Source organism: Ananas comosus, linkage group 21 (genome assembly GCF_001540865.1).
Source record: "Ananas comosus cultivar F153 linkage group 21, ASM154086v1, whole genome shotgun sequence".
Taxonomy (NCBI): Eukaryota; Viridiplantae; Streptophyta; class Magnoliopsida; order Poales; family Bromeliaceae; genus Ananas; species Ananas comosus.
Window position 1 is genome coordinate 8903822 of NC_033641.1, and position 60047 is coordinate 8963868.

The window sequence follows — 60047 nt, forward strand, 5'->3', positions numbered from 1 at the left end:
TTCAATGCGTATATCCGGGACTTAGTCATTTTTTGCTAAGTCCGGAGTATTTGTATTGGACACGGTGAATGGTTCATCATGTCCAATACAAATATTCCGGACTTGACAAAGTTTAGGTATTTGTATTGAACACGGTGAATGGTTCACCGTGTCCAATACAAATACCCGAACTTAGCCATTTTAGTGCCGGATATACGCATTGTACACGGCGAACCATTCACCGTGTTTGAACACGGTGAATGGTTCACCGTGTTCAACTTAAGCACCTGGCCCCAGCCCCGCCCGCGTGGTGCTGATATGGCGCTTGCGTGGCAGGGAGGGCCAAGATCATTTTTACAAATAAATTTGTGATAGGGTTAATTTTAAAAAAAAATTGTCGCTATTTGTAAAAAAAGTCCAAACGGAGACGAACCAGAGCGAAATGAGTGAGCGAAAAGAAAAAAAAATTCAAAAATTTTTAAAAATTTATTTATTATTAATTTATTATATAGTTAATAATTAGAATTATGCTGGAATACTGTGAATAGCATTGAACTATTAGTGCTGTTAGATTTTCGGTCCTTAGATGAAGAAATATACGATTAGTATGATATGGGTTCTCTAGCGTTGAGTAAGTTGTTGGTTAAATATTATAATCTAATGGGTAAAAATAGTTAAAGAGGTAAATTTAACGGTAGAAAACTCGGTAGCACCAAACGTTTGATGCTGTGGATAATACCCAGTTGGACTCTAATTAATAATCTATAAACTTCTATAAAAACTCATGCCTCTTCGCCCACATGACGATATTAGCTTAATTTTGTACTTTTATGGGACCTACCTGTCATATTAAATTACCTCTTTCGATGCCGCTCGCCCCTACACGCCTCTCTGTCTCCTGATGCGTCCTCTCTAGACAAAAAATCGGACAAAGTTCATTGTTAATAATATAACTTTTCTTTGAGTGTGTATTTATATTTATACACTATATGTAAATTTTACATGTATCCATGCAAAAACTAAACTTTTTAAAAATTTTTAATATTAAAAAAATTATAAGACTAGTAATAATAATAATAGTTAATAGTTAATAGTTAATAAAACCGCTTCGGATATCGGCCATCCCTTTCACGCCCTAGAACACCGCCTTTTCTCGATCCGAACCACGCCCTTGAACGCCCGCCTTCTCTCGAATCTCGATCCGAACCGAACCTGCGCCATCTCCTTCTCAGAGTATCGAGCATCCTCCCGAGCCCTGCGAAAACCTAAACCTCCGATTGCGATCTCGTCGACCTCGCGGTCGGCGCTACTTCACCTGCCAGAAATTCTCTGACATGGCCGGCGGCGACGGTGACAAGGGTCGGCCACCTGCCAAGAAGCACAAGACCGCCGGACCTGCCAGGGCTGCCGCCCATCCCGTCGACGAAGATGATTTCGACGATGCGGATGATTTCGACGAAGAAGTCGAGAGAGAGACAAAGAAGAGAGATTTCACAAAGCTGGAATTGAAGCCGGATCATGTGAACCGCCCTCTGTGGGCCTGCGCCGACGGCCGCATCTTCCTTGAGACTTTCTCGCCGCTCTACAAGCAGGCCTACGATTTCCTCATCGCCATTGCCGAGCCTGTTTGCAGGTGCTTTTACTCTCCAAAACCCTACCCTACTCGTCGCACGGAATTTGAATGAATTAGATTTCGATTGAGTTCTCCTTTGTTTGGGATGAACGGGAATGGATCGAATTTTGTTCACTTTTCTTTTTTTCTCTTTTTTGGTCGCATGAATTAGAAACAAACAGTACTTTTGGTTAGGCAAGTTCTTTTTTTTTTAATTTTTTTTAATGTTTGGGAAACAAAAATCATATCGTTGCTAGTCCGAGCACAAAGCATGGTGTTTGTTTACACTTGTAGAGATCATTCCATTCCAAATCACTACCATTTATGTTTCCAAACAAGGGATTTGATGAATTCTGATTTGTAATTCCATTTATGCTAGTGATTTGCAGAATCTCATTGGAGGTTTTGTTCTTATAAGGCTACTGTATGTTTCGGTGTAGGCCGGAGTCGATGCATGAATACAACTTAACACCCCATTCGCTATACGCGGCGGTCTCTGTCGGGCTGGAGACGGAGACCATCATCAGTGTGCTCGACAAGCTCTCAAAGACGAAGTTGCCCCGTGAGATGATCGACTTCATCCATGCTTCTACCGCCAACTATGGGAAAGTCAAGCTGGTTCTGAAGAAGAACCGCTATTTTGTGGAGTCGCCGTTTCCAGAGGTGCTTTTCATTTGCTTTTAACATTCAGTTGGTTACAGATTTCTTTGATGATTGATCAGTTTATTTTGTGAAGGTCTTGAAGACGTTGCTCAAAGATGAAGTCATATCTCGAGCACGGATTTTGCCTGAGGTAAATTTCTTTCCAGTATATTTTTTTAGTAGATCCGACCATATATATGTTTTTCTCTTAAAATGCTTTTTCTTTATTAAAAAAGATTTTTTTATGTGAATTTGATTGGCAATGGCAGCTGCTATCTTGTTCTTCGTTCTCCTTTTCTTTGCCTTCTTAACTTACACCTCTTTTTCATTTTCTAGAAGTATCCGGTTAGGAAATGAAGATTTTATTTGTCGTCCATCTAGAATTTCTTCAGGCTAGTCACTTTTGTGGATTCATGAATAGATTTAAATCCGTGAACAAGAATGATGATTTCTGGGCATTTTCAATTCTAAACTTGGATGCTGAATTCCAACTGTTGTAAGTGAACAAGCCATCATACCAGGTTTTTGTCTTTGATCTGAAGCCTGCAAATGCCAATGCTGAAGTGAGGTGTTTAGTATCTGATTTGTCCTAACGGGAATTTGTGTAAATTAAAATTCAGTTGCTTCATCACCTAATTAGCGGATACAGTACTGATTGGTGTATGTTGAGATTTATCACTCAATGAAATAATGTCGTGCTCGCAACTAATATAAGCCATGTAGATACTCGATTTCTGCTAGAATAACGTCCTTATAATATTCTCGATTTCTTGCTAGAATGATGTCCTTATAATGTTAAGAATAAAAAGTATGAGTCTGTCAAACTTATTTAAAAAAAAAACTCCAACCACATTATCCGCAAATAATTTGACTTTGATATATTTAATTTTTTATTAGTTAAATGATTAGCAAAAGTGAGGCAGCATTAGTGATTATTTCTTGAGGTAGAAATAAAATGAGAAGGATTTTTCTGATTGATTTAGAGCTTGGCTATAGTGATTATTTTTTTTCCCTGACATTTCATTTTTAGATATTTTTATAAGATAAAGAGTTTTACCATCCTTGGATGCTGTGAAATGGAACTTATTTTAAGAAATCTGAAGTTGAAATGTTTTCTTTGGATTTTTTGGTGTTTATATGCGGGAATTATTAAGTTTTATTGTTCTTCTTTTATGTTTGTAGGATTCTCAAGAGACTGAAGCATTTAAATTCGGCAAATTTCCATTCAGTTTTAGCATTCTTCTTTTATGTTTGTAGGATTCCCAAGGGGCTGAAGCATTTAACATTAGCAAAAGAGTGAGCGAGATAGGTGGTGGTCATGAGGATTTGCTGAATGGAGTTGATTTGGCTGTTGCAGCTGAAGAAAAAGAGACTCATTCTTTTGAAATAGATCCTGCACAGGTACTGGATTTAAATAGAAAACAACAAAAGTAACTAGAAGAGCAGTGGAAATCATGTAAATTGAATATCTGTCTAACTACAGGTTGAGAATGTGAAGCAACGTTGTTTGCCAAATGCCTTAAACTTCCCAATGCTGGAGGAGTATGATTTTAGGAATGATACAGTAAGTTCAATATTTCAATAACAGCTGAATTATATATTCTTTTGAAGCTTATTTATTTGCATATTGATCTTTATTATGGTAATTTTCATTATGTTGTTTTCTGATTAAAAATGGCTATATAGAGTGGGCCAGGTATTCTTGGGGCCCGCCAGTTTTGATTGACAATTAATGCATAATATGGGAAATTAATATCCTATTTGATATTTTCTTTTCGTATTGCATTAGAGAGACTTTGTCTTTCCGTCGAGGACAATTCATGCATTGTTGTCTGGTCAAGATTTTGTCCAAAGTATGTAGTTTTAGTGAGAAACTAGAAAGTCTTGTGAAATTTGTAGGATTTTTGGGTTTTTATGGGTATTGGAGAAACGGTTTATTCTCTTTTGTTTGCATTGGTTAAAGCTGGTCTCGAGATCTGAAATCAAGCCTGTGAATCAAGATTAAAGAATAAAGATCATGAGTCAAACATCAAGATTCAAGATTTCAATAACTATTCGTGACCACTCAAGAGTTATTGAAGGTTTTGCTGATGTAGCAAGAATTGGACGAATGTTTTTTAGTAAAATCATGATAACTTCCTTTTTCCTGGTATGATTTTTTGGTAGGTTTGTTGTTTCTAATTGGCTTATGCTGTTTTAGGTGCGAAATTAATTGAGGATAGATGCATAGTGTTGGTTTTGAATTGTTTCAGTAGGCAGTCTAGATGTAAAAGTGATCAATGTTGCAAAAGTAGTGATGATTTGGTGAGAATAATGAATATAGAGGTCAAATTTGTAGAAACCTTTGTAGACCTTTCTATTTTATGATGGTTTAATTTTTTTCTGTTGAAATGGGTTTAATGGTACTTACTATGTTCTTCTAGTAAATCCTTTAGGGTTTTGTGGATTTATTATATTAGGTTGTAAGGATACTTGTGATGTACTCAGGAAGCTATACTTGAGTTGTGTCTAATAGGATGTTGGTATGATCGGAGGAAGCTATGGTGGTGGAGTGTCACAAAAAAAGGTAAAATGAAAATTTCTGACGATTAAAAAAAAAAAATTCTTACATTAATACAAACTGCCAAGATCCAACCAAACTCGAGGGCAATAGAAGTGTCAGTTGTTGGAGCTCCCTGAAAAGTGATCTGAGCTTGGTACTTATTAGTCCTCCAATGTTGTAGGGTTGTCCTCTTGCTCAATTGTACTTCTCGTAGGCTTTTAACTTGTTTACTGTCTGTAGACCTCTGTAGCCCAATGTGGGAGTTTTATGCTTGGGATTTTTGGTTGGAATAATGGACTTCGAGAGGAACTCATTGTGGGATGATGCTCATAGAAGTTAGAAGTTGGTGTAACTAAAGGTGAAAATAGCAATGAACATTACCGGTATCATCTAGCATTCTCAAAGTTTTTGACACATTCTTTGTCCTTCACAAGAATCATAAGCTAGTTTCAGTACTACATTGATTTTATATCATTATCCTGTATCAGCCTCATCATACCGTCTCTCTATACGAGAGAAAAATATTGAAAAAAAACTGCAACAATTGCATACAAACAATAGTTCCTACCCAAACCATCACCATATTTTATCGAAATTTAAACACCAGCAGCTGGCATCAGATGATAAAACATGAGCTTGCAATGAACAGCTCACTTCGTTTGACATAGTTGGAGTTCAAGTATGAGGTTTAGGGTTGGTGTACTACTTAAGGCCTTTTCTACCCTCTCACCTGGTTAAACCTTCATCTTGCAAGTGTGTAACTTGTTCCCGGATGGTTGCTTGGATAACCGACTAGCACTTTATTAACCAAAAGATGTCTCTGAGACTTTTTTAAGCTGGTTGTATACGGTGACACAGAAAGATGATGATGTGCAAGCTTTGATTCCCAATTGTTTCGTATGAAAATGACAAACTGGAATCTAATGCACCCTTTGTTATTTATTTCGCTGAAGTGCAACATGAAAATTTTGGTTGTTGGCAACAACTTGTTACGTGAGACTTAAGGGGTGTAGAAGGAAGGACCTTCATTTGTGGTGCTGTTTCATTTTTTTAATCAGTTGATTTTTTTTTTACATAGTAGGTAATCACATAAATTTGGAATATGCAGGTGAATCCGGACTTGAATATGGAATTGAAACCTCAAGCACGACCAAGACCATATCAGGAAAAAAGTCTTAGTAAAATGTTTGGAAATGGTAAGTTTTGTGACGGACATGGCCAACTTACAAATTCGAATGTTTTTAGCTATTTTGGATATGGTATAATACAAACAAACTTATTTATTGGCTACTTCTCAAATAGTTTATTGGGTGTTGGTATTTGTTTTGAGGGAAAGTGTATCCTAGATTTTATTTTAACTTTTTTTTTGTTTTACATGAATAAAATGTAATGGATCAATCTGTCATGATATCATACTTAGTAAAAAGAGTCATCCTCTTAGAAAATGAAACACTCTCTACCGCCAATACGTAGGAGCTCCTAGTTGGCATGCCTAGAGTGCTTTCTTGGAAGAATCTAAGCTCAATTTGGAGTATAACTTCTTATTGACTAGGAGATACTAAAAAGAAGCATCAAGCTGCTAATTTTATTTTGAAAGTTTAGGAGTCTATTCTTTAATGAAGTAGTTAATCCTTATGGCCTGAAAAGAAGCGCTGAATTACCCACAATGAGATACGATCTTTTGCATAGAATCTATACTGAATATCTAGGGCACATTTGATTTGAATAGGAATTGGAATAGGAATTGGAAGTGCTAAATTATACAAAATGACCGCTGTCCTCCAATAGCTTAAGCTATAAGAGAACGATGTTTTTAATATTATATTCAGTACTCCTCTTCACATTTAGGCTCGAAACTTTTTGATAAACCCAAAACACAAGCTTGAATTACTTGGGAGAAAATTAAATAATGCTAAGCGCTTGGCGAGACAAGATCTTAGAACCTCTTGTTCTGATACCATGAAAGATTGGGTAAAGTCGTAAAGGCCCCCTCTAGGGTTTTCATTGAATATATAGTGAACACAATTAGGAAAACACCTTATAGTACAAGTTGGTGTACAACTAGACCTTATACAAGTAAAGTACAACCGGCAATAGTGCTAATCAAGTAAATATGTAAATGATTATACTCTAACACCCCCCCTTGCAATTTGAGCATCCTGAGGTTGGATGTGAAGCGCATTAAAGCGACTAGTAGATAAAGATTTTGTGAAGATATCAGTCATTGTTTATTGAAAGAAATTCGAATTAATGATAGGTCACCTAGTTGTACTTGCGCAAAAAATGATGGTTGAGTCAAATATGCTCTGTTCGTGCATGCAATATTGGATTCGTGCATGCAATATTGGATTGGCTGCAATGTATCTTATACTGAGATTGTTGCAATACATGATGAGAGGATAACATAGTGAGACACCAAGATCCTGAAGCAGACGATGGATCCAAACGTTCTCAGCAAGAGAATGCAACACTACGATACTTAATTTCAGAGTTAAGAGTGAGAGATTGTGGGTTGTTTCTTGGTGAATCATGAAATTAGATTGGAACCGAGAAAAACAAAGAAACCAGAAGTAGAACGTCGAGTGTTAGGACAACCAACCAATTAGCATCAGAGAGTACTCGATAAGGGGAGAAGTACAGCGTGAAAAATGAAGACCATAATCCATTGTCCCTCTGATATAATGTAGAATGTGTTAATAGCCTGAAAATGAGGGTTCCAAGGTGCTTGTAGAAACTGAGCAACCAGATTCCAGCATATAAGATATGTGGTCTTGTAAAGGTAAGGTATAAGAGCGCACCAACAATCTGATGATAGATTTGAGGATCCTCAATTAGGTTTCTTCATGAGAAGACAACTGAGTTGTAGATGATAGCGGGGTAGAAACAGCCTTGCTAGTAAGCATGCCATGATACTCAAGCAGCTATTGAGCGTATTTTTGTTGAGTCAGTTGAAGACTATTGAGCTGAAGTTGTTAGTTCTATGCCAAGAAAAAAATTAAGAGGCCCCAAATCTTTTCATAGCAAACTCTTTTTGGAGTATGGACATTAAGGAGTTAAGCATAAAGAATGAGCTGCCTGCGACGGTGAGATCATTAACATAGAAGAAGAACAAAATTTCCTTCTTTAGTATGGTAGGTAAACATAGAATGATCGGATGAACTTTTAGTAAATCCTAATTCAGATAAAAAAGATGTGAAGTCTTGAAAACAAGCCCAGTGTGCCTGTTTGAGTCCATAAACAGCCTTGCAAAGCCTACAAACATGACTAGAAAATGAAGAATGAAAATACCTAGAAGGTTGTTTCAAAGCCACAGACAGAGTCAAAAGGGTACAGAGTCAAAAGGGTTGCTTTTAAAGGAGAATTTGAATCTTTATAGATAAACGAAGGTGAATTAATTGGCGACTATTTTAGTTGGATAGCGTCGATATCAAAGCAAATATGGATGAATGGAGAAGAGACATTGGAGGGAGAAAATAAACTAAATTAATACTTTATTAATCAAATACTCTTAATACACTGCTCGACTACATTGAGCATACTGCACTTAGCTTATCTAATTAACTTTCCATTATGCACCGACTTAATTAAGCTCTTGGCCATGGGTGATCCGGCAGTGGGCTCTTTCCACATGTCAACATATCATCTATATATTGGCCTTAAAGCAAAACAGAAATCCTAATCTAAATACAACTTCAAGATCTAATAGCAATCAGAAAATTTAAATCCAACATTATCTCTAAAACTTAATTGATCAACCCAATCTAAACTAAAATTCTAATTAGACTTAACAAAGTTTGGATTATAATTTCCAACATCCTCCCTTTGAATATAAATATTAAAAACACCGTTCTCTAGTAGCTTAAGCTAGCGGAGAACAACGGTCGTTTCGTATTAATCAACGTGGTATTAGAGCATTCGGTTTTGAGTTCGAGTCACGCGAGGCACCTAGTGTTATTTAATTTCTTCCAATTAATTCAAGCCCATGTCTTGGGTCTATTGAAAAGTTTCGAGCCTAGACATGGAGAGGAATGTTGAATATAAATATTAAACACACCATTCTATGGTAGCTTAAGCTATTGGAGAACAACCGTCGTTTTGTATAATTTTACAAATAGGAATGAGAATGGACCGGAATCAGAAAATGGTGAGATCTCCTAATGTGTTTGGTTCATGATAGAAATCGGAAGATGATTCCCATTATTGTTTGGTTTTAAGGAAATTTTGATTATTTGTGAAGATATGTGAACTAGAGTCAAATTTAAATTTAAAATATAAAAATTTTAAATAAGAGGTGTAAAGTAGAGTCAAATTTAAATTTTAAATATAAAAATTAAATTTAAAATTGAGTTCACAGCTCAAAAAATAAAATCAAATTTATAATCTGAATTCAAATTGAACTTGAAAACTTAAAATTAAATTAAAATTTTAAAATGATAAGCTACAATTTAAAATGTGAAATTGAGTTGGCAAATAAAACATAAAACTAGTTTACTATTTGAATTCAATGTTGAACTTGAAACTACAATTTAAATTGAAATTTCCTTTTATAATTTGAATTTCAAATTAAATAAAAATTTTAATATGTAATTTGAATATAAATTTTGAATAGATGTATGGATTTAAATTGCAGTTCACCATTCAAATTTCAAAATGAAAAAACAAAATCTATTTCAATGTCACATTGCAGCCAAAGTTCAAACTGAATTAAAATTAGTGAGCTAATTTAAATTTGCATTATTATTGAACACTAAAAATTAAAACTTAAATTTTTAATTTTTAATCCACAATTTACGTTTATAAATCAAAATTGAGCCTGCAATTTAAACTTGAAATGCAACTTTTTATTTGAATTCAAATTTAAATTCTCAATCAAAATTAATATGCATGATTTAAGTTCAAATTAAAAATAAAAAATTGTAATAAGGAAATCAATCTTATATTTGACGTTAAATTTGAAACTAAAAATTAACAACATTTTAAATTTGAATCCAAAATATGAACTAGAATTTGTACACTTTGATTGCGATATGTGGGGGGATTTTTGGAACCTAACTGTACTGCAGATTTAATTTTCCATCAATGGGAACCAACCTCGATTCCGCCTTGATTCATTTCTTAGTGGGTATCCTAGGCTGGAATGGACAATGGGTAAGTAGAAGATTCTTAATAGTAATGGGAATGGCACTCCTGCACAACAAACAAAACTAATTGGAATCGCCCATTTCGATTCCGATTCTGGGGTCAAAAAACACCAAAACAAACACGCAGATTCATCTTTATGTTGTAAGGTAGGTAATGAACATCAAATTCTTATATTTTCATTGATGACTACATGTTGTCTTATGGTTTTGTTGATATTGAATTGCAGGCCGTGCAAGATCTGGCATCATTGTACTGCCTTGTGGTGCTGGAAAGTCGCTGGTTGGTGTTTCGGCAGCTTGCCGCATTAAAAAGAGTTGTCTCTGCTTAGCAACCAATGCTGTTTCGGTAGATCAATGGGCATTTCAGTTCAAGCTTTGGTCGACAATTCGAGATGATCAGATCAGCCGTTTTACATCTGACAATAAGGAAAAGTTCCGTGGCATGGCTGGTGTAGTTGTGACAACGTACAACATGGTTGCATTTGGTGGCAAGCGGTCTGAAGATTCCGAAAAAATCATCGAAGAAATACGAAACAGGGAGTGGGGACTGCTTCTCATGGATGAGGTAATGTTGTGTACGAATACCACTGGGTCACCTTTTCAAGCATTTCGACTGTGTTTTATTTAAGAAGCCTCTGAAGTGTCAACTAGAACCTTGGTTTCATGGGTTCGAATTATAATAACATCCTTTAGTGTTCTGTGGCAATCTATTAATGTTTACGTCCGTCAAAAATATCAATCTTAAATTCTCTTTGTAGTACGTGATGGTGACAACCTTTTATAGACTGCTGTCATCTGCTTTTATCAAGAGAACAATGTATTTAGACTTATTATGTGGTGTTTGCAGGTGCACGTTGTTCCAGCCCACATGTTTCGCAAAGTTATCAGTATCACAAAGTCACATTGCAAACTTGGCCTTACTGGTCAGTTTTACTCTTGAAGAAGATTATGATCTGCAAATTGTGCTGCTTATATTGTTTTGCTGATCTCCTGATTAGTTGATTGGTTGTAATTACAGCAACACTAGTGAGAGAGGATGAACGCATTACAGATTTAAATTTTCTTATTGGACCAAAACTATATGAGGCCAACTGGTTAGATTTGGTAAAAGGAGGGTTTATTGCAAATGTACAATGCGCTGAAGTTTGGTGTCCTATGACTAAGGAGTTCTTCGCGGAGTACTTGAAGAAAGAAAATTCAAAGAAGAAGCAGGTACTTAATATTTGGTCTCCATCTCTTACTAGTAGTTATATGCAATGATGTCCAATGTTTGTTTGGCTTATCACTAGCATTTTGGTGCCTCTATCTATCACTACATGCTAATAGTGTTTAGAGAATTTGCAATCCGGAGCTACTCAACGTTCCTCTATAATCGAGTGAATTTGGTGGCAATGGTGGAGTGAGGGGAGAGGGACGGAGTGGCGGCAGAGGAGAAGAATGAAGCATACGTGATGGTGGTTTTGTTGTAGTGGGAGAACTGGATGGATGCTTATCTTTGTCATTTTGCACTCTTCATCAGCGTATAATCCCTACGAGTGATTTTTGATAAATAAAGTAGGTTATATGGAAGATTTGATTATCAGCAAGTACAAAGCACAATATGTTGAGGGGCCTTTCCTAGATTCTAGCCTTTTCTTCCAGAGTTCTAGTTATATTTATTGGTTTGAGAACCATTCCATCTGCTGAGCCATGCATACCTCAGTAGATGAAAAAATAAATTTATTTCCATTTTCTCTAAACTATTTAGTAAGTCTTGGTCTACAACCCGGTCTGGTGCTTTGCTAATTAGTGAAATAGGGATTGTTGTTCAAAAGACTCGCTGATTCTTATTAGTGATCCATACTCCATAGAATTGATTTCATTAAATTGGTAGAGCACATTTTTGGCTTCCTCTTAAACGCTTGAATATTTGTTGCTCCACATAAACAAGTGTTTGTTTTATCCTTTAATTGTGAATATTGCCACTTACTTCATCATTAGTAATAATATGTAGCTCTTAAAAATGGATGAATTTGAGTTTGTATTTTTGGCTTATGAATATGATTGTGGATGAAAGGTTTAAGCAACTTTTGCCCATATTTTTTATTGAGAATTTAATGCACTATCTACTGTTTACCATATTTTATGTTTATTTATATCTCTATGTGTTTGCATGTTTCACTACCATACTTGGTAATATAATTAAAGTTACATTTTCCTTGCTGTGCCATACTGTCCTAATGGAAGTATTTGAGCTTATTTATATCTACATTGTCTTTCTCCCCTTCTCTTTTCGTTACTCGTAAACCTCCTGACTTTAACTTTCATTTTGGGTGTGTAAAGTTTTTTATTATTTTTCTATGGATTATTGTGACTATGGTATTCCATTTTGAGATGCCAATCTCATTGGTTGTTTTCATTTGGTTATCAGGCTCTTTATGTGATGAATCCAAATAAGTTCAGGGCTTGTGAGTTTCTGATTCGGTTCCATGAGCAGCAGCGTGGTGATAAAATAATTGTGTTTGCGGATAATCTTTTTGCACTTACAGCTTATGCGATGAAACTCCGCAAGCCCATGATCTATGGTGCTACAAGGTTCTGTTCAAATCGACTACATTTATGAAATTTATTATGTCCTCTTCCCTTATTACTTACAGCTTTGTTTGTGAAACCATTCAGTCATAATGAGAGGACTAGAATTCTTCATGCGTTCAAGAATAGCCCAGATGTGAATACCATTTTTCTGTCAAAGGTATGCTGTCTTTGTTGATCATGCCTCTTTTGGTACTATGGCTATGTTAACATGGTGTTGATTGATGTTTGCCAGTGATCATTTTTGTTTATGTATTTGCCTAAAATAATGTAGCAGTAAGAATATATTGCTTCAGAGAGAAAATGATAGAGAGCATATAATAAATGTGAATAGCTTCAATAGGCTCCAAATATATTTTTGTTAGCTATTATTTGACAATGGAGTGTCATACCAAATTAAATCAGGAATATGATAGGTAGCATTGTATGGAGGCTGCTATGAGCGAGAAATTCTTTTGCATGATCCCTGGATAATTTCCCCATCTTTTATCTGAACAAAAATATACTAGTACATTGTTTGACAGCAGGAAAAATGAAGCCCTAAAATCCTAGCATGCTCTTAGTTTATTTCATCCTTTACTCAGGTAATTGTGTGTATGCTTGGTATGGAAAACTGCATGTTAGCCAGCAATTTTGTATATAAATATATGTAAGTTAGGATGTGTATGTGTGGATACAGATGAGAGATATTGGTAAAAATCAGAATGCAAAATTTGGAGTATGGATACTTGTGTGACAGTTAATATTTATTTGTTATAGTAATAATTAGAATGCACAACCAAGCCTTAAAATCTTCTATTCCCTAGGTGGGTGATAACTCAATTGATATACCGGAGGCCAATGTGATAATTCAGATATCATCTCATGCTGGTTCACGGCGTCAAGAAGCTCAGCGGTTGGGCCGTATTCTCAGGGCAAAGGTACTTTGTTTGGAGAGATTGTTCAAAAAACTAAATATGCTTATGTCTAACTGTTCCTATGATTAAAATTACTCTTGGATTCTTGTTACTCTCGTTGATAGTAGTATCTGTTTGATGGGGGATGAGTGGAGCTACCTAGTTACTTATGTACTTTGGTTTATAAAATAATTCACTATTTTGAGTTTACATTGAATTTTGAAAAATCGTCCCAAGTATTCTTATTCTAGACTTTAATTATATCGAGTTCTCTTAAAATTTCCCTAGTGCAAAGAATAGTAGAGGAAACATAGATCGATAACTATTATGATGTTGACCTTAGTATATTGATTTCCTCTGAAAATTTCTAGTGTAGAGAATATTATAGAGGAAGACATATGTTAATCACGTTAATCCAGCATACGAAGCCTCAGCTAAATAATTTGAAAAGGCTCAATCAAGATTGCATTGTGAAATCCCAAACCCAAAAAGAATGGGACTCCACACACACACACATACCCACACCCACACGCTCGCAGCTATAGGATTTTATAACAACAATCAGATTTTAGATGAGGAATAGCGGGTGAGCTAGTGAGATTTCGGGTGGTAAAGGATATGATAGAGAAGACTCTAACAAGGCATTTTGGGATAGGTAATATGGATAGTTGATGCAGTTAAATAGTTGTTCTCTTGCTTTAGATATCCACGACTTGTATTGCCTCTTTTATATTGGTTGTTGTGGCGCTTCATATGTGCAAGGTTGTCCTTGTATATATGGCGGGTTTTTGCACGTGCGTGGGAAGGCTTCCGTTGTGGCGCAGGGTGTGACAGATTAAATTGGTATCGAAGCTTAGGAAATGTCACTAGGTGGACTTAGGAAACCCTAGACTGTTGCCAATCATAAGGATTGAAGAATAAGAGTGGACGTGAATTACGATGAAAGTGAGCTGATTGTGTCGAGATGTGTCTCCAATAGTATAATGGAGGCGAATTGAAGATGTTGCAACTACTCCCTTTCTGGCAATCATGTTGGTTCAGACGACATGATGTCAAAGGCGGAGTATGAGTACCCTTCCATGACTTTCGCTTGGATCGAGCTCTTTGTTGTGAGTTCTGTTGAATTGATTTGATTGTTTGCTGGGGTCATTCAATGACCATTGTTGTTCTATTTCGGTTAGTCGCGATGGCGTCTCATGGACAACTAATGACAGGATCTCCTGTGGCCGGACCTTAAGCTTTTGAATCGTTAGGAGCCAATGAGGTCCAGTAGCTTCATGAATAAGTAGTTACGTTAATCGGTGTAGCCGAGAACCTGGGTGAATATACATGGCGGCAGGGAGATCGCATCGAAAGACTTTTAGAGTTGGTGAACCATCATATCGTTGGGGAACAAATTGGACAAAATCAGGCTCCGCCATCCATGTCCACCGGAAATACAATAGTGGAGGCTACTGCGGCAAGCTTGTATAATCCACTCCAATCGCTGATTCCTATAGCTAGTGCGGGATGTACTGAGGGAGTAAGAGAAGTTTTTGGATCATGAGAAGGAGAAGAAGCGAGCGATGAGAGGCTTGGCGTTTTGTAAAACCCCTGAAGTGCCTTTGTTCACAAACTAGATCCTGCGGGTCTTGTGCATTACGAACTTCAAATAGATGCGTGATTTTTGGAGGGTCCCACCGTCCGCCTCAATGCACGAAGTGTAGAGACCGATGTTTCCGATGTGGTCGGTTAGGTCACTTCAAAGCCAATTGTTTGAAAAATCCATATCCGATCCCATCGTTGGCATTGGCCTCATTGATGCTGGGGCAAGGTACAAGGGTCCCACTTGCCCCCGCTACTATTGAGCGCCTTTTTGCTTCATGCCAGCCAGAGAGGTCTCAACCAACACTACTCGGACCGATATTGACAGTGGAAGCAAAGGAGTTAGCAACAACCGATGATGCCTTGTAGGTAACGTTTTGATTATTGGCAATGGAGTTAAGGTGGTGTTTGTTGCGGAAGCATTGCATTTGTTTTAGATTGGTTTTTCTGTTGTCCTACTTAGGTTTGGGTTAGACTGCACACCACATTGAGGACGAGTTCAAATCCTCAATCCTACCATCGGTGCTATCAGTTATAGTTCTGCCTACCTAGTGTCAGTGGATGATTGGATTATGCCGATGGGTTGGCACATTGGTTTAGGTCGTTGGGGGATCTAGTATAGTAGTGGGGCTGTTTTGGGCTGCTAGATGCTATGTACTGATGGTAGGGTAGTTTATGAGTTGGTTTAGGAGGGGTTTGTTGGCGGGAGATGTTGAACCCTCTCCCTGCTGGAATGATTTTTACAACTATGAGCTGAGTATCTGGTGATTAGTAAGTGTGTAGGGAGACCCCAAGACTTGAGGATATTTCTATGGTATAGGGATTCCCCAGTGGGTTTCCTTTGGAGTGGTCTGGTAGACTAACGGCATGAAAGGTTGAGTTTTGCATCGACTTGGCCTTTGGGGTCGGGCTAGTGGTGAAGGCATCTTATAGGTTGACGCCAACTTAATTGATGAGAGTTCTTAGGCGCCACCTTAAAGTCTTGTAGAGAAGGATTTGATGAGTGAGCTTTTTATCACAGGGACCCCGACGTTATTTGTTAATGTAGAAGGAGATCCTTGAGATCGTGTATGGACCGTTATGAGTAGAATAAGTAGCCATTTCCCGTAGTTGACAATCTGCTTGATTTACCTCTAGTTAAGTTATTACCAATTGGAAATGTAACTAGAAGACGTGCACCAAACGGAGTTTCCAAGGTGGTATGGACATTGTAAGGCCACTTAAGCATATCAGCTCCCGGTGGCATTCATGTATTTAATGAGCTGTGTCTTCGAACTTTTCCTGGATCGTAATCACTTAAGGTATCTCTTTGCACAAAGGGAATTGAATTTTGGGGCAGCGCAGGTATTGAAGCTTCTGAAGGACTATGCAATCACCATTCCGTATCATTTCAGTAAAGCCAACTTGGTGACGAACTTGATAATAATACGAGAGAGGGGGGGAGGATCTTTACGAGTACGAGACGATCCATGTTGTTAAACATAAGAAGTTCATAGAAACCAAATTTTATGTTTTTTTGACATAATCTACCTTTTGACAGACTTGATTGTAATTTTAGGAAGTTACGAAATAAGGTTTCTAGTTACTTCAAGTGATGTGGATCATATTTAATGGTATGATGGTATTTGATCTATAATTCTTTATCTGCCTAACATTTAGCTCTCCGGTAAGTTGAATATGTACAAAACTGCGTCTGGTTTTTACTGAAAATGTTACATGGAAAATACTCTCTTTATGTTGTATTAACAATACAGACGACCAATAGGGTGGTCTATATTGCGAAGTTGTGTAATGTTTGTTGGATCTGTGATGTTGATCTCTTTCCTTTCCAATTTATTTAATAAGAAACAGTCATATGATATCTGATAAATGTCAAGGCCTTTTGAATTCGTTTTTGCACCTGTCTTTTAGTTCTGTTTTATTTTATTTTATTATAGGTGTTTACAAAATTTGCAGGGTCGCCTTCAAGATAGGATGTCAGGTGGGAAAGAAGAATATAATGCTTTTTTCTATTCGCTTGTATCCACTGACACACAGGTTTGGATATATCTATCTTTTGCAACACATTGAACTTGTTTTTATTTCTCTATATATAGCATTCAATCAGTTTAAATGTGAAGAAGTATTTTCGTTTTGACATTATCATCATGTTGTTACAACTTGATCTTTTTTTGTTGGCACAGGAGATGTACTACTCCACTAAAAGGCAGCAATTTCTGATTGACCAAGGTTACAGCTTTAAGGTATGCATTTTCTAGCCCAGAGACTATACATTGATATCTTCAGGGTTTTCCCTTTCATTTATGTAATGTTCTGTGTTAAAAGGAAATTATATAAAATACTGTGTTGTTTTTGTTCCTCTTACAGAATGTTGCAGGCATGCCTTCATTTTGATAAAATGACATTTTATTTAAGTTTCACTAGTATTGGTTGTAGGTGTCTATAAAGTGGCCTTTATATTCACTTTTACAAACCAAACAACCGATAGGACGCCACTTTTTGAAAGTGGTATTTTCGGTGCTTCGCTATTGGCGAACCAAACATGCCCTAAGGCAAAAGATGGAGGCAATTGTGTGCCAATCCTCTTGTTTTGTTATGATAGTTAGAGATGCTTGGAAGCCTCATTGTCTTTGTCAGCTTGCAACCTTTTTGGCTCCCCAGTTACAAGATCTCATTCAGAATAAATTTGGCTTACTTTTATTTGGCGTTCCGATGTCTCGTATCTTAATAACTATTCAGATTATCCCCCGATTTATTTTCATTTTGGACTTCTAGGACATTCTTCATGCTTCGACTTTATAATAGCGTGAGCAAATGACTTTTAGAGTGGATCTTTCTTATTGTTACTGAAGGAATTTGTCGAATCATCAGGTAATTACCAGCTTGCCGCCACCTGATTCAGGAGCCGAGCTTAGCTATTACACTCTTGATGAGCAACTCGATTTGCTGGGCAAGGTAAAAGAGCGACTCGTTTGATTTTAAACTGTCTTTACGGTATCTGGTTGCTGTCTGTCTGCTAGACTAGATTCAGGAAGAGTGATATTTCTTGCTTTGCATATCAATAGGTGCTGAATGCAGGGGATGATGTGGTGGGTCTGGAGCAGCTGGAAGAAGATTCGGATGGAAAGGCACTAGTAAAAGCCCGGCGCTTCACTGGCTCGATGAGTGCCCTTTCTGGGGCGAGCGGAGTGGTCTACATGGAGTACAAGTACAGTCCCAACCCTCTCTGTATTATTCTTGTTCTATTTCTTTTACTCGTTATGATTGCATTCCAGAAGCTCAACTAGAAAGAATTGGAGGAGAAATTTTTCTTTCTTTCTTTTTGTTTATTATTATTATTATTATTATTATTATTTTGTTCTGCAGCACGGGGAAAACCAAGCATGGTGGACTGGGGAAAAGTAAACCCAAGGATCCTTCAAAGAGACATGCCTTATTTAAAAAGCGGTACCAGTAAATTACTCCACTCTCTGAGGTTAACATGTATGCCTAGAAGGCGACTAAGGGAAAAAGCCTTAGCTAAACCGAGCGCACGATCCCTCAAAGAGCCTTTTTAACTATTGTACTCGAATGCAGTAAAGGTACGTCCCTCGTGCGTCAGCCCCGTTTCGTACCTGGGAGAATCTATTTGACCTAAAATTGTTTGTATTGGAGTATGATAAATTTATATATGGCTGCCATTCTTACCAGGAGAAGATTTACGGATTGAAGTTAGGAGATCAAGAGGTTCTCTTCCTTGTAGTTGCAAATGATTTCCGTGAACCTTCATACCAACTTAAAATGTCTTGGAAAATAAGAAACAATGTAAAATATCAGTGTATTGATCATTTTTATATGTATCTTTTTCAATACAGTAATGAGTTTGCGGCATTTTTCCTGAAATCAGTTAAATCTGTGGTTTTATGATTCTGGAGACACGAAAGTATAAACAATTCTGCAAGATATTTGATGAAATCCCTCTGCTAAGTAAGCTCTTGCCTAGTATTTCAAATGAGGCTTATTGAATGACTTACTGTTTAGTGAAGCTCAGATTATCCTCAGGGGATTTTTTTGAAGGTTGTATAGTGTCTGCACCAGTGCTTAATTTTGCAGGTTTTTATCTCCTGGAACAAAAACCTTCTCTTTTTGGTTTTTATATTGGTACGAAAAGTACCTAACTAAGAAGATGCAGCAGTTTTTTTTTTTTTTTTTTTTTTTTTTTTTTTTTTTTTTTTTTTTTTTTGAGAGAAATATAGCATGTTATCCGTTTTGTTTGTTTTTTTTTATTTTAGAAATAAATTTGGCTGAAAATGTGAATCAATTAGAATTCGAATTTGGGACCTCCGGTGTTAACTATCTAAGTTCTTTGCTATTTGCGCTAAGGACGGTCAGTAGAAGATGCAGCAGTTAGTCAGAGAAAGTTATCAGGTTCCTAGAAATTCAGCAGTCTCAAAGTTACTGGGACATTGGTTATCTTTGTGGTGTGCGTAGGGGTGTCAACGAGCGGAAGACGAGCGTGTTGGGTCCTGCTCGTGTTCGGCTTGTTTTATAAATGAACCGAACTTGAGGTAGCTTATTAAAGTATCGAGTCGAAAAATTCTAGCTCGTGTTCGATTCGTTTATTAATGAGCTGAAAACGAGATATCTCATAAATAGATTTATTAGAAAGAATATATGAAAAATAAATTTATAAGATCTTAACCATTAGACTTCAATCTAATGGTTGAAATTTTACATAAAAATGAGTTTTTTTATAATTGAGTTGGCTTTATGTTTAGGTTGGACTAAAAATCAAATAATAAAAATTTGTATTATATATATAATTATTTATTGATATATATAAATATAAATTATATAAATATAAAATATATGCATTCGAACTGTTATCAGGCCGAATACGAGTGGGCTTTTTTCAGCTCGTGTTCGGCTCGTTTATTAAACAAGTTGAAAAATTTAGCTCGTATCCGACTCGTTTACTAAATGAGCGATTCGATCTCGAGCTCATTTTTAGTCGAATAGGAGCTGGCTTGCGAATAGCGAGCTGGATTGCCATTCTTAGGTGTGCGCCAGCACTGGCGCTTTTTCTTCGTTTTTTTATTTTTTTATTTATGTGATTTATTTATTTATAATTAGCCTAGTTACTTGCGCTTCACAGCGTGTATCGTAAATGCAACTGCATAATGATTATTTTTAATTAATTCAGCTAAATATTTTTTAAAATTTAACAGATTTAAAATTAAAAATTAAAATTAAAATTAAATTTATATCGAAAAGCATGCATATAATTGGTAAAGCTATATTTTCTAGGTATCAAAAGTTTCTAACCTTATATTTTTCTATAGATAATTATTTAAGCATTATGGTCACAGCTATCAAAATAAATTTTATTGTTTTAGAAATAGAAATATGTGGAAACCTCAAGAACTATAGGTAGTTTTGAATTAATCCCTCAGCTTGAACTTTTTGGATTAACACCTTAATTTTTAATTTTTTAAACTGCTTTTTCCAGTTATTTAAGTTAAAAATTTATTAAATATAATAGCTCTACCATATTTGTTCTAATTTTATTTTTTAAAAATAAAAAAATCCATAGTTAAAAATAAATTAAAGTTGACGAATGCATTTTTTAAAAAAAGATTAATATTCCAATATTTTAGATAATTGGACCATGAAGATTGAAAATCAAAGTAAATAAAAGAAAGGGATAATTGCCAATATATCCTTCAAAACTTCGGAAATATTTTATTTATCTCTAATTTTTCTTTCTAATACACGCCTCATATGTTTCTCCATTATTCCAAAATATTTCTACAGTTACGATCCGTTAAGTTAACTTGGGTTAAATATAAGTTAAATATCTATCAGAGTTTAAAAAAATTAAAATACCTCTTTTGCCCTTAAGTTAAGGGCAAATAAGAAATGTTGGTAATGATAGAAGGGTATATTTGAAAAAATCAAAAATCAAAATACTTTTTTGTGCCCTTAATTTAAGAGTAAATAAGAAAAGTTGGTGATTATAGAATAGTATATTGGAAAGAGTTAAACAATAATTTCACAGAGATTATTGCTAATAGTTCACTAACAGAATTTTAACTCTAGAGGCATATTTGAAATAATTTGGAACGTAAAAAAATTATTTTTAATATTAACCTTCTAAGAGAAATAAATCAGAAAGTCGAAAACTTTTCAGAGATATATAAGCAATTGCCTTTTTTTTTGTTTTATCTTTATTAGTAATAAGAGGTACTAAGTAATAAGAGGACAAATAAGGATGGTTAATTTTTCTGTTTTGCCATGATAGCATTGAAATTTAATTTCAATGCTTTTGTGTATATTTCAGATATTGATGGAAATTAAACAAATTAGAGTTATATTGGATGGATATAATACAACATTTATACTGTTAGAAAGAAACTGAAATAGATATGCTATTATCTTCATCAGATTAATATGAACCTCAGCAATATTTTGGAGCATGGTAGATTTGGTTTGATTCAGTTAACAAAAAAAAATTTTCATACCAAAAAAAGATTATCAATTTGGAAAAATATAGAATCCAAATCGAATCAAACCAAATTGATTTGCTACCGTACGTTTGATTCAGTCGTTAGGTTTTCGTATCTTTTTCTTTTCTTTTCTTGTTATGAACTTACTTATGAATCGAAAATTATAGTTGGAGGTAGTGGTGAAAGTGGTTAAGATAAACTCTTATCGAATCTGGCACCACGTTCAATCGAATGCGAATACGGATATCAAAATTTATGCATCAGCTTGTTCATGTTCGGCTCGTTGACAAGCCTAGTTGGCATCCGCTCACCAAATTTATCTCAAATTTAGTCTTGATCCGAGCACAAAAGAGGTACTTCAATGGTTTTTCTGTTTAATATAAAAATATATATAAATATCGTTCTCTAACGGTTTAAGCTTTTACAGTATAAACTTATACAGAGTTTTTAAGTCTTAAAAGATGCAACTTAAAGATTCTTAATCTATTTTTAGACCTTGTTTGTAGTTTCTTCATGCACCAACCACTAGTGCTTAAGAAATATCTTGTTTGACCCTCAATTATATCATATTTTAATAATCAAAACTATTCCTATGTAATTGTGCAGAGAGAGAGAGAGATAGAGAGAGAGAGAGAGAGAGAGAGAGAGAGAGAGAGAGAGAAAAGGGAGTTAAAAAACTAAAAACTTTTTCTTTATATATTTGAGCATCACATGATTGACTTTTCAAAATGGATTAGAAAAACTGATCTCTCTCATTTTCGACTAATGACAGGCCAATCGCGTATTAGACGTGTGGATTAAGGGACCGATCGATGAAAATTCATGCGCACTTCACTCTTAATTGTTGAGTATTAAAAGTATCTAGAAAATAATTTCGTAATTTTTTGATATTATTTTAGCAATCAAAATGACTTAAAACCAACAGCTGAAAAAAAAAAAATCTCACAAAAAGTGATGATATGATACTAAAATTTTAGATCAAAGGTATTGATTTTGTTTTATATAGTATAAATAATTTTCTATTAAAAATTTTATGTGAGTTTGATATTTCTACAACCACTAAAATTGTTGATTTTGAGCCTTTTTGCTCATTAGGCAAATGATATCGAAAAATTATAAAATTTATTTTCTATATATATACTTGAGATATTCTAGATCAAATCTAACAGAGTCAATCATCGATTCGAAAGGTTCAACATTAAAAACAATTTGATAGCATGGAGATCACCGTACTTTTGAAAGCACACAAACTTAGCTCTCTCTCTCTCTCTCTCTCTCTAGACTTTTTTCAAAAATAACCCTGTGAAAGTTCGTATTTGCCAAACTAACCCCGTGAAATTTTTATTTGTAAAACTAACCCTCCTTTCGCCACGTGGGCGTCATGTCAGGGATTCCTCAAAAAGGCGGTGAATCGTTCACCGTCTTTGTAATTTGTTGTAAAAGCGGTGAATGGTTCACCGTCTTTAGAAGACGGTAAACCATTCACCGCCTTTAGTGCAAAATTTCCCTTTCCGTCCGTTTCCCTTTCCGCTCTCTCAAGTCCGCCTTTCTGTTCCCTCGAGAAGACGGGGAATGATTCACCGTCTTATCAAGGACACCATATTATGGATTTGGAAAGATTTGCACACTGTAGGAATTTGTACTAAAGACGGTGAATGGTTCACCGTCTTATGAAGACGGTGAACCATTCATCGCCTTCACAATAAATATCAAAGACGGTGAACGATTCACCGTCTTTTTGAGGAATCCCTGACGTGGCGCCCACGTGGCGAGAGGAGGGTTAGTTTCACAAATAAAAATTTCACAGGATTAGTTTGGCAAATACGAAATTTTACAGGGTTATTTTCGAAAAAAAGTCCCTCTCTCTATATATATAAATATATAGCTGAGCTCCCATGCTTTTAAGAATACAAAAATATTTGTGCTTGTGATTTTTTAGCCGTCAAATTGCCTCAAAATACATACAGCATTATTTACGGTGTGTCTTATTAATTTTTCTTTGCTAATGCTATATAAATCTTGAAGTGAACCGACGACTAAAAAATCACAAATATGCTGAGTTCCTGTACTTTTGAAAACACAGCGGCTACTATATATTTTTATACTTCATGTTAAAAGAAACAAGTACGTACTATGGTTATAACTTTGGTAGTAACTTTGTGGCCCATGTATCTTCGAATCACCACCACAATAAGCAACGAATGAAACATATCTATATATATATATAAACTGGGGTGTTAGCATGCATATATATGCTTGCTGTAAACCTCAGTTTCCACCTCCTAATCATTTGGTCCACAAAGTTTTCACTCCTCTATCTGATCGATGGGCTTAAACGCAGATTTCGAAAAGCGATTTCCACGTAATTTATATATATATCTTTTAAAAAAGAGAGTTTAGGTCGACATTGAACAAGTTTGTACGCGTCTCCTCATCGAATGAACCGCTCGACGCGTCACGTAAACGTAGGAAGAGTGAGTTCTAATTAATCCAAGTTTGATAATTAGGAGTTGCATGCAAACCATGCATGCTTTAAAATTCACAAAAAGCCCACATGCATGCATTACCCCTGAGCTGTGGAGGAGGATGCATCGATCTCTTTCATTTTTATTTCTTGATCAGGGTCTACAATTAATGTTTAATTATGTTATTATTATTTGCAGGGGTTAGGATGAGGTGTAGCCGTGTAGGACTCATTTAGGCCTCTCTCTCTCTCTCTCTCTCTCTCTCTCTCTCCCTCCCCCCCTATACCCACGGGAATCTTCGTAGTTCTATAATCAAAATATTGTAAAAAATGGTAACTTGGTTGTGATCGCTATGGATTTAGTATATGTTACCACCCAGGATATTTATTAGTAGTGACAACTAAAAAATAAGTTATTGATTTTTCCATCTAGCTAGATTTCTGATTTTTTCAAAAACCACGAGTAAAAACTCAACTTGTGCTTAACCGAGCGATTATCGCTTGACCTAGCGGTAAGGATGAGGATGGAGGGTATCAAAAGAAAAAAAGAAAAAAAAAAAAAAAAAAAAAAAACCAACTNTATATATATATATATTATAAATATTTATTAGGATTTTAGGTTAGTCCATATATAAAGAGACCTATATTTTATAATTTTAATTATTAGAGTAAAATTTTAATTTTATAATTTCTTTCCAACTTTGTACGTAATAGTAGGGCTGACAATCCAACTTGCTGTTCGCGAGCTAACTGGTGCTCGGCCCGTTAATAAACTAGCCGATAATGAGCTGAAACTTCAGCTAGATATTTTAACGAGCCTGCTAGTACTCGACTCGTTTATTAAATGAGCAGACCCCAGCTCACTTCTGTTTGGCTCGTTGGTAGCCCTAATTAATTAAGAGGGAGCACATATAACTCGATCAGTATAACTGCGACAATTTTAATCTATTACATCAATTTTTGTATCAAAAATTAAATTATTGTAAAATATATTTTATTGCAACAGTTTGTGCAGCTTTAATAATGTAAATTATATTATTCAGTCATTTATTATCACAAAAAAGTGCTACTGGCTAAATTACCGATACTTTTAAAAAGTGTTGCTATATGTGGGGTCGAAAGATATATAGTGACAGTTAAAGAGTGTCGCTATAATATAAAAGAGTGCTGCTAATTTATCAACATTTATTTAAGCATTTAGCAACCACCGAAACTCTACCTCGTTGGCTGCGGTGGCGGGGGAGGACGAGAGGAAGGGATCTTCGTCTAGAATTTCAGTCGATTGAGTAAGAGGAGAAGGGAAAATGGTAATCGATTTTTTTTTTATTTTTCTTTCTGTTTGTAATCGGGCCGAATGGACTGGGTAGGGTGGGTGGCATTAATATGATACTTACACAAAAGTGTCCCAAATATGTGTCCCTATAACCTAATTCTATTGTAGTGAAGATTTATAACAATTAATTATTCACAACAAATCTCATTTGTTTGCAAAAAAAAAGAACTATTATTGCAACGAATAATTATCAATTACAACAGTATTTATTATCGAAAAAGAATGAATTTCCTGATAGTTTAACTGTCAATAACATGAAAATTTAGAGATTTGGCCAATTACGATTTGATTCTTAATTAGTTTGCTTAATATAGATTAGTATCTAAACTTCAATTTGTAGGGCAACAAAAACAAAAAAAAAACTTAACTTTTTTAAATTCCTTTTAATTATAATGTCATTTCTTGTTTATTTTTTTCCCCTTTGTCCCGCATTTATGACGCATAAATCAAATTGCATAACAAATAGAAATGATATAAATATAAATCATCTAAAGAATTTCGACTCATATATCAACAAGGTTAGTGAAAATTGTGCCCACATGTAGTGTGACAATTGCTAATTACGATATAATCGAGATTAATAGAAGATCTAATGAGGCTAATTAGTTTACTTAATCCTCTTAGATGTCATGCAATTAGAGCATATTGCTGGACCACTCAATTAATGTTATACTACAAATTGACTAGTAGTGATAGTGATCCAAAAATAAAGCTTAAAAAAAGAAAAGTAAAAAAAAAGGAGGTACTATTTACTAGTTTTAGTCCCATATATTAAATCTAAGTATAAAGAGCCTTAGAAAAGATAGTACATAGAGAGAGAGAGAGAGAGAGAGAGAGAGAGAGAGAAAGTGGAGTTAGAATTTTTTTTTTTTTAGAGAGAGAAAGGTAGTTTAGAAATAATTAACTTAGTTGGAAATATAAATCAATTAGAATTCAAAATTAGGACCTCGGATACCAACCCCAAATCCTTCGCCACTTGCACTAGGGACGGTCGATAGTTAATTAGAATGCCTTGAAGAGTATTAAACCTTTTTTTTTTCTCTTTACTACGTACGTTGTTGTTTTGATAGTGGGGCATCTGAATCGACAAAGTGAATTTCATTATTTTCTAAAACTATTTATTTAATAATGGAAGAAGTTCAAAATAAATAATTTTTGACGGTCTATATGATATGTTTTCTTGTTTAACAATAAGAAACAGTTTAAATTCAGTAAATTTTTTTATGATTTTTTTTTTTTTTTTTATCTAGATCATATTCAACAGCTCTTATGACGGGTTGAAAAATCTTAACCATTATTTTTGTTCATTTTATAATCATTCGGTTTTTAGATATTTTAAATTAATGCTCTAAGTCATATTTAATAGTGTTGATCGTCGATTCGGTGGCTCCATCCCTTAAGAGTATTCTAATCAAACTCTCTCTCTCTCTCTCTCTCTCGTTAATCAAAAAAATTACATATCAAATTATTCAAATTTATTAACAAACTAAAATATACAAAAAAAATTTATAAATATTCATTTTTGCACTTTACCATCATATTTTTTAAACGCTTCTATTACGCACCATCAAAATTTAAAATTGTAGAATTTAATCGTGCACCGTTATTATTACGTCACCATTCTATGCATACATTGCATAGTGCATCCGCCCATTTTAACTTAAAATGAAAATGATGAAAATTAAAAAGCTAATTCGTAAATAGTACTCGATTTCTTTCATATAATTAACTAACTTGCGAGAAAAATAAAATATTCTCACATATTTTTACTATTTTTAAGGATATAATCGAATATTTCAATAAATTATTCAATTGTATCACACTATTTTTTAATAGAATAGTAACAAGATGGTGCGACACTCCATTAAATGCTACAACTTTATATTTAAGGGGGCAAAAATAGAGATTTTGAAAAGGCAGAAATAACTAATAATTAATAGATAATTTTTAGGTTGCGTTTCGTATGTAAGTATTTGTTTGAATATTATGCGTCGAAAAATCATACGAGATAAAGTGTTACAGCAAAGACTTTCTCCAGCCGATTAAACAGAGCTCCGCGCTCTTAACTCTTCGCGCACTCCGAGACGAATCAATAAAGTGCCACATTTTCATCTACATGCATCACCAACGCTTTCAACGTATTGCTTCAAGATCAATCAAGCAATCCCATAATTATGTAAATTATTAATTCCTCGGGATCGTTTAAGGCTTAAATTATTCACAAAACTGAATTAAAATTAGGGTTAAGTCTCATGCCTTCGACTTGTTTTCTACGTTACCAGCTTTTTTATCCTAACCCAACGGCGTAGTACTCGGCATCAGCTTCTTCAACTATGTATGCACCTATAGTACGTATAAAAGTGCTTCTGCGAGAAGCCGAATCGCGGATGCCCACGAATAACCGCAGCAATGGCGGCTTCTGCTTCTTCGTCGGGCGCGAACGGAGTTCCGCCCGGGTTTCGGTTCCACCCCACGGATGAAGAGCTTCTGCTTTTCTACCTCAAGAAGAAGGTCTCTTTCGAGAAGTTCGATCTCGAGGTGATTCGAGAGGTCGATCTCAATAAGATCGAGCCGTGGGAATTACAAGGTAATTGATTTGCCTAGCTAGGTAGTGTAGAGTACTACTTAATAAAAAATTCTTTAATTATATTGAAAAGCAAAATAAACGAAAGATCGATTTTGAAAATTTAAATCATAACTGGATCGACCGAAAAATCGAAAATCCAAAACTAAAATTGAAAACCTAAAATCAAATAACTTATGCTTAATAACACTATTGAAGAGTAGCATTACTATTAAGCAAAATTCAAAATTTTGACAAATTAGTGAAATTAAAAAAAAGTATCATAATAAGTAACTCGATGTAGTGTCCATTATTTGTCGATTCGTTTTTTTTTTTTTTTTTTTTTTTTTTTTTATTTTTTTATTTTTATTTTACGACCGATTTAATGTTTGAATAATTAATTATCTTATATTAGTAATATTTTCTTTTTTTTAATCATACAAATATAAAAAATTAGGGACTTAATCCCTTATTGGATAATGTATAAGGGTCATAATTCCATCATTAAAATTGTTCTCTTCTAATTTTGACTTAACTCATTTCGTTTGGCTCTAAATTTACTCCTGCAAAAAATATTTTGACTTACATAATTAATGTTGATGTATATATATAATTAAGAGTAAAGCACAAGAGCGTTTATACTTGTAATTTTTTAATCGTCGGGTCGTCTCAATATCTGTACAGCATTATTAACAGTATGTTCCGTCAAATATTCTTTATTAATACTGTACGGATTTTGAGGTGATCTAACGGATAAAAGATGCACATTTATAATTAACATTGACGAAATGTATGTGGTGATCCAGAAAGGTGCCGGATCGGATCGACGCCGCAGAACGAGTGGTACTTCTTCAGCCACAAGGACAGGAAGTATCCGACAGGGTCGCGGACGAACCGCGCGACGAACGCCGGATTCTGGAAGGCCACGGGGCGCGACAAGTCCATCAGGACCAGCTACAGGAAGATCGGCATGCGGAAGACCCTCGTCTTCTACCGCGGCCGCGCCCCGCACGGCCAGAAGTCTGACTGGATCATGCACGAGTACCGCCTCGACGATGGCGACGACCCCCAGGCCGGCAACAGTGTGAGCTATTTCGAAATCCGTAGGCAGTGTTTGGTTGGAGAATTCTCGACATATAACCACTTTGAGATTTTGCAATGAATTCCATCTAATAATTAATATATGTTTGGTTGACTGGTGAGGATCCATAGAAGTTTACAGTTGTTTCGAACATATGTATATATATATATATATGCGCCAAAACCAAACACTGCTTAGACTCGTGACACTCCAATAATCTCACATCGGATAGTTATGATTAGATGTGAAGATATATAAGCTTGACTAAGCTAGACATAATAACTGAATTTAAGTATTTTGAACCGACGGTTTAGACCCAACAAATTATTATCACTAGCGGGTCGGATCGTTACAAGACTAAAGTAGTCTATTGTTCACAAAATGCTTTTGCGAATGTATATAAAAATGGTGGAGATAGGCAGGGCCTTCCGTACATATATAGGTGCATGCACCAAATGCTTTGTGATCCACTCTATTTACCCCAATATATATAAATAGGTGATTTTATTTATTCCGAGGGGCATGAAATAGTTGAATCATAATAATGATTACATACGTACATATAGTCTAGCTATAATACTATCAAAAGTATCAAACACTTAGGACTAGCAAATTTTTCGTCGCTAGATTTACTCATTTGATTATTTTTATTTTTTAAATCATACTATTTTACCAACTATATACCCATAAACCTAGGAGACTACTATTCATATACCATCAATAATATGCTCAGTGAATATGTATATATGTATATATATATATAAATTCGAGCTATATCAAACTGAGCACGAGCACGAGCAAACTGGGTCTAGCTCGATCATATTCAAGCTCATTAGTTAAAAGTTTTAGCTAAAAAATTCGGCTCGCACGAATTGAATATATATATATGAGCTGACTCGCGAACAGTGAGCTGAATTAATTGCGGGCCGTACCAACAAGTATTGTTGCCTTGTTTAACAAGACCAGCTAATTATTTCAGTGGAGATTCTGGTCGCATCTACTAAACCAGCAGACTTGCATGATTGCATAACTAACTATAATTCTATCTCTACTTGCTGCATGCTCTTTATCGTCCTCTGTTTGTGAATTTATGTAATTATGTTTATGTTTATGTAATTATGTTTATATATACTGCAATGCAGGAGGATGGGTGGGTGGTGTGCCGGGTGTTCAAGAAGAAGTGCTTCTTCAAGTCCGGAGCCGCTGTGGAAGGAAGCACGAGCCAGTCCTCCACCACGGAAGCAGCCGCCCATTTACTACTACCGCCTCCCACAACCACCGCCGCCGCCGCCGCCTTCCACGCGGCCCAACAAATCCACTACTCCTCCTACCTCCACCACCCTCACCACCACCACTCCTTCTTCTACTCCCACCACCTCCCCCCTCAACCCCCTCCTCCTCCTCCACCGCCGCCGCCTCCTCCTCCTCCTCCTCCTCCTCCTCCACCGCTGCACCACCACGACCTCTTTGCCATTCCCCCCCACCACCGCGCCCCGGCTCCCGCCTTCGAATTCTCTGCGTCGGAGATGGCGGAGGAGGAGGGCGACAGCGGTGGCGGCAGAGATCAGGAGGGGCGGGGCGCCACCCAGGGCCCCACCGAGTGGGCGGTGGCGCTCGACGGATTCAACGCCACTGCTGCCGCGACGGTGCAGCGCGGCGGGCACGAGATGGACTTGTGGGGATCATACGGGAAGTAATATATATCGAGAGAGAGTATAGCTATCATGCTATCGGAAATATAGAAGATTTGGTGCTTCCGACTTTTTGACTCTGAGATCAGCCTCTTCAATCATTCATAACCTTTGGATTAATATTATTACCCTGTGGGGACCATTCAATTCTACGGATACTACTCAACCTTAGAGGGGACCGCAATCATCACAACCGTACAATTCTTAATCCAATGATTAAAATATCGGAAGCATCAAATCCTTTATACTTCCAATGGTATGGTAGCTCTACACTATATATATATATATATATATATATATATATAGTAAAGCCTAGTTTGGAATTACGATGTTTAAAAGCAATTATTTTGGTATATACTTTGAAGACATTTTGCTCTTCAAATTTTAATTTTATTAATTTCTGGCTCGTAACTTTCCAAAAATTAATGGTATCAAGTCCCACAATCCAATCTTAGTTAACTGTGCAAAAGTAACGTGGCTTTTCAATTATTGGCATATCATTGATCACAGTACTGCTGCATCACTTTTACTTTAACAATTTGTCAATCAATATTTAGCCAGCTAAATGGGGTTATAAAACTTGAGTGCAGCAATTCTAAAAAATTTGAGCCAGATATTACAATAAATTAAAGTTTGAGAGCCGAAGTGTCACTTGGCCCATAAATTTGAGAACCAAACTTGCAATTTACCCTACTTTGAAAAAAATCAAAAAATTCAAAAGCATTTTTAATCTTTTTTATTATTGAAATACTACAAAATTGTCCTAGTTATATAATTCCCTAGTGGCAGTTCCAAAGGGGTTGAAAGTATTTTTGGATTATTTTTTGAGCCTTTCAAAGTATAAAAAAAAGGTGATTATTTTTGAGAGCGTAATTCCAAATTAGGCCTAATTAGTTGTTGTAAAGCTGTTTTATGTATTCATTTGAGTGTATTATACTTATACAGCTTATTGTTTGCATGGGAAAATTATATGCCAGTTCCTGCAAATTAACATCAGTTCAATTATATATATATATAATCAATCAAAATTTTAAAATTTTAAAATAAATTATACAAGTTTGTCAAAAAATTTGTGTAATTTATTTTAAATTTTTAAAAGTTTGGATGGTGATATGCAATTGAGCGAATGTTTGAAGCTCATTATTGGCATAATTTTTTCGCTATTATTTGTTGTATTAACCAAAAGGACAGGATTTGTTTTGTTTTATTTCATTTATGCCATTTTGGTTTGTTTCAACTTAAAAGCAATAATCCCTTACAAAACTCATAATTATCACCTTGCAAAGCACTACATTAATTAAGATACTAATCAAAACTAACACATTAGTCCAAGTTGTTTAAAAAGGAAAAAAAAAAAAAAAAAAAACCAACATACGAAGTTCACATGCATATAATTCGAATCACCAAACTTAATTACGTAGATTTATGATAATCAACCAGAGTTCTTTCATACTTGAAGGAGCACTTTTCATGCAGTTGAATCAGGCTTAGACTCGCACCTGAGTTGCAGCGCAGTTCGGTCGCGACGTTCCAAAACGTTCGGTGCGGTCTCTAAAATGCCGACGCGGTAAAAAGCGTTCAAATCGACCGGTGCGAGCGCGTCGAACTCGTTCGCAGGTTGCTGCATACCTGATTCTTGTGCTCTCTGATTTTCCACAACCTGAAAAAAGCGAAGAAATTCGCGCAAAAATTACCCAACAACACAGATTTTTTTCGCTCTTTATTCGAGTTAGTTAAAGATGTGATAAAACTGTTAGTTAACCTTAGCTCTGAGATGCATGTTGTCATGTTGAAGCTCCAATTCCTGCAGTAATCGAATCGAAATGAAACAGAAACTAAACAAACAAAAAAAGAAGTGAACTGATTAACGAATACATAGCTTAACTTACCCTTTTCTGCATGTGTTCGATTTCTGCGAACAGCAACTCATGCTGATAAATGGAAACTGAAGATCAACATAACTTAAAAGCAAATAATCGCATAAAACCAACTATGCTGCAACATTCGTCGCAAATCAAATCTGTGCATGCATGCTACATGTTTTGGTTATACCTTCTTAGATCTGATCCTTGTGATGCCTCTTTCGAGGCGGTTCTCGAGTTGCTTGAGCTCCTTCACAGTCAAAGAACTCAAAGAATCACCCATTAAGTGCCTGATGAAGGGGAAAAGAAAATGTATTATATACTTTTCCGCTTATCGGATAAGTTAATTATATAACTTAGTAATTCTAGTCCATATTTTCTGCTACAATGTGCGAGGATCGCGTTACCGGTTCGCATTCTGCAGTATTTGAATCTGATGACGCAGTTTCGCAGCTTCTTGCAGGTAGTATTGCTGCAGTCAGAAAAGAAGGCTCATGATTAATTTCAATGAACTGTAACAATTTTTTTTCTTTTTTGAGAAATAGGTAGTGAGCTCATTCATTAGGCAAAATGAACTAAGCATAAAACATGGAAGCAGCTGGAGCTTCTGAAGAAAAGAGAAACAAGGGAAATGAGAAAAGTAAAGCGAAAAAAATTGTTGATGGAAGAACTGTTGATCGATCATTGAGACTCTTTCCAAGTGGCCATCAGAAGTTTGACGCGCTCAACCGACCGGATGGAATTGGGGAGTTTCGCCCGAAAGATAGTGTTATTCTTTCAGTCCAGACGACCCACCAGATTGCCGACAGAAGGGTTAGACCTTTTATTCTCTTCACAGCATTATATAGGTTTGTTATTCTTAACCAGAGTACATGCACATCGTCCGATGCCTCAGTGAGAACCTCCGAGTAATCCGCACATAAGAAAAGGTATCGAACAGATATGCAATTGCACAAAAAATGATCACAGTTTTCAACGTTGAAAGTCAAAATTTCTATCAAGAGTTAGTTATTTGGGGGATAGAAAAAAGAAGATAATTACTAACTAAATTAGTTTAAGTGAACTTTAGTGTACACTAACCAAGCATGGAAATGTTTAGATGAATAATTAGTGAATAATGGCATTATATATACATGTCTATAATTTATTCCCTATTTAATGTAATTGAGATTTTTTTTTTGTAAAAAAAAAAGGAGATAAATAATTTTGTTTTTGAAAATTCAGGATTATATTAATTCATATCAAACTCTTAACTTTTCGGATCATTGAACTTGATAAAAATTGTCGAAAATACAATAAACAAATGAAGTGATTTCTATTGTAGCAAATCCATAATATCAAATTGCTTTGAACCAGCTGAACAAAAACTTTTTTAAGTTTATAAAAGTCACCATTTTATTTTGGAGTTTTAAGCTATATATATTATTATATTAAAATACTATTAATAATATTTCAGTTCATATATATATATATATATATATATATATATATATATATATATATATATATATATATATANTATATATATAGGAAATAAAATGGGATAAAGTTTGCTTACTTGAGAATTGACTTCTATAACTGGACCTGAGTTGGATTTATCAGAAGCCTTCTTGTACCTCTCAATGATTGATTTTGTGCTATGACCAAAAATAAAAAAAAAATAAAAAAAATCAAGAGTGAAATGTAAGAAAATATTCTTACCAAAAGATATATAGTTGAATTTGAAACTTGAGTCACAAAATGAAAGTATAAAATTGAGCAAACAGCAATAAACAATACTAGCTTAGTGACTCGGCACAGCACGACCTATGACGACCCGGCATAAATGTTATTATTATTATTATTATTATTATTCCTCAAATATGTTTTCTCCAAATAGTTCTTTTTCCTTTCATCTAATAGAAATATCTAAAATTAATATTTTACAAAACTAATATTGAAAAAGGACCTAAAATAAGGTAGCTTTTATAAAAAATAAAATACCTAAAATTTATTTACAAAGCAAATAATAATGTATATATACATTGCAAAACTAATAATGAAGAGGATCAAAATAAGATTCAAAGTTAAAAAAAAAAAAAAAATCAGGTCAACATGTGGCGCAGCTCGCTAGTGTTAAATACATTTCTGCGTCCATTTCCTATCAAATAAATTTTTAGGCAACATAGTATCAGAGCCGGTCGTAGATCCCTTTGTTTGTAAGGTCTATGACTCTCTCTCTCTCTCTGTATATATAACACTATTAATTCAATGGTTATAATAAATGATCAATGGGGTTGATCTAAGGGCAAAAAAATCGGAAGCACAACCACTTTGTACTTCTGATAACATAGTAATTCTACTCAGTGTAGAGCTATTATGCTATCGGAAACATAAACTAGTTGGTACTTTCGATTTTTTAGCCTTTGGATAAAAAATTATACGGTTGGGATGATAGCGGTCCCCTTAGGGTTGAGTGGTTCCCCTAGAGTTGAGAGTTAAGTTACAAACCCTAGCTAGCACAAGAGAAGAAACCCCAGGAGGAGGGAACTCCAGTTTCCTTCTTGGTGCAATAAGAAGAGGGGATATATAGATAGCCTAATAAGAAAATCTTTCCCCTTTGCCCTTTTACTTGCAAAAGTGGGTTTTGGAGCTTTAAACACTGGAGAAAGATTTATATACTATATGATGGAAGATTGGAAAAAGAAGATTGCATTGGAACAATTAGTTGCAAGAAAGTTTCAAAGAGCAAGTTAATTAATTAGAATCAGAAAAATCTGAAAGTTTTTGTCAGAAGAACTTCTATACATATATATATAAAAGAAGCATGCATAAAGGGTGAAATAAAGAAGCATGCATAAAGGGTGAAATAAAGAAGCATGCATAAAGGGTGAAATCTTACTTTAGGATTGCTTATTCCTCTTGTTATTTATGTGGTATAATAAATTTCAGTAAAAACAGCAAAAAAAAAGAAAAGAAATGTGAACAAACTATGCACTAAAAAGAAGAGAGAGAGAGAGAGATTGTAGAATACCCAACAAACAAGAGAAATGTGAACAATATATGCACTAAAAAGATGAGAGAGAGAGAGAGAGAGAGAGAGAGAGAGAGAGAGATTGTAGAATACCCAACAAAAAAGAGAAATGTGAACAAAATGTGCACTAAAAAGAAGAGAGAAAGAGGGAGAGATTGTAGAATACCCAAGTTTAATATTTACATGTTTATAGTTGTTCAAAGTGAAAGAGATATAGCATTAATGTAGGCCTCTCCTACTCCTTACATGAAGTTATATGTATAATTTAATTCATCACAAGATGTATGAAAATCTCAAGCTAATTACAAGAACCCTAAACAGCTAGGTGACATATACATAGTGTACCAGAAGATCATTGTTGATTAATTTTAAAGTTCCAAACATATATAACTTTCCAAAAAATAAAAATAAACATTAAAAATAATAAAAATAATAAAATATCAAAGAGTTGATACTCTTGTTCCATTACCAGCAACATATTCCCCACAGATCTAATCACTATTTTTAAACTACTATCACATTCTTGCAACACAAGAGCTTAAATTTAGTAATGCAATGAAACATAATAAACATATATGGCCTATATATAAGTAAGCAACTTTAGATCATGAAATTAATAATGTATCTCTCTTCAAAATTCACATAGAACTAAACCTGTTGTTCGAATACTCGTAGAGGCGGCCGCGGCTTGAGAAGACGATGAGCGCGACCTCGGCATCGCAGAGAACGGAGAGCTCGTACGCTTTCTTCAGCAGCCCGTTCCGCCGCTTGCAGAAAGTCACTTGGCGGTTCGTCGTGTTCTCGATCCTCTTGATCTCAATCTTGCCCCTCCCCATGATCTCACTCCTCTATTTCTCTATATATTTTCCCTATCAAGCACATAATTTATTATTATGCAAAACAATATATATATATATATATATATATATATATATATATATCAAAATTATGAGAGTTAATTAATATGAAATTGCTATAAAGAGTAGCATCAAATGAAGAGAATGGAAGAGTTGTAGCTAGCCTATTGCAAAGCTTTAAAAAATAAAAGAAAAAAGAATCAATATGGTGCATCAATAGTTATTATTCAGTTAGCAACTTTCTTTAATTTAATTCCAAAAATATTAATTATTTGATGACAATTTGTCATTATTTTTGCAATTTTACTTAGTAACTTATGATTCTATCAGTGAAGATGCAAAAACCACATATATATAGATGGAGAACTCTTACAAGATTAGGTTTTTAAAACATTACATATTGTGTGCTTTAATTTATATAAGAGAATGATAAGGAAAACAAAAGCAAATTATGTGTTAGGGTTCAGAAAACAATTCATGCATATGTAGGTGAAAATTAATTCCAACACACATATATATAATACTCTAACATATATATATATATATATATATTGACTAGAAAAATCAGAAGAACAAATTTTCCCTAAACTAGGTTGGAAATTAACCAATTACTATTTCTATTCAAGGGGAAAAAATAAAGAAGAAGAAGATGTGTTCAACTAGGGTCAAGAATTTTTTTCAAAGTAGAAATATTAAGAAAAGATGCAAAAATAAACCCACTAACTAACAACACATATATAATCACTCCAAAACCACTAAGAATGACCACAAAAAGCTCACTTAATAAGGAAATTAAGAAGGGGCCAAAAAAAAAGGAAAAAAAAAACCATAGAAAAGATCCCAATAAGCACCTCCAAATTAATTATCTTAGTGTTTAATTTCTTCAATTTTTGTTGCTGAGATAACACAAAACACATGCATGAGAGAGAGAGAGAGAGAGAGAGAGAGAGAGAGAGAGAGAGAGAGAGAGAGGGAGAGGGGAAAGAGTTGGACAAGATGTGGTGTTCTATGTCTTCTTTATGTATTAAATAGCTAGTCTCCAATATTTTTTTTTTCTTATTGTTACCAATCTTGAGGTAATAACATCTCTTGTACTGTATTTAATTAGTATTTAATAGTTTATTGAAAGGCTTCAATTAAACTTTAACTCGGCAGATATGATCTACAATATATAGGATAAGTAAATATGAAAATTCATGCAAATATATTTACAATATATACAATATATTTCGATTTTCAAGCTTCTTGAATGCATTAGAGAGTGTCTAATAAATTTTATTTTATTTTCAAGACATGTTTAATTGAAGCCTTTCATCAATTAGGTTGGCCATAAAACGATCATCAGGAACAAAATCATATCCGCATTCATATTTTTCTTCGGACGTGAATATATGTCGAATGCTAAATTTTCGTTATCACGTGATTCGTTTAAAAGAGATTCGTATTCGATTTGTATTCAAATATTATTCTGATAATAATATATATTAAAATGCATATGTAATATGAATCGAAATTAATGCTATATATATATATAATAAGATACAAAATTACAATAAAGGTTCACATTCGTATTTAAATTTTATACTATCTTATTTTTTATTCAATTTTAATATTTTAACAAATACAAATATATTTTTTAATATAAAATTCATAATAAAATAAATAAGAAATAAGATAGAAAATTACTTTATCCCCTCTAATAATATCTATTAATAACATCCCCTTATCTCCTAAAAGTGAAAACGGTCGAATTTTTTTAAAAATTGTTTTCGTATCTCTTTTTTTATTTTTTTAATACGCATTCAAATATAAATAAATATATATATTAAATACTAGATTTTCGACATCTATATTCACACTATGTCGGATTTGGTGATCGGATTCAATTGAGGTTTACCCTAACCACTTTCCGTACGAGGGATGGACCGAAATGGGTAGACCACGGACTCTGGGTTCGGAGCTCCGAATCCGTTAAAACGGGTAGCTCTGCGTTGGAAAGGGTCGCAGTGATTGGACGGCTGAGATTTCCCATGTCACATCAGTGATCCCAAGAGTGATTTCCCTGTTGGGTTTTTTTTTTTTTTTTTATATTAACTATCTATTTTCAAAATTTATATCCAGAGAATTCAATCCAATGCTACACGAATATAATTTTTGAATATATATATATATAAAATAAAAATTTAATAGGTTTGAATTTTGGTATGAATTTTATCTGTATCCGACCATATCTGAATCCATACCTAACTCAAACCCGAATTGAATTGATTTTATAATATATATAGAGAGAGAGAGAGAGCTACGCTATTATACTATCGGTCGTACGGAGGCTTCCGTACTACCGATTTATTTTCAATAATGCGGCTTCCAAATCAATGATCGGCTGCGTTAGACTTGATCTAAACTATTGAAAATATTTGAAAACTAAATTTTATAATTTTTCGACATTATTTGGCTAGTCATTAAAAAGTCTCAAAATTGACAATTTTAATGGTCGATGTGATGCGTTTGTGAATTTAATGGTATAAAACAATCCGAATTTGATGAAATGTTTATATAATTTTTTTTTTCACTATTTAGAGTAAAATCAGTACCTCTGATCTTAAATTTAAGTCTTTTATCACCATTATTTATGAGATTTTTATTTTTAGTCCTTCAGTTTTAGAATATTTGATAAGTGAATGATGTCGAAAGATTATGAAATTTAGTTTTCAGATAATTTTAATAGTATAAATCAAGTCTAATAGAGCCGATCGTCGATTTGAAATTATAGATCAAGTCTAACGGAGCCGATCGTCGATTTGGAAACTACATCATTGAAAACAATTTGATAATACGAAGACCATCGTACTACGGATAGTACAGCAGAGACTCTCTCTCTCAATCTCTCTCTCTCTCTCTCTCTCTATATATATATATATATTTAAGAATATAATATTATATTTGAATTTAAATTTTAATATAATATGTTTTAAAATATGGTAAAGAGAAATAATTGCTTCAGATTTGGGTTTGGGTTCGAGTTCGGATGCAGGTTCAAGTTCGGATGCAGGTTCGCATCGTGTTTGGGTTTCGGGTTTGGTTGTCGGGTTCCGGGTTCAGATTTGGGTTTTCGGGAAAAGCACGTGAAAATGTTTTTTTTTTTAAAAGATTCTTACCTTTTAACTTAATTTCTGGAACGTATTCTGATGCTGATCTTGATTCCAACCAAAAAAAGACTCATAAGTAGGGATGCAAATAGGGCCCTTAATTCCAAGGGCAAAAAGATTCATAAATAGGGATGCCAATAGGGCACATCATGAGTCTTCTGTTCTTATTTCTTACTAGTAGGTCGACATGAATTCGAGATAGATTAATTTTTTTTATGGAAAAACTTCAAAAACCGCCCGTGATTTCGCACTGTTTTATTTTAGTACCCTGTGGTTTAAAATATACCAAGTTAGTATCCTGTGGCTTCGCACTTTCTCACTTTAGTACCCTGTTGTTTAAAGTGTATCAAGTTAGTACCCTGTGCTTTTATTTTTGTATCAAGTTAGTACCCTGTGGTTTTATTTTTCTCTTAATAAAATATTAAACCACAGGGTACTAAAGTGAGAAAATGCAAAACCACAGGATACTTACTTGATACACTTTAAACTACAAGATACTAAAGTGAGAAAATGCGAAACCATAGGGTACAAACTTGATACACTTTAAACCGCATGATACTAAAGTGAGAAAGAGTGAAACCATAAGGAGGGTATTTGAAGTTTTTTTTTTATTATTATTTTCAGTTCCCACTTACCGCTCCATTCGGACAGATTGAGACGGAAGCTCCGCCAACCCGAATCCATTTACATCCCTAAACCCTTAATTTCATAGCTGAGCATATATTCTCCTCCATTTTTCTTTTTTCTTTTTTCTATTTGTAACCGATTACTTAAATTCCCCCACTCCCTCACCCATCATACATAGGACTATCATAAATAATTAATTCTCTTTCATACATATCTTTGCATTGCTTTTCTCTCACTACATATTTTGTGTAGAGTGACACTCCATTTATTTACTATAAAAGGGTACTCCACATTGAATACAAACTTATATGTTTGGTTAAACTTTATGCAAGAGAAATACACATATCCCAATCCTTGTAAGGTGGTAAGTCCCCACTCATTTAATGCTTATTCTTCTTTGGTGTTACTCATCTCCCTTGGTTATTTAATGTAGAAGAGGAACATTCCCTCCATGTGAAACTTACTATGATGGTGTGTCATAGAAAAAGTAGTAAAAAGTTCCTCTACATTGAGTCAAAAAAATGATAACAATTTTCCATATTCCTTTATACTTCATAGCTATAAGGTATAAATGTTAGTAGAGGAGGAGATAGAGAAAGATCACTAACCATGGAAGGTGTTCATTCATTCACTTGGCCACTCACAATCTTGTGAACACAAGAATAAAAGTTAAGAGGGTCTGTGTTGCTCCCACATTGCTAGGAATTTAATGATACCAATAGTGTTTTTTTTTCTTTTTCCCCTTCTCTCCCTCATGTGGAGGAAAGAAAGAAAGAAAGAAAAAGAAATTCTTAAAAAGGATGCTAATCCACACCATAATACTTTTCGACATTGTTGCAGGTTACTGACATATAATTAAGAGTGTAATATGCAAAAAATCTCATTTGTTTCCACACTTGCATATTCAGATTACTCTTTATGAAGTAATCTAATGTCAGATTTTCTTACACATATATTTTAGTGTGTGATAATTGAAACAAGCGAAAACAAGCCCTAAAAGCTAATCAGAAAGCAGTCTCTCTTTAATGCACGACGAGTAAACAAAAACCTAACAATGTCGATCGGTTGCGATTCGAAGTGAATTAAGAAAATGCTCATGAAAACACCTTGCCCCACTAACGCACCTGCAGGTAAGTGTGCACTACAAAAAGTGTTCTCATTACTTAGATTAGTTTAAGAGACAGCAAAGCAGAATGAGAATAGAACATGCACAGGCACAGGAGAGTAGAATAACAAGTCTAGTTCACTTTACCTAAGTTCCTCGTCAGAAATCTGCAATAGTTAATGGAAAGGCTCCCAAGATTCTCCGAGCCAAGTTATTCGTTGTGAACCCACATTTTCCTCATGAAACCATTGTCATAAGATTGTAAAGGGAAAATGAGGGAGGAGAAAGTTAGCTTGCGCAAAGAAAGTAACAAGCAGGTAAACTATAACATTACTTTACTCCATGACATTAGTTTATGACTATAGAAGAACATACTGAAAGGAAGGAGCCGAGAATGAAAGCCAAGAGAAAAAGTTAGATGCTTTTATTTTTATCCCAATTCGGCTCTATCACTGTAGAACAGCAGAACTGAGGAACAAAATTGCTCACATAATATAACAAGTAAAAGATGGATAAAAAGCTCGCTCGGAAAGAAGTTCACTTAACATATGTTGTAGATTAATTGTGTGCTTTGAACAAGACATTACATACAAGAACTGGAGGTCACTTGAAAATTATATTGCAAGAGAACTCCTACAATTCAAAGAGTGAGATGATCATAAGGACCAGAATCATAATTTAGACAGTGGCTAGTGTTTGAAATTCTCACTGAATCAAAAGCAATTTTGGCTGTGACAAATATCCAGACCTCATCAAAAACTGCTTGAATCCTCTGGGTTCACCTTACCCTTGCTGTTTCTGGCAAAAAGATAATACATTTCATGTTTCTTGATAGATTAAGTTACCCTTATCATCAAGGATAAACTAAACTACCAAAAATATAACTCGTTCTTTCAGATGATAGAATTTTAAAGAAGCTGTTTTAAGAACAAGAACTTGGGAACCAGAATATGTAAACAGCATAGTTGTCCTACAAGCTCAATATAGCATATGATTGCTATAGCACAAATGATCAAACAAATACAACAATACAAAAGGAACAGAGCAGTGAAAAATATATTCTATTCTCCCACCAGTTAACAACCCTTCGTCTGCACGGTTAAAGGCAGCAGAGGGAAACATACATCAACCAAAAAGTAAATCAAAGAATAAAAAAAGGAGCTAAGTTAATAGCAAGAGTAAGGAAAACACAATGGCGAAAGAATTTAGTACCTGCCACCTGAGGAACATAGAAGAAGAAAGATGTAGTACTCTAATTAGCGCACTTATGCTGGCATTGAACTATCATAATGCAGTTACTGGGGACAGGAACTCAACCACAAAATAGATGTTAAGCAACAAGAGTGATACGTTTTACACATGCAGAAAAACTAAAATGCTACTTGGTAAGCATAACAAAATGTTAAGAACATTATCACCAGTATGCTTGGACAAAAAGGAAATGTTTCTTTCAATCCAACATGGTAAAATCAAGTCGGAGCTCTCTGTTAGTGACAATGGTGAACAAGCTGCCAAAAGAATTCAATATATAAGAAGCATCACCAAGCTTCCAATAAAACGAAATTGACCAACAAATATTCTAACAGACCTTTATAATCATCCCTCATCAGAAAGTAAAACCTGTTAATATGCACCAGATGCGAAAGTCTACAGGAATTAGAAAAGAATGACATGAGAATTATATGCCCGAACCGAATTCTCAATAGTAGCAATATGGTACGAATTTCAACAAAAAGAGACAACTAAAATAGACGGCAACACAACAAGACCAAGTTTTCACCAGCTTGCTTCTTTGAGGAACATACGCACCCACCATTGACACTTCCAAGATGATCACATCTAGATAGGATATCTGCATTTAGACGATCTTATCAGTTATTCATACAGGCAGTCTCAAATATTATGAATTACAAGCGCAGAAATACAGTCGATAACCAAAAACTACATTTAAGAGCTCCACAGTAGCTGATAAAGTTCTCTGGTGACTAGTAACCTTTTGGCAATAAAAAGAAAATCTCATTTCTTTCTTCCACCACGTTCCCTCAAAGCTAGGGTAACTGTATCTCCAGGCCCGATGTTGTAGTATGCAAGAGTAAGGTTGTCCTTGAGAAAACCCGCCCGGGCACTCAGCTTTTGCTTATTAGAAGGAAGCTGAACCTCGCCGGCAATCTTCTCTTTGAGACTACCAATTGTCTCAGACAAAGACTGCACAGTGATCTCCAAAGTTTGGCCTTTTAAGTTCCCTTCATCAACATTAGGAACGGACACAGAAATGCGAATGGATCCCTACATGACAACAAAGTGGAACAAATTAGGTATAGAATACATCAAAAAACCTTACAATGTAATCGAGAATGTGTTTGAATGGACATAAATAAATTAAAAAAAGAATTATTACCGGGTGCTGAGCAATGAATTGATCCTCAGGGATGAGAGAAACCTCATCAATTCTCTGCCTCTTCGGTTCTGGCTCATCAGGCAACGGAGGAGGAGCTTCCTCAGGAGGTGGAGGCGGAGGCATGCCAAGTGGCAGGGGTGGCGGTGGGGCAATCTGCATGTTCGGTGGCGGCATAGGCATGGGAACATAAGGAGGGCGCTGAACCATCAAAGGAGTGAACTGCGACCCAGGAGGTGGTGGAACAGGAATATTGGGAGGATTCATCGAGATCATTGTTGGAATAGGTGGACGGCTCATCCCGATGGACTGCTGATTTGGCGTTACGTTCATTGGAGGTGGAGGGGGTGGCCTCATAGTTGGCATCATGGGGCCAACTCCCATTCTGAGGGGCGGAACCGCGACACCGCCACTAGTCGGAGGAGTAGAATACGGAACAGAATTGGGCAAATAACGCGGGAGATTCAAAGCCAAACCAGGTGGCGGAGGAAGGGGCCGGATACCTGGAAAACCAGGTCTTGGAGGAGGAGCAGGCCCTGGAAGAATCATCCCATCACTACTAGCAGCATCATTCTGCTCCTCACTGGAAATACTCTGCGACAAGGCCTGAGTGGCAGTGCGGCCGATGCTTCCTGAATGCCCGTCCCATATGACCTGCTTAGGCTGCTCGTCCTTCTTCTTTTCGATCTCCGCCTTGACAGCGTTCGACACCTCCTCCTCCGTGGTGCCGAAAATATCAGGGCGAGTTCTGGCAAGCCCCACGATGTTCCTAGATATCTCGTCGTCGGCCGCGAGTGTGGTTTCTCTAATTTTGGCCATCATCCTTTCCTTCTGCTCCTTATATTTCGGGTCTATGAGCGAAATTCGCATATGCTCCGCCATCTCATTGATCGGAATTAGCTCACCCGTGATTGGCGAAATGACAAACTTGGTTGGGTCCCTTTCGGCAGGCAGCCGCTCCTCAGGCCTCTTCCAATTCTTCACTATCCTCATAGGCGGCTCCTCATCCGCAGGTGGTTTCATTTCATTCTTCTTGTCGCCCCCACCGTTCTCGTCAAGCCTCGCCGCCCTCATTCCTTCTTCAACAAGGTGGACCTCTTCTTCGTCCATCTCCATCTCCACCTCCTTGCCCGGCTCCGCCACCTCCATAGCGGCCGCCTCTTCATCCTCCAAAGAAGACATCTTGCTCCTCCTTATGACTTCTTCTAAGGTCATGGGCTTGGGGAGCTCTTCATCCTCATCATCGGCAAATTCAATCATCTCGACAACAATGAAATCGTGCCAATCGATCATAGCCATCTGCACCCTCTCCTGCTCGATCTCGTCCTCCGCCTTCTGTCGCGCCTGCTCCTGCGACCGCTCCCACTCCAGGCGGTGCAAGCACCGCTCGAGCACCGTCGTCATGTCCGCGATGCTCTTCCTCAGCCTGTCCGTTATCTTATCCGGCTTGTCCTTGTCCGGCATCAGCACCCGCGAATAGGTGTCCGTGAGCGTCGTGAAGAACGTGAACATGCTGTGGGTCGGTTTCAGGAAGTGGAACTGCGGGTTGGTCAGCTCCCGGCTGGCCAGGCTCTGCAAGAAGCTCTTCCCATTCCTAGCAACAAACTGCGCGGTCAGCTTGATGATATCCAACTCCTCGCCCGTAATCCCTTCAGGCAGGCGGACAGTGTACAGCTCAGCCTCAGGAGGTTCCAGAGCCTTCTGCAGGGGGATTCTGAACTGCGCGGCAGGGTCCGTCTTAGAACCCTCATCAGCAGCCGCCGGGGCCGCGGCAGGGGCGGCGGTCGAGTCCGAGGGGGCGGGGGCAGAATCCAATTGCTGGGAAGAGTCGCCAGACGGCTGAGACTGGAACTGGTTCCGGAATTCGGTAACCCTATGCTGGTAATAAGCATGATACGGATCCGACGCAATAAGAAAGTTAAACTTGGCATTCCCGGCATTGTTCGCAAGGATCCTTTTTTCGAATTCGGGGCCATTCCGGGCGACAAAACCTGCGGTCTTTTCGATGATAACCCTAATATCTGGCGGGGGGTGGATGATCCCGATTGTTCGGGTGTGCGTCGCGACGGGGGCCGGGGGCTGGGAAGGCTCATCCTTTTGCTGATTGGATTGGTCGGTTTGGGGATCATTGGGGAGCTGAGCGGGAGGGGTCGGGCCGAGGTCTCCGTCGGCCGGGGGGGCCGGGAGGGGCAAAATGGGGCCTAACATTCTCTAAATTGCCAATCTCTCGATCCAAAGTTCGCAAATTTCCAATCAGAAAGAAACGAGCACGAAGAACACCTAGGGTTTTCGAATCCTAGCGAGGAAACAGTAGAAAGCCGAGATTGAATTTCGGAATTGTGGGGAGATTAGGATTCTGATAACCGGAAAGAGTGGGAGAGATCGGGGATTACCTCGTCGCTCGCGATCGAAGGAGAGATCTTGGGATCGCACGGGGCTCCGGAGAAAACCCTAACCCTAGGGGCGAATGAGGAGGACGATGGCGGTGCAAGTTATATGGAGTAGCAGAGCCGGGTTAAAATTGGGCTCGGTCGACTCGGACCGGGACGAACCGAACCGGGCCTTTAATTTTCTGGGCTTGTGGACCGGGCTGTCGCTAGAACTTTCTAAAGCATAGCCATGGGAAGCAAAAAATAAAAATAAAAATAAAAAAGGTAAAAGTGGATGGAAAACCCCTCACTATAGACTATTTCTAAAAGGGCTCTCTCAAAATTTTCAAGTTCTAATCTTTTAGAATATAGTAGTTTTAATATGTATTATTATATATATATATATATATTATTATCAAATTAATTAATAATTTTATCAAATTGAATGACTTTGATTTTTTTTTAGTAAATAAAATTAAATAAATTAATGATTAATAACTAATCGAATAATTTGATAGAACTTTTAATATAATTAATCCTATATTTAAGTAGGGGTGGAAACGAGCCGAGCTCGAGCGAGCTTATGTCAGCTCAAATTCGGCTTGAAATTAATTTCGAGCCTAAATCTAGGCTCAAGCTCGGCTTGAAATTAATTCGAGCCGAGCTCGAGCGAGCCTAATTTCGAGTCGAGCCGAGCTCGAGCTCTAAACGAGCCGATTGAAATTCTCGACATTATATAATCAATAGTTTAATTTTTATAGAACATTACCTATAATTTGATGCAACATGTTCAATAGTTCAAAATACAAAATAATTGTAAGAAATGTGAGCTAGGGTGACTGTTTGACTGGGTGAGGGTCAGAGAGAGAGAGAGAGGGAGAGGGGGAAAAAAATTAGGAATTTAAAAATTTGAATGTTATCATGTTTTAGGGTTATGTGCAACAATGAAAGTCTGAAAGAGAAAGTGTGTTATGTAATTTAGAGTTTGGCTCAATTGCATGGTTGTACTTGTTGGGTTTATTTTATGGGCGAACAATAATGACCCAAATTAAATTAAATCCTATATATAATTAAAATACATTATATATATATATATATATATATAGAGAGAGAGAGAGAGAGAGAGAGAGAGAGAGAGAGAGAGAGAGAGAGTGAGGCTACTATGCTATCGGAAGTACGGAGCCTTTCGTGCTTCCAGCTCGTTTTCGATGTTGCGACTTTCGAATCGTCGATAAGGCTCCGTTAAACTTGATATAAGTATTTGGAGTACCTAGAAAATAAATTTTATGATTTTACGATATCATTTGCCTAGTCAAGCGAAGGCGCTCAAAATCAACGGCTGAAAATAAAAATCTTACGCAAAATGCTCAATAATATGACAGTAAAATTTTAAATCAAAGATATTAATCTTGTTTTATATAGTAGAAAGAATTTTCAATAAAAAATTCATGTGATTTGGATATTTATACATAACATTAAACTTGCAAACGGCTCACAACGACCTATGAAATTTGATGATTTTGAGCCCATTCGATCACTACTCACTAGGCAAAACATATCAAAAAATAATAAAAAATATATTCTTATATACTTTTACCTCCATTTTATTTTGCGTGCGAGTTTTAAATAAGCCTCAGTGTTATATGTGCAGGAAATCCCTATTAAAGAATAAGATAAAAATTGAGGGGTATGTTTCAAAATATCCCATAGTTAAAGGGGTTCTTACATACATTTTTACAAAATAAATAATAATAATAATAATAATAATAATAATAATAAAGTAGTCCCCCACAGTTGCAGCAGTGCTCAATCAATCTTAATTAATTAGGTTTAATTTTAGCCCAAAAAAACCAAAAAATCATCTTATTACTCTTATTAGGGATCAAAGATGGAAACAATTCCTCTTCTTACTCCCTACAAGATGGGGAGATTCAATCTCTCCCACAGGTTAGTATACATAAAACCTCATCAACACCCTTTTTCCTCTTTTTTTTTTTTTTTTTGTTCTCTAAAATTTGACCCATCATTCAATTAATTGCTGTTGGAATTTTTCCCATTCTTGAAACTGCTTTTGATTGTGTGACAGAGAATGCCCACAAGTTGTTTGTTTAATTGTCTATTCCAATTTCTAATATTTCTTAAAAAAAAATTGAGTTTTTCTGCGTAGTTAAGTTAGAATTTTTGCTGAATTTAATGGCTTTATTTGCTAATTAACTGTTAATTTGCTTAGTTTTATTTACTGAAAAGCAATTAGAATTAGGAAATTTGATGAATCCGCCAAAAAGTTTAACAATATTCTGAATTTAATTGGTTAAAATCACTTGATTCGAAAATTTAAGAGATGAGGGGTGTCGATCAATCAAAAAAAAAAAAAGAGAGAAAATTAAAAGGATATTTCAGAATGGTCGACGAGTATTGATATAGACTATATGGTCGAAAAATACTTTTTCAGTGAGAAAATTATTTTTAAAATATTTTTCGGAATAATAAATGCCTGCTGCTTTCGCTTTCGACAGCAGTCACCTCGAATAAAACATTCACAAAATAGAAATTTTGGGACCTGTGCTGCAACGGGAATCAGAAATGAAATTCTAAGCCTCAAAAAGTAGGAACTCTATTTGAGTGTTTCCGCATCTTTTTCAAAGATAACATGTTGGAGGGATTACGACGAAGTACATCGTTTAAAGCACTACTCAAACAACACCAAAAATGTGGATTTTATTTTGATCGCGCACTTGTAACTTGTATCTTATACAAAAGTTTCTTAGGGGTAAGCTCAACATAGAGTTGTGTCTATGTATGTAATTGAAGTTTTATGTAGAAATGGAGTTTCCAATGATATTCTTGACGTTAGGATCGTTTTGGCGCCGTTGACGCGATCGCGGTCGTACGGCAATCTTCCTCAGAAACATGCGATATTGTACTACTCTCAGAGAACCACGAAGGGCGGCCTTCTAATTGCCGAGGCAACAGGGGTCTCGAGCACAGCTCAGGGATATCCGAACACTCCCGGTGTGTGGACGGCGGAGCAAGTGGAGGCGTGGAAGCCTGTCGTGGACGCCGTGCATCGGAACGGCGGAGTTTTCTTCTGCCAGATTTGGCATGTAGGAAGGGCGTCGACCTGCGGTATCGTTCTCTACTTTTCGTAAACCTCCTAAACCTGAGAATTGCTGGAATTGCGTAAACTCTTCGCGGAGATGCTCAAGTTTTCTGCTCAGAAATAAACTGCAGGAAATCCCAAATTTAAGTTTCTGTTGTTGTATTTAATTTGTGTTCCCCAACCTATTCTGCTACCTTTGCAGATTACCAACCTAATGGACAAGCACCAATCTCAAGCACCGACAAGCCGATCACGCCTCAAACCCGCACCGACGGCACCGTCGAAGCATTCTCTACTCCCCGAAGGCTAAGAACCGATGAGATCCCTCAAATCGTCAATGATTTCAAACTCGCCGCAAGGAATGCCATCGAAGCACGTAACCTTCTGCTCCACATCCGAAGCAGTAATGCTCGAAAAATGTATCTCATATTTGACAAGTAGTGATTGATTTAGCTTCTTAAATATACATACATACATTCTGAGGTACATAAAGCATTACTCGTACATTTTCGCAGACTTCGATGGGGTCGAAATCCACGCCGCGTACGGCTATCTACTCGAACAGTTCATGAAAGACAGTGTCAACGACCGAACCGACGAGTACGGCGGGAGCATCGAGAACCGCTGCCGCTTTGCTTTAGAGGTCGTCGAAGCGGTCGCGAATGAGATCGGGCCCGACAGAGTTGGAATCCGGCTCTCGCCGTATTCCAACTGCTTGGACTGCCGTGACTCGAACCCGACTGCCCTGGGGCTATACATGGTCCAGTCACTCAACAAGTATAACATCCTCTACTGCAGTATGGTCGAGCCCGACATGGTTAAGGTGGGCGGGAAATTGCGAGCTGCCCGCGGCCTTTCTCCGATGAGGAAGGCTTTCGAGGGGAGTTTTATGGTGGGAGGAGGGTATGATAGAGAGGAAGGGAACAAGGCCGTGGCCGAGGGGTACGCGGATTTGGTGGCTTATGGTAAATGGTTCTTGGCTAATCCCGACTTGCCGAAAAGATTCGAGATCAATGCAGGTCTGAACAAGTATGATAGGTCTACCTTCTATACTTCTGATCCTGTTGTGGGGTATACAGATTACCCATTTCTTGATTCTGTTTCATAAGTAAGTGATTATACAAAAAGTACCTGTACCAGAAGGAACTAAGAGTGAGTTCAATGAATAGAACTTGATGTATTCTGCAGTTGTCGCTCTCGATTCAATCTGGTGGTTTTGTTCCGGCGAGCTCAGCTAGAAATATGAAGCAACTAGATTTTGAAAGCGTCTGAATTTTTTTAATTTTAATAATTGAATCTCCTAAACTTTTTCAGTGACCGTGGAATGCGATTAGTGACGTAGAGATTGAAAACTCGGGTACCTACCACTGCACAATGTAGTGGTCGATAACGAGACACGATGGATTCACTTACGACTTACGAGTACATAAAATTTAATCGCAAATATTTGGTCAGATTCAATGAATCTTCGCATGTATTAAAATTTTATTTCTTAATGTCACTTTCCTTCTCCAAAAATATTAATCAACAATAAATTCTTCGATCCCAGAAAGGGAAGTGAAAGCCACACGCAAACTGTGTATACTTTGTTTTTTGCAAATACACCCCTGCAAATATACAAAATTGCGCAACCGTTGATCCTATGTGTGTACTTCTATAAGTTGCTCGTAGGCTTCTTTTAAAGTGGTACATAGTATCTAAAAAGTCGGAAACTCAATTTATTTATTTATTTATTTATTTTATATATAATATATAAATAGGGGATCGAACTTCTGATCTCTTCGACACTGATCCTGAATAATAATTATTATTCTCTGCAATAATTATTTTGTGTGTATACAAAATGTAGAGATTTTTTTTCACAATTTTCTGTAATTCTAACTGTAAATACCAACTTCGCAATTATATTTTTATAATTTTTCTTTCGTGGAGCCATGCATAATAATAAGGTTTTCTGAAACAGACCCTACAGTTAATTAAGTTAAAAAATTTATCAGAATTAATGACTTTATTGTTTATAACAGTTAATTGACCTAATTTTATTTGCCGATAAATTTTATAAATCACCAACGAATTTGCTAAAATCCACGAATGTTTTTAACTAGAAATCACAATTTTCAAAAATTAGAAGTTGCAGGAGATCTCAATCAATTAAAAAAAAATGAGGGGGCTATTTCAAAATATTCCACAGTGCGGGGGGTCTCCATTCATTTTTTCTCTCTTTTTTTTTTTTTTTGTTTTTTTTACTTTTTAGACTCCTCTTGTTCATACCTTTTCCGTTTCATTTTTGGGCGACGAAGAGGCGATGGGTAGCGACACAATTCCCCTCCTCACTCCCTACAAAATGGGAAATTTTGATCTCTCCCACAGGTATATTTTTTTAAAATTTTTTCTAAGTTTTTTTCCCTCAAAATATCGCTATGTTTGATCATTCATCAATCGATTCTGAACCAATTTCTCTATTTTTCCCCCCTTTTTTCCCTGTAAAAATCCACCTTTTTGATGCATAACCCTGATTGGGTTCAATCTTAGATACATTTCTTTAATAATAGTTTATTATATTCCACTATTTTTGTCTATAGAATAATATGTGAGCAGCACAATTCAAATTGATTATAGTAGAAATGTTTTTGGTCGTGTAATTTACATCAAATTAATTGGGAATGTTACTAAATTTAATGATGGTTTTTTTTTAAATTTAATGTTTTTACTAGGTTTTTTGCTAATTGAATTGTTGTTTTCGACAAACAATAGGTAATGAAATCATTGATTCTTATGAATTCCCTATTTCAGATAACTCAATCCAAAAAAATATATAGTTCCAGGGATCTTAAGTTTGTTCGATTTTAAAATACTACAAAATTTTCGGTTTATTCCCTCCTTTTTTGTAGCATTTTATATTTTATGATTTTTCTTTTTTGGGAATATTCTTTTAGGATAGTTCTTGCTCCGTTGACAAGGCAGAGATCATTCAACAGCATACCTCAGCAACATGCCATCCTTTATTACTCTCAGAGGGCGTCGAAAGGCGGCCTTTTGATAGCCGAGGCAACCGGAGTCTCCGACACGGCACAAGGGTGAGTTCGAAAGGCCTTTAGGGGGGGGCGTTTGGATTGGTGTAATTGTGGTTCGGCTGTAAATCAAGTTTAGTGAGAGTAGAAATGTTAGTTCCTATGTCGGTCACAACAAAACCATGGAGATCCTTCCCCATTGTCGGGGGCTTAATTTCGTGAAATTAGGATCCTAAGTTGATCCAAAATGTAGCCTATGACTAGGCCGCGGTTATCCTTCTTGGCATTGTGATCAACAGCGTGACTAGTTTTTCTACGAACCTGAGTTATGTCCGAATTGCAATTCACGGCAATAGACAAATGCCCTCTTAGCTGGTTATTTTCATACCATTTGATGATATTATAAGCTAAAAATCAGAAGTAATTCACAATAATCAGCATTATATATTGAATTCATTCTATAAGGTATCCGAACACTCCTGGGATTTGGACGAAGGAGCAAGTGGAAGCGTGGAAACCCATTGTAGATGCGGTTCATGAGAAGGGGGGTGTCTTCTTTTGCCAGATTTGGCACGTGGGGCGAGTTTCGAACTATGGTATTCTCTTTTTGAATTTCGCATCAGATGTTTAGTTTTAGTTTGTAGATAATGTCGTCCATGGAGATAATAGGTATTCATTTAGTTTTACTTCAATAACCTGTTTTAGTGAGTATCTTTACTCTGAAAGCTGTTAAAAGAATGCTAAAGATTGAATGTAGTTGCTGCTTATAAAACACTCATGCCAACTACAAATAGACTATATTGCAGGAAACTTCCTTATAATATTAAAATTTCTATTTTGCCCTGTAAAGTAGAGAAATCTATATATCAATCACTGTAAAAGTTCTAGCGGGATAAGTAGGTGTTCTGAGTTTGCAGGAGGGATTGAGAAAATAGCTATTTATGGGGTCATTTCCTGCATTATAATGATATGGTTATAAATTGCTTCGAATTCTTATATGCGGTGGAAGGTAAGTGCAAATCAATAATTGTCCTGCAGAGGTTTTTCTCCTTAATGCGCTGATTCTCTGTTTCAGAATTTCAGCCTAATGGCCAACCTCCAATTTCGTGCACTGACAAGCCAGTGGCACCTCAAGTCCGAGCAAACGGCATTGACGTCGCTAAATTCGCGCCTCCAAGGCGATTAGCGACAGAGGAGATCCCTTTAATCGTCAACAATTTCAGAGTTGCTGCTAGAAATGCTATCGAAGCTGGTAAATGTTCTTCTAACCCAGCAACCACTCTTTTGAGTCAGTGTGATATATATCCAAAATGAAGTTGTTATATCGGACGACTTGGTATCTTGGATTGGTAGTTTAATGCATTTTTTTTGCCTGTAAAAATACCTTCTAAAGGCTTTCTGCTGAGGGTCTTGGAATTTAAGTTCTTAGATCAAGAAAACGTGACACGTTCTTGGGAAGGGGCTTCAAACTGAAACGGGTATCATTGCTTATCATTGATGCAAGTTGGATTGTTTAGATAAAAATATGGTATCACTTTATCTTTTGTTTAATCTTATTGATTCTGCTCATTCTTTTGCTCTTTAAATTGATTCAGTTAAATGAATGGTTAACAAAACTTCTTGTTCCGATGGCTACCATCATGACTGCTGGAAATGGTCAATCATCTGGTTCTGAATATCCTGATAATACTACACAACTTGGCGGAATATTTAAAGCAATTAGATTGGCCTTATTAAATCAATCTCGAAGTAACGAACAAGACATGATTGGTTTATCTTATGTGTAGGTTTCGATGGTGTCGAGATCCATGGGGCCCACGGGTATTTGATCGACCAGTTCCTGAAAGACCAAGTAAATGATCGGACTGACAAGTATGGCGGGTCCCTTGAGAACCGGTGCCGCTTTGCCCTAGAAATTGTCGAAGCCATAGTCAACGAAATCGGGGCTGATAAGGTCGGAATAAGGCTCTCTCCTTATGCTAACTATATGGAATCCGGAGACTCAAATCCCGATGCTCTCGGCCTCTACATGGTGAATTCTCTGAACAAATTCGGAATTTTGTATTGCCACGTGGTGGAGCCGAGAATGGTGAAAGTAGGCGAAAAGGTCGAAACTCCTCATAATCTGCTACCTATGAGGAATGCTTTTAGGGGAACATTTATCGTCGCAGAGGGCTATAATAGAGAAGAAGGGAATAAGGCTATTTCAAGTGGGTATGCTGATTTGGTCGCATACGGGCGTGTGTTTTTGGCTAATCCCGACCTGCCTCGGAGGTTTGAACTAGATGCTCCTCTTAATAGATATAATAGAGATACTTTTTACATTCCTGATCCTGTTATCGGCTACACAGATTACCCATTTCTTCAATCAGATGCACAGAAAGAGTCTTAAGCCAGCATGATATTTGAATACCAATTACTGTTGTCCAAGTATTTCATAACTGAACAATTATTGAATACTATAATGATCATTAGACTTCAATTCTACAACAGTATGTATTATTAGTTATTGATCATCAGCTCATATATTGTTCTATATATAATGCTCCTTATGCTAAATAAGTTGCATCTTCTCTACCGCAGAAGGCTCCTTGAAGGGGTATTCTGTTATTTCTGCAGCGAACACTCCGTTTGGCACCAAATCTAAATAGAATTCAATGAAATTCAGTTGAGAAGAATTCAATTGAATTCATTTAGAAATGGAACTTTTTGTTTTGATTAAAATGGATGAGAAATCATTTCGATGTAATTTTTTTTCCTATTCCAGCCTCAGTTATATGGTAAGAAAGATGCTGCAACTAATTTAAGAAGGGGCATTCCGGGGGGATATCTATAAAGTAAGTTTAACAGCAAACAAATTCTCATCAAATCTGACCTCAAATCATTTGCATTATGAGAAATCCCACCAAATCCTTCCAAATGAATTGAATTCCCATTGACTGACCAAATCAGAATTCCAATTCTTTAGAATTCTAGGATTTGGGACAGCCCGACTGGGTGTAAAGAAAAGAAAAAATAGAGCTTACTATAGTTTTCTTTCTGCTACTATACAAACTTATTCGACTTAAAATCTAGAAGCCCTCAAATTGATCTCCGTCATCAATGATAAGCTAATTATGCTTCACATCTGTTGACCTCTTTTTCTTTTTTTCTTTTTCTTTCTTTTTCTCTTTTTTCCTCAGAATTTTCTGGTACAAATTTGCTAATGATAAGCTAATGTCTCTTATTTGTTTTTTCTTTCTATTTATACACAATCATACCATGCTTATATGCTGTTTCATATCCCTGCTTTGTTACCATGCATGCGAATTAGTATCAGTATCTCATTATTTGAGGTAAAAACTCTAGATAGTAAACATTAGATAACAGTATTTTGTTATAACCATCCGCAGGCAACTCAAACTCGAGAAACTCAATCAGTTCAACAAATACTCTTCTGTTTTCGCACTTTATTTGTTGTCTCAATTCTTCCTCTGATTGTTCAACTGTTCTTTCTGAAAGAAGTTAAGTTGGATAGTGTGTGAAACTGTGAGGCTGGAAATTTTCACCACCGAAGATCGTCGAATAACTTGCTTATCTCAGATCATTATGAAAAAGTGTTTCATGATTGGTTCAGGTTCAATGATAGAAGATAAAGTAGATGAGAGAATATATGCACCCAATCAACACAATGCGAAATATCTATTTTTCTATTGAGAGCACACATTAGTGCAACCTTAGTGTGAATTTTGTGGAATATTTGATGTTGTGGGAATAGAGTATGTTTTTCCATGTCCCCTCAAGCATTTTAGGGGTAGATCTAATCTAGCATTATGCTGGTATCTGTGGACACATTGTGATCATATTTTAGGGGCTAAATGAGGAAAAAAAAAAAGTCCACTGCATTTTACTGTGTCTTAATTATCTCAGTGCGCAAAAAGCGACATCGATTTAGACCTTGTACTTTGCTTTTGTCTCAGACAGGTCAAAAAATTTAGAACAATTGTTATACTGAATACATATTTAACATTTGGTTTTATATCTTGAATATAAACCGCCTTCGTCCTTTAACTTGTTTCTACAAAGTTTTACATCTAAACTCGATGGTCATCGTAAATTCTGAGCATGTTTGAGATAGCAGAGAAGTGCAAGATTATAATCGACGCAGTTTTTTTATGCGCGAGAATAATCGAGACATAGATTAAATGTTTGTGTGAGGACACTCTTGGTTTGCTTTATATAGGGGGTATCTCATCAAGCACAGTAGCTAATGAGGTAGGTTTTTGAGCTATAAACCAATAATAAGCTTAGTTTGTGCCTTTAGTGGCATCAAAAACAATACTTGTTACACATGAAAATGTTCCTTCTTTAAGAGGCATTTTCTCTCCTTTTACTTTTGCAGATGAAAATGTTCCAAGAGCACTCCCAAAGACCAACAGAATATATATAGAAGGTAATCATTGAGACCCCTCAAAGCAACATAGTGTAGCTCCTAACCTAGGTATTCTCCTTTCCATGTTATAAGTTCACTAAGATGGTTTGCTACTGTTCTCCTCCTTTTCATTTGTTTCTTTTACATACACGCACGAATCTTCATGCGACAAATAATAAGTGGCAGGAATTGTTATTATCAGAGCAACCGAACCTGATGAATGTTCACACAGGGAGAATGATCATGTGTTATTTAAGTAGTACTTTTGAGCAAATGTTCGTGGGCAGAACCTTTCGTAGATTTGAGCTCGATTATAAGATACTGCAGAAGATGATGATGAATGATGGTGTAAACATTTGCGAATACGAGGAATAAGATGAAGATCATGGTCCCCTACACTTACTAGTTTGAAAACAACAACAAGAACAAGAGATGATGATGAATGTAGCGGTCCCCTCGCGTATTTATGCTACACCAAGAGAGAAAAAGATGTTGATATGTTTTTCTTAACCCCAAAAGCATGCAAAAAGACAGCCTAAACAAAGAGGAAGATATAAAGATAATTCATGGGTTAAAATAACCCCAAACCCTAAATCCTAAACCCTAAAATTTGTATCTGGTACCTGTTGCAGCTGAAGTACAAATTCATCCCCTAGGATGTGGTTTTTTATGTCGCAGTGACACTACATCATGATCTATGATTCGCTCACTTTTTTAGAACAAAGGCTAATTTTTTTGGGGGGCAATTGCTTGTATACCTCTGAAATTGACTTTTCGATTTACCCCTCTTAGAAGGCTAATATTTTTTTTTTTTTGAGAGATAGGTAGCACGCTACCCGTTTCGTTTATTTCATTTAGAAATAAACTTAGCTGGAAATATGAATCAACTAGGATTCGAACTTCGGTCTCGGATACCAACCACCAAGCCCTTTACCACTTGCTCTAGGGACGGTTGGTTAGAAGGCTAATATTGAAAATACCTTTTCTACGTTCCAACCTATTTCTAATATACATCTAGAGTTAAATTCTATTAATTAACTCTATTATATATGTAAAATTTTATTTTGTCCTTTCAAATATACCCTTCCGCCATCATTGACTTTCTTATTTGCCCTTAAAATTAGGGGTACAAAAAGCATTTTGACTTTTAGTCTTTTCCAATATACCTCTCTATCATCATTATTATTTGCCCTTAAGTTAAGGGCAAAATTGGCATTTTAAATTTTTTTTAACTGTGGTAGATATTTAACTCACGTTTAACCTAAGTTAACTTAACAGGAACTGTAGAACATGAGGGATATTTTAGGAAAAAAAAAGTAGGGGTAAATCAGATATTTTTAAAAGATACGAGGGGTATATAAGCCATTATCCCTTTTTTTTTTTTTTTTTAATCTCGATGGGAGGGGTAAATCCTGTGCGCACGATTTGATTGGTGGGAGACATGGTTGAAGCGGTGCCTTTGCTACATTTTAAAAATTTGATTCAAAACAATCTTTAGCTTAGTGCAATTTTTGAGTGTGATTTTTCGCTATAGTTTAATTTTAGTAAAGCATCTAATAAATTAAAAAAACTTTAAATTATTTTACTATATCGTGTTTCTTTTTTGTTTCTTTAAATAAAACTTCTATATAGAAAGGTGTAAAAGTGAATTGCTTGCAATCTTTTCATCTAAAATATTTATTTGATAACAAAAACAAAAAAGAAACACGATATAGTAATTTTTTGCTTCCAATTTTTTTTTAAAAAAAGTTGCCACTAGTCACCTTGTCAGATGCATTGCAAGCTAACCAACTACCGCAACAAAAAAGAAAAAAACATCAAATTATACAAAATTAGTGTTCAAACAAATAAAAAAATGGTAACAATCCCAAACAAAGCCTTAGATTAAAAAATTCACTCCAGTTGCAAAGAAATCTAATAGAGAAATTTTCTTTTCTTTTTTGTTGCCAAAACTTTACAATGACTGTGAATTAAACTAGCCCTGCTTTGTTTGTTCGATCCTTTCAACAGATTTTTTTTTTTTTTTTGCCCCTTTTCTGATATTGCCCATAGACTCCTAAATCCCATAATCATCCCTAAGTACTTCTACTAACCCATTACCCAAAAATTGTGACCTTTTAGTTTGCATTCGAAATAACAAGCAGGACTGCTGTGCTCTTAGGATCACCGTTTTTGATGATTAAACTTTCGAATTGACGATCAGTTCCGTTTGACTTGATCTAACATATTTGAAGTATGTTGAAAATCAATTTTGCAGTTTTTCGATATCATCTACCTAATGATTGAAAAGATTCAAAATCAACGGCTGAAAATAAAAATCTCATAAATTGCGGTGATATAGTACTAAAATTTTCGATCGGAGATATTAATCTTGCTATAGATAGTATAAAGAATTTCTTCAAAATTTCATCTGATTTGGATGCTGGTACACCATTAAACTTAAAGACGACAGACATCAACTATTAAAAATTATTAATTTTGAACCTTTTTGATTGTTAGGTAAATGATATCGAAAAATCATAAAATTTATTTTCTAAATACTTTAAATATGATAGATCAAGTCTAATAAAGTGAATTGTCGATTTGGAAACACCATCATCAAAAACGGATTAGCAGCAGCCCTGCTCCTAAATAACAACCAGTATACTAGCACTAAATGTTGTTTTTAGGAGTACTGCAATATCTGCTAATATTTTTTTAACGGTTTAGGAAAATTAAATAACGCTAGGAGCCTGATGGGACTCGAACTCAGAACTTCTTATTTTAATACCATGTTAAATTATATAAAAATAACTGTTTATCTCAAAATGCTTAAACTATTAGAGATTCAGTGTTTTCATTAAATAATCGACCGTTCCTAGAGCAAGTAGCAAAAGGCTTAGTGGTTGGTATCCGAGGTCTCAAGTTCGAATCCTAGTTGATTCACATTTCCAGCTAAATTTATTTCTAAATGAAATAAACGAAGCGGGTAGCAATAGCATACTATCTATCTCTAAAAAAAAAAATTTATAATGTATAGATAAAATATTTTTTAAAACAGGCTTTATTTCCTAGGCCATGTGGTCTCCTCTTGAAAAAGTTGGTGTTTTGTGGACCAAAGAACCACCCAACATTGGCTAGGATGGTTGTGTTTAGCTCTATAAAAAGATCTTGAAAAGCCAATTAAAAAAAAAAAGGGTTAAATATTTTTTTTTTTAAAAAGTAAAAAGCTTAGTGGAGGGCTTTGTTTTGCCCTAGGAGAGGAGAATCACTTTTGCCCACAAAAGAGGCCCTGGTCCATGGAGCAATAATAATCCCCATATATGCACCCTTTTGGGTTCACCTTACCAAACACCAACACTTGTCTCCACATCTCCATAATCTTATCTCCCCACCTTGACAGGTGACAGTGGCAAACTTGTAAATCACTGGGCCTGGTCCACCACGTCGTTCACGGACCGCCCAATGTCTAGTCCCCCTCTCTGTCCACCTCATCTTTGCTTTCAATCAGCAAAGGATTTAGAACGAATAATTTTAAAGCCTGAAAGAACGTAATTCAGAAAGCGGTGGTGATTGAAAGTAGGT

General features: G+C 35.8%; 6 protein-coding genes across 24 annotated transcripts; 4 read left to right on the forward strand and 2 right to left on the reverse strand.

The window, feature by feature from the left end:
- On the forward strand, positions 1095-18937 carry LOC109726504 (DNA repair helicase XPB1-like). The gene is made up of 18 exons (XM_020256118.1): positions 1095-1612; positions 2032-2254; positions 2328-2384; positions 3491-3634; positions 3717-3797; positions 5884-5971; positions 10144-10481; positions 10764-10839; positions 10935-11128; positions 12327-12490; positions 12575-12647; positions 13294-13407; positions 16924-17004; positions 17151-17210; positions 17839-17922; positions 18033-18175; positions 18334-18548; positions 18658-18937. The coding sequence occupies exons 1-17, from the start codon at positions 1314-1316 to the stop codon at positions 18422-18424; spliced, it is 2310 nt and encodes a 769-aa protein (XP_020111707.1). The 5' UTR covers positions 1095-1313; the 3' UTR covers positions 18425-18548; positions 18658-18937.
- Positions 27659-30590, forward strand: LOC109726346 (protein BEARSKIN2-like). Its single transcript, XM_020255882.1, has 4 exons — positions 27659-27836; positions 28619-28896; positions 30036-30197; positions 30420-30590. The coding sequence occupies exons 1-4, from the start codon at positions 27659-27661 to the stop codon at positions 30588-30590; spliced, it is 789 nt and encodes a 262-aa protein (XP_020111471.1).
- LOC109726249 (MADS-box transcription factor 21-like) lies at positions 31983-37288 on the reverse strand. Of its 2 annotated transcripts, none has more exons than XM_020255759.1 (8): positions 37168-37288; positions 36114-36315; positions 34005-34083; positions 32854-32918; positions 32637-32736; positions 32474-32515; positions 32347-32388; positions 31983-32244 (listed from the first exon to the last, which is right to left on the reverse strand). In XM_020255759.1, exons 2-8 carry the CDS (start codon positions 36293-36295, stop codon positions 32053-32055), a joined length of 702 nt encoding a protein of 233 aa, XP_020111348.1. In that variant the 5' UTR covers positions 36296-36315; positions 37168-37288; the 3' UTR covers positions 31983-32052. The 2 variants fall into 2 exon arrangements, with proteins under 2 accessions (XP_020111348.1, XP_020111347.1); XM_020255758.1 differs by having other exon boundaries at positions 36114-36328.
- Positions 40957-46082, reverse strand: LOC109726752 (probable splicing factor 3A subunit 1). 11 transcript variants are annotated; one of them, XR_002220599.1, is made up of 8 exons: positions 45986-46082; positions 43596-45888; positions 43218-43483; positions 42978-43049; positions 42786-42844; positions 42410-42705; positions 41946-41995; positions 40962-41830 (listed from the first exon to the last, which is right to left on the reverse strand). XR_002220599.1 is itself a non-coding variant. In XM_020256538.1 (4 exons), the coding sequence occupies exons 2-4, from the start codon at positions 45798-45800 to the stop codon at positions 43037-43039; spliced, it is 2484 nt and encodes an 827-aa protein (XP_020112127.1). In that variant the 5' UTR covers positions 45801-45888; positions 45986-46082; the 3' UTR covers positions 42725-43036. The 11 variants fall into 11 exon arrangements, 1 of the variants encoding a protein (XP_020112127.1); XR_002220597.1 differs by having other exon boundaries at positions 40957-41995; XR_002220596.1 differs by having other exon boundaries at positions 40957-41830; positions 41946-42705.
- LOC109726753 (putative 12-oxophytodienoate reductase 8) lies at positions 47755-50241 on the forward strand. 4 transcript variants are annotated; one of them, XM_020256539.1, is made up of 4 exons: positions 47755-47908; positions 48783-49087; positions 49264-49464; positions 49577-50241. In XM_020256539.1, the coding sequence occupies exons 1-4, from the start codon at positions 47850-47852 to the stop codon at positions 50167-50169; spliced, it is 1158 nt and encodes a 385-aa protein (XP_020112128.1). In that variant the 5' UTR covers positions 47755-47849; the 3' UTR covers positions 50170-50241. The 4 variants fall into 4 exon arrangements, with proteins under 4 accessions (XP_020112128.1, XP_020112129.1, XP_020112130.1 ...); XM_020256540.1 differs by having other exon boundaries at positions 49264-49437; XM_020256541.1 differs by having other exon boundaries at positions 48816-49087.
- On the forward strand, positions 51301-57122 carry LOC109726660 (putative 12-oxophytodienoate reductase 11). 5 transcript variants are annotated; one of them, XM_020256410.1, is made up of 7 exons: positions 51301-51431; positions 51998-52138; positions 52538-52668; positions 53148-53324; positions 53860-54346; positions 56454-56504; positions 56686-57122. In XM_020256410.1, the coding sequence occupies exons 1-6, from the start codon at positions 51367-51369 to the stop codon at positions 56455-56457; spliced, it is 1005 nt and encodes a 334-aa protein (XP_020111999.1). In that variant the 5' UTR covers positions 51301-51366; the 3' UTR covers positions 56458-56504; positions 56686-57122. The 5 variants fall into 5 exon arrangements, with proteins under 5 accessions (XP_020111999.1, XP_020111997.1, XP_020111998.1 ...); XM_020256408.1 differs by adding an exon at positions 54840-54909 and having other exon boundaries at positions 56454-56742; XM_020256409.1 differs by having other exon boundaries at positions 56454-56742.

Coding starts and splice junctions, on each gene's coding strand:
- LOC109726249 (XM_020255759.1), bottom strand. CDS start 36,295: ATGGGGAGGGGCAAGATTGAGATCAAGAGGATCGAGAACACGACGAAC. Junction 34,084..36,113: donor TACGAGTATTCGAACAACAG/GTTTAGTTCTAT, acceptor TTTTGGTCATAG/CACAAAATCAATCATTGAGA. Junction 32,389..32,473: donor TCGAACACATGCAGAAAAGG/GTAAGTTAAGCT, acceptor CGATTACTGCAG/GAATTGGAGCTTCAACATGA.
- LOC109726752 (XM_020256538.1), bottom strand. CDS start 45,800: ATGTTAGGCCCCATTTTGCCCCTCCCGGCCCCCCCGGCCGACGGAGAC. Junction 43,484..43,595: donor AATTCATTGCTCAGCACCCG/GTAATAATTCTT, acceptor GTTGTCATGTAG/GGATCCATTCGCATTTCTGT.
- LOC109726346 (XM_020255882.1), top strand. CDS start 27,659: ATGGCGGCTTCTGCTTCTTCGTCGGGCGCGAACGGAGTTCCGCCCGGG. Junction 27,837..28,618: donor CGAGCCGTGGGAATTACAAG/GTAATTGATTTG, acceptor GTGGTGATCCAG/AAAGGTGCCGGATCGGATCG. Junction 30,198..30,419: donor CCGCCGCCGCCTTCCACGCG/GCCCAACAAATC, acceptor TCTGCGTCGGAG/ATGGCGGAGGAGGAGGGCGA.
- LOC109726504 (XM_020256118.1), top strand. CDS start 1,314: ATGGCCGGCGGCGACGGTGACAAGGGTCGGCCACCTGCCAAGAAGCAC. Junction 3,798..5,883: donor ATGATTTTAGGAATGATACA/GTAAGTTCAATA, acceptor TGGAATATGCAG/GTGAATCCGGACTTGAATAT. Junction 13,408..16,923: donor GCCGTATTCTCAGGGCAAAG/GTACTTTGTTTG, acceptor CAAAATTTGCAG/GGTCGCCTTCAAGATAGGAT.
- LOC109726660 (XM_020256406.1), top strand. CDS start 51,367: ATGGGTAGCGACACAATTCCCCTCCTCACTCCCTACAAAATGGGAAAT. Junction 52,139..52,537: donor GTCTCCGACACGGCACAAGG/GTGAGTTCGAAA, acceptor TCATTCTATAAG/GTATCCGAACACTCCTGGGA. Junction 52,669..53,147: donor GGGGCGAGTTTCGAACTATG/GTATTCTCTTTT, acceptor TCTCTGTTTCAG/AATTTCAGCCTAATGGCCAA.
- LOC109726753 (XM_020256539.1), top strand. CDS start 47,850: ATGGAAACAATTCCTCTTCTTACTCCCTACAAGATGGGGAGATTCAAT. Junction 47,909..48,782: donor AGATTCAATCTCTCCCACAG/GTTAGTATACAT, acceptor AGTTTTATGTAG/AAATGGAGTTTCCAATGATA. Junction 49,088..49,263: donor AGGAAGGGCGTCGACCTGCG/GTATCGTTCTCT, acceptor CTACCTTTGCAG/ATTACCAACCTAATGGACAA.